Raw genomic sequence first — 55,198 nt, 5'->3', positions numbered from 1 at the left:
ACTTACTATGAATAAATTGAAGAAACCACCAGCCATAGCGAGTCTACTCTGCTCTGTTTATTTGTCATCCAAGACTTGGGGTGCGTTCAGGTTCATGGCAATGAAAATGGTAAACACACATAGCCTACCTTTGCAAGAACGATGGAGTTGCCGTTTGATATGGTCTTAATGTGCAGGTCCTGCACCCATCCGCAGCAAAACTGTTCGTAGCTTTGTAGCGATTTGTAATTTCGGAATCGCTGATGAGTTTAGTAACATACACCAAACAATAAATACAGCAGAATGTCCATTTCGCGTAATTGTGGAAGCTCGTCGACATCTTTACTCCATTTGTCTTAGGCTTGCTCGTGAGGGTCAACATTGTTCACATCCTTAAGTTTGATCACATATCTGTTCTTCGCCTTAGTAACGAGTTTGTCTCTTTATCAAACTGGCAAGTTTAATATCCCGCGAGCCAGACCTGCTTCCAATATGGGTGCGTTGTTGTCAAATCTCACGTGATCCCCCATTCTGTGACGTAAACGCTTGAACCTAATAGCGCACGTACTTCAGAGCCGGTGTTTTCACACACAAACCGGAACAGCACGTGCAGCAAACACACACGCAAAACAGATGCAGAGGGATATGATGGCAGAGCATTCAGAGGAAAATTTGTCCTTTACGAGGTGGAGATATAAACAGTGTTGGGAGTAACGCCGTTATAAATAACGCCGTCACGTAACGGTGTTATTTTTTCAGTAACGGGGTAATCTTACTGATGACTTTTTCCGCCGTTACAACGCCGTTACCGTTACTGACGGTCAAAAGCGGTGCGTTACTTACTCTGAATAAATTGAAGAAATTACCAGCCGTGTCGAGTCGACTCTCTGCTCTTGTTGATTTGTCATCCAAGACTTGGGGTGCGTTCAGGTTCGAGGATAGCGCACGTACTTCTGACTCCAAGCTGTTTGTCTCTGCTCATTCAATTAGACAATGCTTTCCAAAGTTTAGTAAAGTTTCTGTGTTTGCTACACCTGATGCTAGCCTCGTTCCCATCTCCCATTGTCAGCCAGCAATAATTCTGCTTCCATCTTGAGGACGGCAGACGCTTTGAAGGTGACGTGAATTGTCGGGACACGAGCCTACCTAAATGCAGCCCCTCGAGAGATGCGATGGAAGTGATTGTGATTGGCTGAGGGTTAGAGTCATGTGTCGTGGTAAGCCAATCAGAGCCGGCAATTTCACAAGCAAACCGGAACAGCGCGTGCGGCAAACACACACACGCAAAACAGATGCACAGGGTCGGGATGGCAGAGCATTCAGAAGAAAAATTGTCCTTAAGAGGTGGAGATATAGACACTATTTCAAGTTTGTCGAAATTAAAGGAAAAAACCTGCATGTAATGTGTAATTTATGTCCCGGGGCAAAGCTGTTGTCGACATCTGTGGTAAGCAATTCAAATCTGCTGAAGCACCTAACAAGTTAAGTACCATTTTGTTCTTCTCTATTCCACTGACTCGAATACTGCTCAGAAAATTTCAAATTATTTGACATACAAGTTCTTTTTAAAGTAACGGAAATAGTTACTTTCTCTGGTAACTAGTTACTTTTACTATAGAGTAATTCAGTTACTAACTCAGCTACTTTTTGGAAGAAGTAGTGAGTAATGTAACTAGTTACTTTTTTAAAGTAACGTGCCCAACACTGCCAGTAAGATATTGTGGTTAACTGTATCAAAGGCTTTTTTCAGTTCCAGGAAAATTCCCACGGAGTATTGTTTTTGTTTTTTTAAAAACAATTCAACTAATATGTTTTAAAATATTACCTAAAAAATACAACTCTGTACCAATTTTATAATTATTAGAATAATTGATTCCTAGATGTTTTTGAGAGATAACCAATACAAGTGATAGCTATAACTATAATTTACAAATGTAAAGTCAGAATTCTGACTTAAAAGTCAGAATCTCGGCCAGCTTTTTTTTTTTCCTCTCCTTCAGTGGCCCTAATCCTCTTCCTTACGATAGTAAGATGGTGTGAAAAAATACAAACACTGAAAAAGATTTTGAACACTTAATAGCTTATCACATTTATTATTTTTCTCAGTGACATAGTAAGGACAAGTGCACATACATCAACTTGGAATTTCAACACCAATGTTAAAATATATTGTGGGCTGAATGAGGTTACTTCCAAGGTCCATAATGAACATTTTGGTCATTACGTACATACACCATGAATATTCATTCTGTTATACCTGCTTATGTCAAAAATATAGATGATTAAATTCTATACTCAATGTAGTAGAGAGTCAAACATGGTATAGTGTGTGCACGTGTGTGTTTTGAGTTTCGTGATGTTGACAACACTAAGAGGCTTGGTTGACGGGTATCTTTTGTTGACTGAACAGGACAGCATTGATCTAAATTTAATCCCAATCTTGGGAGTGTAGTTTATTTTTTTGCTTTACCCTGAGCTGCCACAGCAGCCATCGCTTTCTGTACAGTCTCCTCATCTCCCAAAAACTGCATGGGTCCTATGGGCTTCAGGTTTTTGTCCAATTCATACACAACAGGAATACCTGTAGGCAGGTTTAGCTCCATGATGGCCTCCTCAGACATACCTACAAACAGAAACAGTCAAAGTTTACACACTTGTAGAATCATTTGAACTAACCGATGTAGCTCAAATGACAAAATCTGTGGTTAACACTCCATGACAAAAGTTGATACACCCAAGAAATAATGACCAAACCATTTGTTTCCCTGCTTTTGAGCTACACCATGACCACAAGAGTCCGTTGTTGAAAGTCTTGCACCAGTTCCCAAGTAATGACAACACACTCTTTGTTGCACTTTGACTGGTAAATAAGCGCAAAAGTGACATCACCCTTAAGGCATACAGCATTTAAGCCAAAACCCAATTGCTCTAAAAGACAACATGCACTTTTGGTATGACTGACTCTTTTGTGAATGTAGTTGTTGTCTGTGCAATGATCTTTTTAATATGGCTTCACAACCTTACCCTCAAGGTGCTTGACAATGCCACGGAGACTGTTGCCATGGGCAGCAATCAGCACCCTCTTCCCTTCTTTGATCTGTGGAACTATCTCGTCATTCCAAAAGGGAAGAGCCCTAGCAATGGTGTCCTTCAGGCTCTCACATGTTGGAAGCTGGTCCTCTGTCAGATCGGCATAACGTCGGTCCTATAAGGAAGGAAAAATATTAAAATGCTGTTGATTACTTATGGTCATTGAGCTTTAATAGCCCCTTTTACACAGTCTGTTTTAGGCTTCGATGTAGGTGCCTTCAACCTGATGTTCTGTCTAAAGTCATGGAGACAAAAGTCATTTCCATGCTCTTAGGTAGTCTCAAAGCCAAGATGACGCCAGTGTAGATGCAAAATTCAGGGCTTGTGTGCTAGGGGTGTGATGATTCATACTTGGGAAACACTTTTCCTACTCTTTAATGTTAAAAACAATGATGTTGTTTTACTGTCACATTTGTACTGTAGACTGCAACTTTATCCCCTTGGGCTCATTTGCAAATTTCACTGATCGTCATTACAGTGGCCCTCTACCTCTTTTCATTAATTGCATGTTTTGGCTTCTGTATTTTAACCATGTAAAGCACTTTTGTGAACAGATCTGTTACGGCTACAGTAAGGCTATTTTGTTAGGATATTTGTGCGAAAGGGGCTACTTAAATGGTTTGTTCCAGAGTAACCTTGCTTATGGTCTGATAGAAGTCGTGGCCCTCATCCATAGGTGGAGGAGGAATGTCAAACGAGCGCCTCCAAATCTTGACCTGGGCCTCTCCATGTTTAGCTGCTGTTTCAGCCTTGTTCAAGCCAGTCAGACCGCCATAATGGCGCTCATTGAGGCGCCAGGTCCTGTGCACTGGAAGCCACATTTGGTCGATGCTGTCCAGAACAAACCACAGAGTGCGGACGGCCCTCTTAAGAACTGAGGTGTAACAAATGTCAAACTCATAGCCAGCATCTGAGGTGACAGAAAGAAAACAATTGGTTTTAGTTCATGTTGCTGTTGTACATACACATACAGTATACAATTTCCTTTGTTTTAAACACTGCCACTTCTTGTGCGGATGTTTTCAAGTCATCCATCAGGTCTAAAATCGTTATATTGCTTTATCAAACTGACAGATTGCAGGGCTCGACTCCTATAATCAGGGGTGAAAGTGGGCCAGTAAAAGATTCGGGGCTGGAACGGAGTTGAACGGTGATTTGATCCTGAAAATATGACGGCAACTGTCAAAACCCCATGTTTAAAAAAAAAACTGCCAGGCTGCCACAAACATCTCATCTTCCAGAAAAAAACAATAACCTAACGTAAGATTTACATACAGTACACAAATGTTATAGCATAATAAAATGCCTGTGTAGCGTAATCTGTTTTCACCGATATTTATCATATATGTATTCCACGGAGCTCTCCAAGTAAGTATATCAAGATAAACTGCTGTATTTTAAGCCAAAAGAACTGTTGTGTTTGATAGAACAATATGCCTATATGCTGCCATAGCAGATTCATGGCGCATTAAGTCCCCGAATGATTTTTAATTTGTCCGTTTTACCCTGGAAACCCCCGTTTACAGACGTCCCGCAACCGCTTTTGTTTTCAACCTAGCCATAAAAAGAAGGTAAGTAATCGTATTTATTATTCGAAATGTCTGTCATTTTTAGCTTAGAATCATTAATTGATGTCTAATATTTAGTTAAAAAAAAAAAAAAAAAACTACTTTAATCCTGTATTGCCAAATGTATCACATTTGATACACCTAAAATTTCATGATTTTGAGAGTAATTCAGAATTTTGACATTTTTTGGGAGAAAAAAAAAATGATGGATGCAAGTCAACACATGCATCTGCAGGTTCCATGAGAAAAAAAAAAAACAGGATTTAGCTAGGTTATAGATATTAGAGCGCTTATTGCACATATTCATTTTGACATTTCTTTTTACAAATTTGAAAAAAAGGTTTCATTAGGACCTTATTTTTCATATTTTGGGATTCTCTGATAATTGCTTCATGGTGCAGGTCTTTAAGGGTTAAAAAATTATTCATTCGTATATTTTAAACTTTTAAACAAATTACGTCACAATGAAAAAATTTGCGTCTGTAAAAAAGTATCTACCTCATAACTATCGCTTAATTGTATTTTTTATCGTTACTGTCGCATTTTCCCCAAATATTTTAGATGATAAATAATCGATCCAAACAATGAAAAATTAATGAAAAATTTTTTTTTTAAAGGGTAAATATATGAAAACGAAAATCTCGACCACTCCTTAATATCTGCGATTTCTGCATCGCGACCCTTGTTATATTACCATGTTTCACCCATAAAATCCCCCAAAAATCCGGCTGTGTCTTGACACTCGGTGATACATGCTACATGGAGTTTTTGGATCGAAAACAGGTAAGTACGCGATAATATCTCGTTAAAATCATGGAGTCTTTAATTCTGCTCTCGCGTGCTCTCACCTCCAGTTCGAGTTTAGCTGTTTCATTTTTTTTTTAATGCCCTCCTGTTCAAAATTCTTCTTCCTCCAGAAAATTGAGATTTTAAGATTTCCAATTATGTATCACACATGCATATAGGAAAATGTTGAAATTTGGTCAAATTGGAGGTCTCAGAGCAGAACTTCAAGTCACCTGAGTGTTCCCTACCATATATTGTATGTAATGCAAAGCACAGCACATTTTTTCAATTTTCTGTACTCACCTGAATGCCACGAACTGTACGTAAAAAAAAAGAAGAAAAAAAAGTTGCCCGGGAATTTTTAAGACGACGCTCACCATGCTAAATGCTAATGCTAAAAAGAACGCTAATGTTATGCGAACGTTCCGAGCCAACTGTCTTCAATATCACGTTTAAAACTGTCATCATCATCATGTTTAAAACGGCGTCACCAGCCCCTTCCCTCCTCCCCCCTCCCGCTCTGCTCTCTCCAGACAGCTGTCAAAATCAGACAGCCCGCCTTTCATTCAACCAAATTGTAGAAACGTGCTTCTTCACATCCTCAGTAACGGCGTTGCAAAGATGGGAAAATTAATTAACTACTGAAAAAAAAAAAAACGCCTTTACACTCGAACGCCTGTCCGGTAACGATGGTCACAGGGAAAACGCGGAGTGGATTTTCAGTGATGTGGGCATTCTCTACATGAACAAGTGGAATGGATAACGACGCACTGAAGGGGCTCTCTACCTTACTACTTATGAAGTGAGCAAAAACTGACAGTTTTATGGTCGTATTAAAGGTAATAATGATTGGTTATATGATTTTAACTAATATTCTGGCAGTTTCATAGTGAATATGTCAGCATTTTTGTTATTTTTTTCCCCCCAAAAAACATCAAATTATTTTGGGGCTTGAGAATATTTTAGGGGGGCTGACGGCTCCCCTACAATAAGCCTAACAACTCCACTGTGACTCAGTGACGTGTCGAGTCGATGCGTGCAGCAAACCACCCTGGACTCAGTTGTCCGTTCAATTGGCTGACAGTCTGATGTGTGATCAGCATGGATAGTTAGCTCTGATTGGTTCAAATGCAAATGCTTTTAGAACAGCAAAAAGGGAAAAAAAGAACAAGCTTGTTGAATTAAGTCGATACAAAAAGGGCAATGCAACAGAAAATGGATGAAATCTTTCAGAGAAAGGAAAGAGTTGAAGAGCCTTTTTTTAATTAGCTCAGATGGGACGGTTCAGAACATCTTCCACATTAATGTGAATTTTGCGCTTATTTTTGTTCATTTACTGTGTGTTTGACTTTTTAAAAATAACAAGACAAACCTATGCTTGAATAATGTTCAAAATATATTCCATTTCATTGTGCACAATGCCTTTGTACAAATTTTTGTTAAAGCAACACTTGGTAATTTTTCAGTTTGGGTCGATTTTAGCTACGCCGGTGGACAAAAGCGGTAGTGTTTTTGCCTTAAGGACGACTGCGTTTCCCATGAGGACCAGCACACACCCGAACAGTGTCGTAAAATCATCAATCAATTAAAAAAATCAATCTCTTGGTCGCCTGCAGATGGATTAAGCAACATTTCTATTCTCAGCAGCTGTGTGGAGGCTTAATAGTTACAGGGTAATGAATCCAGTTGTGGCTAAACAATAGCATATGACGGTGGTAGTGTGGTGTCACGCCAGCGAGTGAAAACCGGGCAAATGTTTATTCTGTACATCCTGGTAGCCTGCCTTTTTTAACTCCTCAGACAAAACTGTGTCTTTTGATGCTCTGCCATCTTTGCAGAATTCGCGCAAAAGCGTTCGCATCGACTTTAGTCTTTTTAATGAATGGGGAATAGGGAAAGGGACATATGCTGTAAAGCAGTCAGCACATTCTTAGTTTTTTGTGTTTCAGGGTTACTTGCCACCTTCCTCAAAGTTAATTAGCGCCGGTGAAAGCGATATAGACTCCCTCAAGATATAAAAGAGGTGTCATTTAACTACTTGTCTGTCGACATATCATAAATGTTATGAGAATATTTATAAAAGTTAAAAAGTTACCTAGTGTTGCTTTAATTTATGTTACTTACATCTTTATTAGTAAAAAAATAAGTAAATGTTTACATAATCTTTTTCATTTAATTTTAATGTACATCCTACGTTCTTAAGTAGTCAAAATTGAGGTTTTGCATTTAGATGTGAGGAAATGAGGGTAAATAAAAATCAGGAGATTTTGGAGGTTGACATAACTGGTGTTTTTGTTAACTGTTATTTAGCAAATGAAAATCAGTTTATATAATTCTGACCCCGTGGCGACGTTTATGTCATGAAGTTCAAGAAATTCTAGCCACTTTCACCCCTCCCAACCAATAATGTGAGCTGTCAACTACGTTAAATTTCTCTATTTATATGTGTAGCCTACTGTTAAAGGGACAGGCAACCCCTTTATCATGTGCCTTCAATCAGGAAAAAAGTCAGGCCCTGCAACCTGTTTCTCCCATCGGGCCCAGTTGCATAAGCAGAAGCTTGCAGCGCTCTAATCCAATGACCGACAGAATGACAATTAGGCCGTGTGACATACCTTTCAACGCCTGTCCACCCCTCTTTGCCTCTTGCTCGCCCGTTTCGCTCAAATCCGCGTCGAACCACCCGCAGAAGCGATTCTCCTGGTTCCAGCAGCTCTCGCCGTGTCGGATCAGCACCAATTTGTACGCTGCCATCTCGATGCCGATGTCCTCTGTGCTGTACTTCCGTAAACTTTGACTGCAAAGACTCCTTTTTAAACGTTGTAACAACGAGCACAGGTTTATCCTAGGCAGGTTGGCTGCTAACGTGCGAACGGTTGCAGATATGTGATAATTTTTGCCAAATGAAGTTGAAAGATACGGTTTGGACCGGTGTGAACTTGACAGCTTTCACCAAGGCTATCGTCTCTTCCTTCACTTCCTGTCGACGGAGACCAATCAAAAAGCGAGCTGTGCTTGTGCAGGAGGAGGGGGAAGCAAGAGGATGCGCACAGCCGCACGTCGGCGCGCCCCCAGCAGTGAATACAAACTAGTTAAAAATTAGTGGCCACGGCCACCCTACATACAGTGGGGCAAATAAGTATTTAGTCAACCACCAATTGTGCAAGTTCTCCTACTTGAAAAGATTAGAGAGAGGCCTGTAATTGTCAGCATGGGAAAACCTCAACCATGGACAGACAGAATGTGGAAAAAAAGCAGAAAATCACATTGTTTGATTTTTAAAGAATTTATTTCCAAATTAGAGTCGAAAATAAGTATTTGGTCACATACAAACAAACAAGATTTCTGGCTGTCAAAGAGGTCTAACTTCTAACGAGGTCTAACGCGGCTCCACTAAGTTACCTGTATTAATGGCACCTGTTTTAACTCATTATCGGTATAAAAGACGCCTGTCCATAACCTCAGTCAATCACACTCCAAACTCCACTATGGCCAAGACCAAAGAGCTGTCGAAGGACACCAGAGACAAAATTGTAGACCTGCACCAGGCTGGGAAGTCTGAATCTGCAATAGGAAAAACACTTGGTGTAAAGAAATCAACTGTGGGAGCAATTATTAGAAAATGGAAGCCATCCAAGACCACTGATAATCTCCCTCGATCTGGGGCTCCATGCAAGATCTCACCCCGTGGCGTCAAAATGATAACAAGAACGGTGAGCAAAAATCCCAGAGCCACACGGGGGGACCTAGTTAATGACCTACAGAGAGCTGGGACCACAGTAACAAAGGCTACTATCAGTAGCACAAGGCACCACCAGGGACTCAAATCCTGCACTGCCAGACGTGTCCCCCTGCCGAAGGAAGCACACGTCCAGGCCTGTCTGCGGTTCGCTAGAGAGTATTTGGATGATCCAGAAGAGGACTGGGAGAATGTGTTATGGTCAGATGAAACCAAAATAGAACTTTTTGGTAGAAACACAGATTCTCGTGTTTGCAGGAGAAAGAATACTGAATGGCATCCGAAGAACACCATACCTACTGTAAAGCATGGGTGTGGAAACATCATGCTTTGGGGCTGTTTTTCTGCAAAGGGACCAGGACGACTGATCTGTGTAAAGGAAAGAATGAATGGGGCCATTTATCAAGAGATTTTGAGTGAAAATCTCCTTCCATCAGCAAGGGCATTGAAAATGAGACATGGCTGGGTCTTTCAGCATGACAATGATCCCAAACACACAGGGCCAGGGCAACAAAGGAGTGGCTTCGTAAGAAGCATTTCAAGGTCTTGGAGTGGTCCCATAGAAAATCTGTGGAGGGAGTTGAAAGTCCGTGTTGCCCAACGACAGCCCCAAACCATCACTGTTCTAGAGGAGATCTGCATGGAGGAATGGGCCAAAATACTAGCAACAGTGTGTGAAAAGCTTGTGAAGAATTACAAAAAAACGTTTTGCTTCCGTTATTGCCAAGAAAGGGTACATGACAAAGTAATGAGATGAACTTTTGGTATTGACCAAATACTTATTTTCCACCATGATCTGCAAATAAATTCTTTAAAAATCAAACAATGTCATTTTGGTTTTTTTTCTTCGCATTCTCTCTCATGGTTGAGGTTTACCCATGTTGACAATTACAGGCCTCTCTAATATTTTCAAGTGGGAGAACTTGCACAACTAGTGGTTGACTAAATACTTAATTGCCCGACTGTATTTGTCGGCCACCCCATTGGCCACTTTGCTTGCCAGTTTATCCTTAGATTGCAGTAGCATCAGCATGTTATGGACTATCATTATCATTTTGCACTACCATTAAATCATTAGTAACATTAAATATAACTCAATACAGCAAATTATATTAGTAGGTGCGTCCTTAAAGCAACACTAGGTAACTTTTCAGTTTTGGTCAATTAAGCGGCAGTGTTTTGCCTTAAAGTGCGTACGACAGGATAAAAAAATGTTTTAAATAGCATTAATATGTGAATTAATTGAGACGATTCGACTATATACAACAATTTAACAAAGCGCAAATGACGAGAAATTAGTCTTTTAATCCGCCGTTTAGCCACGCCTACCATTATAGGGCTCGAGCATCCCCAACAGGAGGATGACGACGGCAGGGTCAGGGTTTCATCTGATTTAGAATTCATCCCATTGAGGGGGAATTATTCAGAATGAGGAAAATGCGACGGAGAGAGCTGAAAAATGTCATTGTTTCAGTCTCGATACTCCAATATTTTTACAGGATATTCTTTTTATCGAAGTATTTCTCCCCAATTGTGAAATAAATGGTATGGTCATGACAAATTGCAGTCTTGTGCTGAATGAAATATGAAATAATAAAAATTCATTCATTTGGTCCGACATGGCAAAATTACTCCATAATGGTCAAAACTGTCGACTTCACCTTTACTGTCGTACCTCCCGAAAGATATTTTATGCCACTGTAGTTAGTCAGGCTTTTGTCATTTCCCTGCCCTGGCTTTGGAGAATGCAAACAAACCAAGAGGCATAACAGCTAGCCGACATGCTAACCCTAACCCTCCCCACTCCACCAGAACTCATCAGTGGTGAAGAGTTCAGTTGGGGGGGTGTCATGCCAGTGAGTGAAAGACAGGCCAATGTTTATTATTGAGTATCCTTTTATCCTTGGTAGCTGTCCCTTTTTTCCCTCCTCGGACAAAACTTTTTGTCTCTTTTGTTGCTCTGCCATCCCTGCAGAATTCGCGCAAAAGCGTTCGCATTGACTTCCGTTTTCATAATGAAAGGGGGAAATGACGTATGCCGTAAAGCAGTCAGCACTTTTGTAGTTTTTTGTGTGGCAGGGTTCCTGCCACCCTCCTCAAATTTAATTAGTGCCGGTGAAAATTATAATAATATGTGGACCGGCAATTTCCGTGGCTTGTTCGTCGTCGCTCCTACGTCCGGTTTTTCCTTCGGGGAGGTGGTGTAGTGTACAAAAACACAGAGACGCCTCAGATGGCTGTTGCATGGAGACTTTTATTAATTAAACAAAAATCAGCGGGGGACAGTCAGCCAGTCAACACGCGCTCCCGCGCAACTCTCCTTTTCACTCCCTCTCTATCCTGTTACGCTCGCCCTCTTCTTCTACTACGCCAAATTGGCAATGCCGGTCACACTGAAACGGGACAGCGGCCCCTTTGGGATGCCGGTAACAATGTTGTTTGTAAAAATTTAACGTCATTTGAAAGAGTAGAAGATTTGTTGATGCACTGAAAAGCTGGACCAACAAATCACGGCCCTGAAATTTAAAAAAAAAAAAAAAAAAACCTTCAGAAATTTGCGGCATCTGGGGAGCAAGCAGCCAGGATCAGACGGTACTTCATCATGCCAAAAAGACAGTTGAATTTACTGTACTTTTTCAAAAAGAAGGATGATGGTTTAAAACGAGTCAGAAAAGCAACAACCCGAGATGAGGGCAGCTGCAGCAGCTGGCCAAGTTCACGGACAGCCAGCCAAGCCGGGGCAGGAGGCTGCTTCCGTGGCAGCAGCTGGTCAGGTTCAGTGCCACCCGGAGTGGGGGCCAGCTACAGCGCCAGCAGTCAGCCAGGTGGACCACCAACAGCCGGAGCAACAGGCCAGTATCCTGGCATCAGCTAGCCCGGTAGAGCAGCCGGAGCAAAAGGCGGGAGCTGCGACATCAGCTCGCTTACAGGAAGACTAAGAAGGAGAGGAGAGCGCACTGAGCGGAGTAGAATGTGGGACATCCAGCGACAGGTCAGGGATAGGATGCACAAGTTCAATGTGAATGCAAGAAAGTAGGCGACACCGTTTTGAATTATTTTCAGTTTATTTGTTTGCATGGGCCTATACAATAATTACAACTGTGTTATTGGAATAAATTATTTTAGAAGTATAATGAATTAACAGATAAATATGTTTGTAAACCACAGACTCAAGGCACGAATATAACGGCATAGTGATATATTTGGTGATTAGGCCCGAGCCATGTATTGATCATCTAGCTATGTTATATCGTGATTAATACATGGCAACTGACCAATCAGAGAGCTTCCTGAAACCCACTCGTTATTATAATAAATAATAATAATGGGAAATTTGTGTTATTTATTGTAATCTCTGATTTTAAAAAAAAAATTAAAAAAGTTAAAAAGTTAGACCTGTTGAGAAACCAATTGCTGACTGTGTACTGTAAGTCCCACCTGTGGTTATGTGGGTAATAAATAATTGTAAATTGTTGTCATAACATTTATACCATGGATATTATCTGAAATTGAGGCTTGTAAGAGTCCCACAGCATGGCAAGTGGGCATTTGCGTGTTGTTTTCAGCAATATTTTCTGCATATGTTCCGGGACCTGTGCCCGTCTCGTCATCCCAGCGCTGTCATATGTACTTTGTGTTCCAGCACCTAATGATTTCCAAATTAAGCACTGCAGTTGACATATCGTCACATATGTTATGAAAATATTTTATAAAGATTGAAATGTTACCTAGTGTTACTTTAAGTCTTTCTAATAGATTTCTTTTGGTCTTTTTTACTGCAGCAACATAATAACCTGAAATTATGGCTTTTAGTTTTGTTGTGACACCCCAAGATTTTAAGTGGCTCCATCTGGCCACCCTTAAGAAAAATTACTCGAGGCGCCACTGTTGGTAATACGTAAAATTTTCAGTAGCCGACAGCCATATTTATGTTCAACAACGGATGACATACTTATAAAAACGCTAGAGCAAAATAAACAATCTCAGTATTAACTATGTTTGCTCAAAAAATATATCTGCAGGCATTACGTTTCCTGCCAAGATTTGTGTCTCGTGTGAAGACATGCTGTAATAATCAAAAAAGGCGAGGTTGTCGCGTGAGAATTTGACAACACTTGCACTGTTAATTTTGTTAGCACATTCTAATAAGTTGAATAACGGGATGGAGTAAATATTGTGAATAAATATTTTTTCTTGTGGACTATGTAAATTATGACATTCACAACATTGCAGCCTATGCACCACTGTTATTCATTTCAACATTATAGAATAGATGTTGAAAGACGCACACGTATTTTCTGAACACAAATGTGATGAACATTTCTATCAAAGGCGGTTTTATGTAGGAGTTAATTAGCTACAAACTGTTACTCTCTCACGTGTCTTCCGTGGGCGGCCGGTCTTTGTCCAATCAGACTAGGAGAAAGGATGACTGGCAAGAAAAGCTAATCACTGATTGGTTGACTAGTAAAACGGCCAACAGGTTCCGCCTTTTTCCGGAAACTGACTGTCATCTGATTTCTTGTTTCAGCTTCCTTGTTAGCTATCTCACGTTAAGCAGCAAAACATTTGTGCTACTTTGTTTCTCTCTCTATTTTCGGATAATCTCCTTACGAAAAACCTATAACAACTTATCGCCAAAATTATGGACGAGACGAGTCCGCTTGTCTCTCCTCTACGTGACTCAAATGATTACAGCTACGGTCCCACAGAGCCTGCCAGCCCGCGGGGCTCCTTTGGAGGCACGCCGGGCTCTGTGGTGCGCATCCCCGCCGGTAGTCCGAGTCGCAGTCGCGAAAGGCAGCCGCTGTTGGACCGGGACCGCGGCACTGCGTCGCGGGAGCCGCATCGGAATGAATTCCCGGAGGATCCCGAGTTCCGAGAGATCATCCGCAAGGCCGAGCGAGCTATCGAGGAGGGGATCTACCCAGAGAGGATCTACCAAGGATCCAGTGGTAGCTATTTTGTCAAAGACTCGCACGGGGTAAGATAAACTGAAAGTTACAGCTTGTTGTTGGACAACCTCATTGAAGGAAGTGGTAAATGGAATGCTGTGAGCACTTTCTCTCCACGTTGTAATGTCATTTGAGTTGCCTTTTTCTCTACCATACAATTAAATGGCAGTACTCCACTAAGCACCCTATAGTAAAAACAGGAAACTACACATTCATACATAGACATGGATTATACAACAACAACAACAATTTGCTAGTGTTGGGGAAATTATTGGAAACATTTACAGAACGGAGCAAGATTTTAAATGATAGCCATACTTATTATCATTGTTCTGACTATACAGTTGTTCCGCTGAAGTGGATGACATGAATAGTAACATTTGCCATACTAATTTTACAGTTATCAGTTAGTTACCATGTTGGAATCCTGAGTTGTTATCCTGAGCAAAGAACAAAGTCCCACATGTAATCATATTGAAGTTTGTGATTTGCTGCACCACTTCTCATCTCTTGCCCAGCCAGGAATCTGTTCAGTGGGCAAACAATGACAGTTTCATAAATCTAGACTAGAGAACTGTGTTTTTTATTCAAATCACAAGAGTTCAATAGTGTTCAACTTTGAATAATAAAAGTGGTGCATTCCTCCATGCATTTCCCTCATGTGCATCTTTGTCCCCAATGAAAAGTGTTTTGTTTTTCTATCGGTTTAAGCCATGATATTTTGGTCCAGTGTCACTTTTGTCGGCTTTTTAAAGATTTGTGACAGTAGTACATTGTCAAACTAAATGTGTCAGATTTTTAACCCCCAATCCCGTCACACGTCCGGTTTATTTACTCGGTCACCAGGGTGCTTAGTAGTCATGTGCCTTGCACTATTGGATCTAATTCCACTAAATGCCCATGTTAGATTTAAGGTTGTCAAAAGTATCAAAGTATCATTAAAAAAATTGTATTTGGGTAAAATATTTAATCGGAAAAGTATCAACATCAGGTCCATCTGATCGTTGCTGCGCCTTTGTTCAAATTGCTGTCTTTTCCCATTTTCATTCATTTGTTTTTGCACTACCAGCCTAGTCAGGAGTCCACCATTAATACTGTACAGTAAATTACTGTCGGATACCAGGATTTCACACTGAGTTAGTCAATTTATGACAAAATTGAGACAAGCTCACCAATATTTCTTTAACTTTTTATGAGACTTCTCTTCAGAGATACGCCAAAGATTGAGCTTCACTAGGTTATGTCACTAAGAAATAGGTCAATAAACTCAACATCTCAAATAAGACATTCTGTTCTTCCATTTAAGAAGGAAATAATCTTTTCAGCAATGCAGGTGCATGATGCTGTTCAGGGGTTTTGTACAATTTAAGATGACTATATCCCTCAAAAGTTCAGGTCAATCTAAAATTTGAATATTGTAGGGTTATTTCAATGCATAATCATGCTATGATATTTTAATAGTTCTTTCCTCATTGTCTACTAACAGAAGATCATCGGTGTGTTCAAGCCGAAGAATGAAGAACCCTATGGCCAGCTTAACCCGAAATGGACTAAGTGGCTCCAGAAACTGTGCTGTCCATGCTGTTTTGGTCGTGACTGTTTAGTTCTAAACCAGGGCTACCTCTCGGAGGCCGGTGCTAGTCTGGTTGACCAGAAACTAGAGCTCAATATTGTTCCAAGGACCAAGGTAGATATGCATACAAATCTATGATAATAATCCAGTGACCGAGTAGGAACTACTTTCACTTGGGATGTCCCGATCGCATATTTTTGCTTCCGAGTCACCTGACTTTGGGAATTTGCCGATACCGAGTTCCGATCCGATACAGAAAAAAGTTATTTTGTTGTTTTTATTCGAACAAAAGTTCCAGACATGTTACAGTACTGTCCTTTTTAAAGTACTTCCTTTTTTTCCAGGAGGGTGGCGGAGTATAAAATGTTTACATATTTGTATCTTTTGGCATTGCCATATTATTTTTAGATTATTTTGTTACTTTTCAACCCTGAAAAAGTAAAGAAAAACATACAATTAGGCCTGATTGATACTGGAAAAAATTAACATTGCGATGTATATTGCCAAGGCTCCACACTTTTTTTTCTTAAGGTGTACCAGCTCAAAATGTAGGAACATCCACATTTTTCATTGCATCACCTTTAACACCATACTTTTAATGTCTCCATAACTTTCATATACAATGATCCCTGTTTTTCCGCAGTTAATGGGGCCCAGAACCCATGATAAGTGAAAAACCGCGAATTAGCGCAACCCCCCCCCCCCCCCCCAAAAAAAAATCTTTTTGGTTTTTTATTTGTGTTCTATATATTTATTCAAAATTTAGCATTGGAAAGAGATGCATGTTAGACATGTTTTCCCCAAAGTATATTTTAAAAAAATATATATTTTAATAAATGTTTTTTAAGCACTTCAAATGTAATAATGATGATAAGTTTTAAACATGTTACTGTCCCACCGAATTATTTTTGAACAATAATAATAGAGTGTGGAAAAATGCATGGCTTTATTAAATGCTTCATTGAGTGAGTCCACTCCACTGCTCACTTACAATGAGTTGCCACAGCAACTGTTTAAAAAGTTAAACAATGATTGTCGCATGCAGCGCGTTTGAAGTTCGTGACTCTGGCAAGATCAGACACAAACATCTGTCAACATCGTTAACTTTCAAAAGCAACTCCAGTGCACGGCCTGACAAAAAAAGAGCAGGGAGAGGGAGGGAGGGGGGAGGGAGAGTGAGACTACACGATCGGCTTATCTGTATTTTTTTTTAAATTGAAAAAAATTCTGCAATGGACTGAGGGCGCGAAGTTGGAAGCGCGAAATAGCGAGGGATCACTGTAATTCATATGAGTGAGTCCACTCAAATTCACTCACGGTGAAAACACCCTCCCGACAACGAAGATTGACTACACGATGATTAACACATTTGTGCCTTTGATTGTAGAGCTACAGAGCTTTCGCCAGATCAAAGCTACAAACCTGTCAAAAATCATTAAATAAATTAAAATCATCTTTAATTTTAAGTAGCAAACTCCAGCTGCACTGCTGACCAAGAAAAGCAGCAGGGGGAGAGTGGGAGGCTGTACAAGCATGAAGCAATTAAACAAATATATTTTTGAAATTAAAAACCAGATCCTTTTCACCCGATTCCAATCTTCTGAAAAATGACGCGATCGGACAGATAGGGACATCACTCATTTTCACTGCTAATCAGTGTGAGTTTTTTAGGTGGTATACTTGGCAAGTGAGACGTTCAACTATAGCGCCATAGACCGGGTCAAGTCTCGAGGGAAAAGGCTTGCCTTGGAGAAAGTCCCAAAAGTGGGTCAGCGCTTCCATAGGATTGGGCTGCCTCCTAAGGTGAGCTACTGGTGTATTTCTTATTCTAAGTTCAACAGGAACAACTACTGATTGACCTTATTGCTCTTGTCAGGTTGGCTCCTTCCAGCTCTTTGTTGACGGATATAAGGATGCAGATTTCTGGCTTCGCAGGTTTGAAGCAGAACCTCTTCCAGAGAACACCAACCGTCAGCTTCAGCTGCAGTTTGAGCGCCTAGTAGTACTTGATTACATCATCAGGAATACAGGCATGTAATGAAGTCATCCTCCTCAGTATGTGGTCATCATGGTCACACACTGCATAGTCAGTGAAAGAGTCATTATCACAAGGTTTTTTTGTGTGCTTCCCCCCCATTTAAGACAGGGGAAATGACAACTGGCTGCTCAAATATGACTGCCCCATGGACCCTGTAGGGAACCGAGTAAGAATACCCCACACAGTTTTGTCTTGAAAATTTTTATATTATTAATTACTGTCTTTTACATCAAATTGAATTACTACCGATGCCATCCCTACAGGACACTGACTGGGTTGTAGTGAAGGACCCAATAATTAAGCTGGCAGCCATAGACAACGGTCTAGCTTTCCCTCTCAAACATCCTGACTCTTGGAGAGCATGTAAGAACCTACTGTAGAGCACATCACTGCTTGCATCCATCCAGAGATATATCTCTTGATAAAATTCCTCCCGGTGGTGCAAGTGGTTCCTAATTGTCATATTTTGTGTTGACTGTCATGAATTTGTTTAATTGCTAGATCCTTTCTACTGGGCATGGCTCTCCCAGGCCAAAGTTCCTTTCTCTCAGGAAATCCGGGAACTTGTTCTGCCAAAACTATCGGACCCAAATTTTATTAAAGACCTCGAGGAGGACCTCTATGAACTATTCAAGGTAAGCTGAAAGTGGGCATTTGTCATTAACCCTTGAGAGTCGAAGGACGCGCCGGCGCGTCCTCAGCGCACGTCGTCTTTGAAGCACCCTCACGTTTTAATTACGTCACCCACATGCCTTTGGTTGGTCTCGTTTTAAAGTGCGGAAGTTGCGGTTTACTCTCGTTATTATTTGAAGTCAATCGACCAACTAGAACGTGAGATATTGTCATTTAAGTTTTATAGTTTTATTGTCCTCTCAAAAAAACATTAACGCTGCATGGATCATTTGTTTATGTCTATATTTCCATCATTTCTTGTCCTTTTTCAAAACGGAAGCTCCATGAAAAAAACACAAATCAAACGAACCCTTTCGAAGTCACAGTGGAAGCACAAAATGCGTTTTTTTTTTTTTTTATAAATATAACTGCCGTGCGAGGTTCTACCGAACGAGAGGGAGGAGTGTTCTGAAGCAGCAAGCTGGCGAGCGACGGCCGTTTGGATCGAGCAGCGACTTTGTGTGACTTTGACAATGAACGGAAAACTAAATTTAGGGCAAGCAATTGTGCTTTTTGATCAACTTGAGGAAGAGGATGGTCCAAATTCGTCATCATCGTCTTCTTCGGAAGAGTCCTCGAGTGAAGATAGTGACTGATTTGAACACGTGGGTGACGCCATCGACGAGCAGAGGTAAGCCAACTCACTTTTTTTTTGTTTTTTATGCTTAAAAAGTTTCTTTTGAAAGTTTCTTTTGATATTACAAGACAAAGTTAATTTTGATGCAATATAAGTGTGTGTTTGTGTATATAATAATAAAATGTGCATATCAGATCAAAGTCGTACGTGCACTGTGGGTATCCCAGGCAGGAATTTATAATTTGTGGTGTTCTTCTTTCTATATGAAGATTAGGGATGTAGCACATATTCAGCTATGGTATTCTTTCTATTGTCATACATATAGATTTCCATTATTATTTATTGCTGTATATATTTTTATTTTATACTTTATTATTTTCATAAATACTGACTTTTTTTTCATGTACATTTATAGTGACAATGAAAGTAAAGTGAAATGAAAATGGATGGGTGGAAGGATGGAAAGAGGACCGACACCCCATGGAAGTGTGAGCTGTGTGATGTAGCCCTGTGTCTAATTCCAGGACGAAACTGCTTTTCGGAGTGGCAAGCCTGACAAAAATTTAACTTGTTTATTGTAAATATTTTTGAAAATACTTTTTTTTCCAGTGTTAGATATATATATATTTTCCCACAATCAGTCTTCTCAATTTGTGTATATAAATGGGTGTTCAAGAAGCTTGATTGTGTGTACATAGTTTTCATCAGGTGATGGGCCGCAATACCTAAACTCATAAAGAGATGGCCTCTAAACACTTTTTGTGTTAGATGGTATATATTTTTTCACTGTTCTTCACTGTTTGGTCTGCTGTATATAACCTGTTTTGACTAGAGCATGTATAAAGGCAAAAAACGCCTATGGCTGTACCTGTTGTTTATGTTGAATTGTCAAATATAAGACTATTTATTCTAAATTTTTTTGGTTGAATGTTCATCCTAACATGTTGAATAAATATTACAAAGTTTCAAAACGGTTCGTTACGCATGTTTGGTTGTCAATTGGACATCAATATTAAAAATTTTGACAAAACGATTTTGGAATTTTTGGTCTTTTTGGGCCCAAAATGATGATTTATAATTGGTTAGTGAAGGAAACAACAGTTTGGACATGAAGTTCAAGGTGTCACAAAAAAAGGGACCAAACCAGGCCATCGTAAACAATTCTTTCTTTGAAATATAAAGGCAACTTCAAAGGCATGCAAAATCAGACAAAATAGGCCCAGACCTTAAAGGGTTAAGCACAATGCTAAACAGAACATGACTGATAAAAAGCATGCCAATTTTCTTCATTTTGACAGCAAATTTTCATTTCTTTTCAGTCTTAACTAAAATTTATTAGTTACTTGTAGTCTTAACTTTGTTATCTGTATTGCTTTAGTTGTAGTGTGGTTGTAATTGATGAAATACAGTAAGACTGTTGAAAAAAAAAATGTTAGATTGAGAGTATTAAAATAAAGACTGTAAAGGGTAATACGATAACGTTCCTATCACAAAACTCTCTGGTGTACACGGGAGGATTGGGCATCAAGCATCGATGGGAACTGGTTCTATCACTCTGATGCACCCGGAATCGTTCGAATTCTTAAATTTCGATTCCATGTTTCGATGCCCTGAACGCCGAGCGGGAAAAAATTGCTCAAGTTCAAAGACTGATATTTATATACAAGTTAAAATTAGCCCTGTGAGAAGTTCATATAATTTAAAAAAAATCATCGAGAAGACTTTAATATAAACCATGCAAAATGTTTTTTTTTTTTTTTTTAATCCTGCCTTGTTTTTTTTACCGTCTCTTAAAAGAATCGTAATCGAGAATTGTTCGGAACTGGAATCGAAATGTGGGATCGTAATCGGAACCAGAATCGTTCAATTTCAAACGATGCCCAACTCTAGTACACGGTCTGTGGCGGTACATTTGGTAAAACAATAAACGTGAAACAATGATTGAATTAAAAGTTATGAATAAATGTTACATTGTCTTTAGAATGTAATCTGGTGCATTTGTCAAATGCATTTAGGTCTAGGGATGTCCCGATCATATGTTTTTGCACCCGAGTCCGAGTCACCTGATTCAATACCGGAAAAAAAAATGTTGTTTAAAAAAAAAAAATGCTTGTCTTTATTAAATGCTTCATTGAGTGAGTCCAGTCAAATACACTCGCGCTGGTGAGAACAGCCTTTCACTTACAGAATGAGTTGCCACAGCACACTACCGCTAGTGTTCAACAAGCTAAACGTTGATTCACACATGTGCGCCTTTGATGGTAGAGCTATCAAGCTTCACTGGCAAGATCAAAGCTACAGCCCTGTCTATCATCGTTAATTTTAAATAGCTAACGCCAGGGCACTGCTGACCAAGAAAAGCAGCAGGAGGGAGAGTGACGGGCTGTACGAGCATGAAGCACAAAAACATAAATATACAGTATTTGTTTAATTAAGAACCCGATCCTTTTCACCCGATTCTGATCCTCTGAAAAATGGCACGATCAGCCCAATTTCAGATCACATAACATGGCACAGCCCTGCCATGTTTCTAATGAACACTTAGGCCTAGAGCGCGTCTGTTTTTATTCTTGGTCTTCCTCTGTAGTGCTTCTGTATAGTATTTATTTCTTCTGTTCACTGAAATACGTCTGTATCTGATCATGGTGGTACTGTACTTTGAAAGCCAAATATTTTTCTAAGTGGCTGTTGGTATGGTATGCGGTCAAACGTTTTGAGACATTGTCATCCGATTGAATGGTGAAGTGTCTCAAAACTTTTGACCAGTAGTGTACAATTGTGAAGAAATGAAAGCCTTATAAATTAACATACAGCGAACTACCTTACAGTTTATGGGTCAAACATTTATCAGTAAAACAGGAAAATTAGGAGTGTCGTTAGTGTCAAATATATATATATTTTTAAAATAAATATGTAAACTTTAATACCAGAACCTCAAATGTGTAGCATTTTTATGTAATCATAGTTTTATTTTCATCAGGAAAATAAATTGTTGACTCTTAACTATAATGAAACGGATGTTCTGTTTTTTACATGTATCATGTTTTCCTACAGAAAGATCCTGGTTTTGACAGAGGACAGTTTCACAAGCAGGTCGCTGTCATGAGGGGCCAGGTGAGTTGTCATCTTTACGATATTTTTAAGTAGTGCTGCACGATAATGCATTTTTCAACCGATAACCAATAATTTCCACCTCCTTCCAGCCGATAACCGATAATGTCAAGCCGATAGTTCTATTAAAAGATATATTAAAAAAATAAATAAATACACAAGAGCAAATGCCTCTGTGCAGAAATAAAATTTATTGCTACCTTTTCCACATCAAATTTGAACAAGTAGTAAATTCCAGCATATAAACAATGACAGATTGTCTGACAATATATAATGGTAAGTTTTGGCAACAATTACTTAAAAATTAAATACTTAATTGCACAAAAATGCCTTTAAAAATAAGCCATTCTTAACAAAGAATAACATTAAACTTGAAATGATCATCTAACCATTGTGCCACTCAAGCTCTTCTTCAACAGCTCTCAGTCTCTCTTATTATTTTTTTTATAGCAGTTAGGCTTGAAAAGCTCAGAATTATCAGACAGGGGGACTTTAGCAATGTCTTTAACCGCATCAGGGCCGAGCATCACGCTGACAATGGCTTTGCAGGCATTTTTTCATTTAGCACCAAGTTCAGCAACAAGGTAACTGGCTTTGAGGGCTTTTTCTCATTTACATATGTAGTTTTTCCTCAAAGAAGATGCCTGTTTCTCTGTGTTTCCACGAAGGCGAACAGAATAGTCCATTGACTTGTTTTGAAGCGACGAGTGTTTCATTTAAAGATGACGTTTAAGCTTGCTTGGCACAATGGCGCTGTTGGATAGTTACTCGTGTTGCGTTCAAGAACTGCTCGGATTTCTAGCAATCAGCCACCTTGCTGTCCTCGACAATGTGTTGGAATAAAACAAAGGGGTAGGATTGACAGTCGTCACATATGAACAAAATGGAAAGGACACTTGACGAGTCTAATAAAATGATGTACAGTAGACGTGCTGGGGTCCACATTGACATGGACAGCAAGGTGGCTGATGGTTAGAAATCCGAGCAGTTCTTGAACGCGACACGAACAATACCTCGTTTATCTGCACACGATTGAAACCTTCTTCCTACTCCTTACTTCCTACTGCAACTCCGCCCGGCGGCGTAAAAAATGCGATATTGGATAATTTCTCGCGGCACACCTGACGATCTCTCACGGTACACTAGTGTGCCGCGGCACACCAGTTGAAAAACACTGGTTTAAGGCACCACTATTAGCTTTAGCCTTTAAGCTAGCGGCAGCCTGGTATTCATTCCACAAACTTTTATGATGCATATTTAAATGGCTGATCAGGTTAGTGGTGTTGACTCTTCTTTTTCCCGGCTTGTGGAACTTCTGCAGTGAATGTTTAGCAGATTATTTGTTTCACACACGAAAAAGTAAACCCACACAGGTGACGGAGCCGCCATGTTATCCTACTGCTTCAAGTATGTCGTGTGACGTGTCAGTCATGCGACAGGGGCTTCAGACGGAGAAGGCGTTTAGACGCCGGGGCAGAATTGGACAAAACTGCATTGATTGCGCACATTTAGAGGCCAAATGAAGTGTATAATTTTCGGATTGCATTATCGATGTAATTTTTTTTTTTTTCAATCTCGATTATCTGTTTGACGTCACAATTGCCATTATCGGCCGATAAATATCGGTAAGCGATATTATCGTGCATCTTTATTTGTTAAGTTTGCATACGGTCGAGGAAGTGACTAAAATACCTTGATTTTCATCCCTTTTATTTCTTCCTTCAAAGATTCTGAACCTGTGCCAAGCACTAAAGGATGATAAAACACCCCTCCAGCTGGTCCAGATGCCCCCGGTGATCGTTGAAACAGCCAGAGCCCCCCAAAGAGCCAATAGTGAGTCATACACGCAGAGTTTCCAGAGTAGAAGACCTTTCTTTACCTGGTGGTAGGGAGCATGCTTTGGGATAGATTGAATGACCACGGTCCCCGCCTCTCTGAATGGACGCTATAATTACTAAACGTGAGTGTATGAGTAGAGAGAAGAGGTGAATAGGGGAAGAATTTCACACCTTCTCTTCCTTGTTTGCCCTGGTGCCTTGTTTGGATGTGAAGAAGTTTAAAATAGTCCTTCTTACAAAGAGACGTCAGACTGTTCTATTGGACTCCCCACGTGTGATTGCCCACATGTGCATGCCAATAAAAAAAAACAAAAAAAAACTAAGGTCGTCTCACTGAAGACGGGAGATGTCGGGTCCCACGTCGTTTTCTTCATGCCGCTCTGCCTATTAACATTCCCCTGCATATTTCCCACTCCCACACTGTTGAATGAACAACACTGGCCTGGCCTATTTTTACGATGTAAAAGTGTTCATTTGTATATGACGCTCTGAACATTTGGAAAATAAGACACATAGAGCACGTTTCGACATGGTGAGCACGAAATCTGAGGTGGTTTCACATCTTGACGACTCTCCAAAACAGTTGACATCAGGTTGTTGAAATCATGTGGGGTGATATCTGTGAGCAGAGGTACGCGTGCTTAGAGAAGGTTTTGTTGCACGGTGATAATTACCAGCCCAATTATTCCACTTTCACTGATGAGTTAGACAACCAGTGCTGAGAAAAGATCACCTGGGCTACTGCTAATAATTGGTATGGAGCATTTCCTCCTACTTTTCAGGTGGAGCTGTGTGAAGTAACGTCCTGGTGTACAGAACAAACATGAAATGTAATGTGACAATGCACTGTATAATTTGTATGTAATATTTAATAGATTATAATAATAAAAAAAAACATCCATTCATACAGTGAGTTTGTGCATGAAAATCTTATTTACGAGCTGAACCCTATTATTTGACCTTCGTAGTCTTGTTGAATACAGTGGTATGAAAAACAATCTGAACCTTTTGGAATTTCTCACATTTCTGCATAAAATCACCATCAAATGTGATCTGATCTTTGTCGAAATCACACAGATGAAAATACAGTGCTATAGCTAAAACCACCCAAACATTTATGTTTTCATAGTTTAATGAGGATTGTATGCAAACCATGACAGAAGGGGGAAAAATAAGTGAACCATCACATTTAATATTTTGTGGCCCCCACTTTGGTAGCAATAACTTCAACCAGACGCTTCGTGTAGCTGCAGGTCAGTCTGGCCCATCGATCAGGACTAATCTTGGCCCATTCGTATCTACAAAACTGCTGTAGTTCAGTCAGATTCTTGGGATGCCTGGCATGAATTGCTGTCTTTAGGTCATGCCACAGCATCTCAATGGGGTTCAAGTGTAGACAACTTCTCTGGCTGTCGATTGATGAACATGCAGACTTTTAGAGATGGTTTTGTATCCTTTCCCACTTTTATACAAATCAACAATCCTTGATCGCAGGTCACAGTTTTTTTAACCGAGCCATGATGCACATCAGACAATGCTACTCATCAAGACATTTCTTACCAGGTGTGTGTTTTATAGTGGGCAGGACAGCTTTAAACCACTCATCAGTGATTGAGCACACACTTGGCTTAAAATGTTTGGTAAAAACTGGTTTCAATTGCTCTTTAAGTCTCCTTAGGCAGAGGGTTCTCTTACTTAGTTCCCCCCTTCTGTCATTGTTTGCATGTAATCCTCATTAAAATGCGAAAACCTATAAATGTTTGGGTGGTTTTAGTTAAAGCAGACACCGTATTTTTATCTGTGTGATTTTGACAAAGATCAGATCACATTTGATTGGTGATTTTATGGAAAAATGTTAGAAATTCCAAAAGGTTCAGATACTTTTTCAAATCACTGTTACCTTTATAATACAATAGCTGTTATGTATAATTTGCAGAAGTTGTTTATGAAAAGTCACTCTGTAACATTTTTTGTTGGTTGCAACATCACGGTTTTGATTTAGTTATCCTGTCTTGCTTAATTTCTACCAGCAGGTTTATATTCTGGCTAGAAGAACTGAATGAACCAGTACTGAACTGCATTGCATTTTACCATGCAGGCTGACATAGTGCACAGATGCCCTAAAGCCAAAATATACATGCACGAAAATGGAGAAAAAACAAGAACATTTTTTTCCCACCCAGAAGAAAAGATGATGCCTCTTAAATGTTGCAATTATACTAGTAAAGTACAGAACATACTTTTGAGCACATGCTGGAGTGGTAAAACTATATTGCGCTAATCAATGCATACTAATCTCCTGAGGTAACATTCATTTACCAAACTGACCTATATTCATTGGTTTGCTCACAGAGTGGATGTAATATGATTAGTACTGTACACTTAAACCACCATTTTACTTCTCCCACAAATCCAATTTCATCTAAGTGAGGAATGTCGAAGGCAAAGCATGACCAATGTGCGTGTGTGAGTAGTCATGTGATTCCCTGCTGAGTGTGTTACACACATTACAGCTTTACACGGGTTTGAGGAACTAGAGAGGTTCTCAGATTGTTATACAGGTCAACAATTTGAAAAAAAAAAAGACAGTTCCTGTTTACTACCTTTTTGGTGCAGAATCCAAACCTAATCTCAGTTTTTCTCTAACATTGATTTCCCCCCTGCACTAAATATAATAGTGTTAAATTACCATTGCAGTAATGCCGATTTAAAATTTCACTGTATGTCAAGATTTGTTTTGACTAAAATAAGCACATTTAGTAATAATTTTTTTTTTTTAATTATGAAAACTTCTATGGTTATTCTATGGTTAAAAAAAACTTGATGTGACAGAGAAAATTTGAGATCAGTTTTTTAATCTTTCACCAAATATCAGTTCATTCATTCATTACCAAACATGTCAAAAGACGTCCCTTTTTTTTTTTTTTTTTCAAGCATGGCAGAATATTGTGTTCAATAGTTACATGAACACAGAATGTACCAAAAGAAACATTATATCCCATCTTTAACCATACAAAAAGTTTTTTCTAATTTTCATTCTTTAGTTAAGAGTAGTCGAACATCATTAACAGCATTGTTTTTATGTCTTTTGAGTGAATGAGTTAAAAAAAGCAGTCAGGCCTAAAACAACAAAAAATGTGTTCACCAGTGTTTATTTCATCTGTTGTTGTCTGTTGTAATTCCGTAGGGAATTAAATGTAATTTCAATAATGATGTTCCTCAACTCCTGTAAAAGTAGTTGAAAAAAATACTCAAAAGTCATATGAATATTTGTGCAGCAGTGCAATTTGACTTCCCTTGCCCATAGACTTCATTATCAGTTGATGAGACAGCTCCTACAGACATTGCGCCACGGCTTCCCGTAGGGGCCCTGGCCAGGCAGAGCTTTGTGGAAGCTTTCACTGCGAGAAACTCAAACACCCGCTGCGTTCTAACGCCTGATTTAGGTGGAAACGGGACAAAAGTTTTGGTGCGTACAAGCAGGCAGGAGTGTCTCAGGAGTGATTTGTTTGAGGATTCAAGGTAATTATTATATAAAATAGCATCATGCATGCACTTTGAAACGTTGTGAAAAGCAATGAAATGAATGGAAAAAAATTAGCATAACTTTAGCTTAGAATATTTATGTAAAATGAATGATAACTGCCCAGTTTTTCGCTTTTAACCAAGAATTGAGACTGTTTTACGTTCATATATATAGAAATTCCGGGATTTACACATTTATAAGAATTTTGAAAATCTCTCAGTTTTGTGATGGCCGCAGAGGTTGGGAGAATAGCCAAAAATTTTACTCAAGTAAGAGTAGCATTACTTCAGAATATTACTCAAGTAAGAGTAAAAGTAGTCATCCAAACAAATGTACTCAAGTACAAGTAAAAAAGTATCCAGTGAAAAGAATACTCAAGTAATAAGTAACATTTTGAGTAACTGCTTATTTTTGTTTGATTTTTTTTTTTTTTTTTTTTTTAAACATGGTATTTTTTTCTCTCAGCACAAACTTATCTATATGAACTGTTGTTCATATACTGTACTAGTATATACATGATACTGTACAATAACCAATTACATAACCATATTAAGCCAAAGAAAAAAAAAAAGAAAGAAAAAAAAACAGTAATGAAGCATTATTTGTCCAAAGAGCATAAGTGCCCCACTCTAGTGGAGAAAATAGTTCCCAGTTTGAGTAGTGAATACTGTAGTTCCTTCATAGTTACTATTATGAAATTAAAAGGATCATATCTCCAGTTTTCCGTGGTCAATCGGTACCAAATAAAAACTGGGAGACAGTTTTAAATCCGTGATTTCGATTCATGTTGAGGGTAGTGCTCTATGTCAAATACTTCATTTGCTACGGTGCTTTAAAGGGTATGTCATGCCCTGGGAAAATGTTAATATTCCATCATTTATCCATAAACGCATGCCTTTTGTATTCATATCATGCCACTTCGTGTAATTACACACAAGAAAATGAGAGAAATTTGGCTGGATTGTCAAGCTAAAATGACCGGCGCCCGAGATCTGGCAGATTGTGTGCGTGACGTCACGACAAGTGAAGAGAGTGCCACCGGCCACTAGGGGGGCAGCGCCTGTCTGCATCAATATAATTCCTTCTAGTGAGGGGAGAATTAGGGGTGTTTTGAGCTGTTTATGCTGATGCATTGTGTTCCTCCTGCACATATTCCAGGTTCCCTCATGAAGAAACACCCCTCGTTGTCAATAAAAGAGAATTCAGAATTGACAGTGAGGGGTGTTTCTTCAACAAGAAAAAGGCTCAGTGCTTTAATACTGAATGGCGGCGATGATGGCAGACAATTTCGTTTCTAGTTTCAGCGACGAATCCGACGTAGAAGGACGTAACGAATGTTCATCTAATGGTGACGAGGAGAGTTACGAAGCTTTAATCGGTGTTTTAGGTTACCAATTTGAGCCCAAACGAACGCCAATGCAGCGTAATGAAACAGTCATTGAGGGAAGCAATGACACTGATGAAACATCGGCAGCAGATCGTGTGGGAAACACCAATGATTTGTTTTGCATTTCTTTTTGTGAAGCTGATACACCGTGACTGCAAAATAAAGGAATGCATAGAATAATTATCATTTATTGCGCTATCATAGCTTTTCGCTCTGCCAACAGACACAAATATGAATGGGATCAGAGGATTTGTTGTATATATTTTACGAACGATAATTTATACATGTGTCCAGTCCTGTATCCAATGCGTGACATTTTTTTATTATAAAAGAGTACTCACTCTGGCCATTTCAAGCTTGGCTGCTCCCCTCCTTTGCTTAGCCTTAGCCTCCTTTGCCAGTCATCGTCCTCTTTCTTGATATCTCGGGACATTTAGGTGGCTGCGCGTGTATGGTCGGCACCGCATCTCCTTTGAGCAGCAATCTTTTAGCAAAACCCGATTTCACTTGTCCATAGTTCGAGAAGCTTTCAGGTGGAAAATGCGCACCATAGAAAACCGTGCCGGAGGCTGTGTCTAGAAAATTAGCCCTCTTTGCACGGATGAACTTTACCCATTGTCTGCGTAGTCCAGCTTTTTTTTTCGCGTTCAGGAACTCATGGATACTATATTCCGATAAATAGCTATTTGTACACTACATAGCACAGCAGTTTTGAACCATTCTAGTGATGTTTTGGTCAAACAAACCCGAACGCTACTCTCTCGTCGATAAAAAACAATGGCACCTGGCTCCGCCTCGACTTTCATTCACTTGTCGTGACGTCCCCGCCCCATTCGGCTGTTTCGACATCTCATTGGTGAAATTATTAGCGCTACTCTTTGCAATAGCATCGCTAGCAAAAAAAATTAAAAAAAAATCTAATATGTAGAATATAGAGGAAAAATGTAACGACTCTTGTCTAGCCCAAAGTTGTGGGGTTAGAGTAGAGTATTTCTTCACAAATCTACTCAAGTAAAAGTAAAAAGTATGGCTTAGTAAAACTACTCTTAGAAGTACATTTTTCTCAAAATGTTATACAAGTTAATGTAAAGGAGTACATGTAACGCGTTACTACCCACCCCTGGATGGCCGCCACCTTGGATTTTGTATCCATACACAATAGGGTAACTTTACATTCAAATCAACAGGTGATTTTAAGCAAATGCCCATTTTTGGCAAAAAAAAATAGTAATTTAGACATTTGTGCGTCCATACAAAAAGAATTAGGGTTTTACGTGTTTTGTGTAACATTTCAATCTAAAAATGACGAGGGCCAGATAGCCGGCAAGACGTGCTGAGGCCATAGTGACATCGGAATTCAACCTAAATAAGTTGTGATTGTATATAGAAAAATGCAAATTTTGCTTTTGTTGAGTAAAATTACGATGATTCTGCATGCTTACCTCAGGTATTAAGTCTTTGACGTGAAAATTGAGTGATTTATTAGCTTTTGAAAATTTATATCAAAACTGCACTAAAATTTAAGTTGCTATTTCCATCAAAAACTTATATATGTTAATATTGCTATTGATCCAGAAAATATAGGAAGTTATCTCTGCATTTGGTGATTTTTGTGCATTTAGTGTAAAAGCTGAGAGTTTAATCGCCATTTTAATATTTGTTATATAAAAATAATCGGGATTTTATTAGGGAACAACTTTGAATTTTTTGGTGCCTGTTTAGGTTTTAGGTCGCTAGCAGCTTTGAAAATATTTGAATTTTAAGTTTTTGAAAATACACCCCCTACAGAGTGAAGCCTATCCCTTGGGGACTTTTTAGCACTTGTAGTGGTTGGTTCCTATGTTAATATTTATTTTTTGAGTTTGATTAATATGATTTCCAAATCCAGTGATTCATTCATGAGTCAGAAAAAACTGGGGAAATTATTCATCAAAAATATTGTAATTTCAATGACAGTCATTTATCACAATGTGATTGCTTTACTTGTTTATTTTTTTCTTGCATTTTCTCAGTAATTTGAGGTGTAACTTCAAGACTATCAAGTTTTCCCACATGTATATTCTCTCATACATTAACGTTAGCTGTTAGCTGAATGGCTTGTGTGTCTTGAGCACTTTACCGGAGCAGTATAATACAGTTATGCTCCAACTAAATCGGGTCAAGGTCAGGAAGCACAACAAGAATTCATATATAAGGTGCACTGTCATTTTTTGGGGGGATGAAGGATTTAAGTGCGCCTTATGGTCCAAAAAAATAAATACAGATCAGTGGTACCTCTACTTATGAAAGTATCTACATACAGAATTTTCAGGTTGAGACACACTTCAAAGGGAAAATATCCTCTTGTTACCAAAGAAATTTCAGGATACGAAAGGCAAAAATACAGTATGGCTGGTACTTGTAGCTCCCAGAGTTTACTGAATGTAACGATATATAGCTGCTCTGCTATTAGCTATTGCCTAACATTCCTGGCATCTAATTGGCTAAGAGGGACTTCTACTGTTTGGGTATTTTTGTATCCCAGCGTCCTCTTCATTCACCCCTCGTGTTCCAACAGCTTTACATGAGTCTATTCACTTTTATTCTTTATACTTGTTTTTTTTTTTTATCCCCCACTCAAAAATTGGAGTTTGCGCCAAAACAAGTGTTTTTTTGGGGAAACCCCCCCCCCCCCAAATCTATATAGTCCTACATTTTTTATCCAATTCACATAAATTATACATAAAAAATTTTTTAGGACGGTAAGAGCATAAAAATTGTATATAGAATTTGCCAAACATCTACAGTTCCTCCCAAATTCGCCAAAAGTTCCTATTCCTTTCTAATAGGATGCCGTTGCCAGGGACGTCATTCTATTCATTTCTAATACCCAAAATTTCCCCTTCATTTTCAATGGGAGAAAAACTTGGGTGGTTTTGATTTCTGACCAAAAGCTTACCATTACAGTCCATTGACATTCAAGTGGCGCCCAAGTGAGTTGATCCCATTGACAGCCATGTACGTCCTTGCCAGTGATGGCCATGTATGTCAATGCCATTGACAGCCATATATATTGATTCTATTGATGCCTATGTAAATCGAGGCCATTGACGGCGATGTACGTCAAAATATCAACACGAATTGACCTGATATCAACATAATGTCTCCAAATCAATAGGAAGTGACCTGATATAAACAGGAAGTAACCCTGAAATGTCCCCAAATCAACACGAAGTAACCCTGGAGTGTCCTCAAATCAACAACAGGAAGTGACCTGAAATCAGAAGGACATGGGGTAACAAGGGGTTGACCTGCGAAAGCAAAGCTACCATCGCAATTTCTCCAGGAATGGCATTTAATAGTTGTAACGTATTTGTTACATGTTTTGATGCATTACAAAAGATTTATGTCTGAATTTTGGGGGTCTTGGAACGGATTAGGGCATTTACATGGAAAACGTGTCTTGACTTTTTCAAGTTACGAAACTATTCCCAGGACCAATTAATTTTGTAAGTAGAGGTACTACCTTAGTTTTGCAGCACATTATACATTCCGTTGTCTTCATGAGAATCCAGCATGAAACAATGCTTTCTTAAGTAAACAGGATGTTTGTAAAGTTATGTGCAAAACCACAGCAGTTAGCTAGCTTCCATTTGTAAGAAAGAAAAAAACAACAACTTCATAGTCCTTAATTATTTCTGCAGTGGACCTGGCAAGAAACGTTGCACGTAGTAGACCCCCACATATTGTTTTATGAAACTTTTTTAATTCCCTTTTTTTTTTTTTTTTTTAATTGACAAGTTCTCCCAGTTTAGACTTGGTTGACTTCATTTTTCTCTGACTGGGGAGGAGATGATGTGTCCAAGCACGAAAAGAAATTCCCCCCTAGACCCGCTTGGCACTTTGCAATGAGGTAGATTTTCCTTAGGACGGTTCGGCGTAGCAGGATGTAGACCCAGGGGTCTAGGATCTGGTTCCACGTGGCCAGTCGCACACCCATCACCAGTAGCATTTTGTAATTGGGAAGGTCCTCTTCAATGGGTCCGTTGTAGGAGTGGATTGCCGACATCGGGCCAAAGATCTGCAGTTATGAAACATGGTACATTTGTTTTGCATCTGAAGTCATTCACTCTAATTGACCACAATAGATGCTAATTTTGTTCAAACTGGGAGGGCCGACAGTCACTGATCATGTTTCGGTGCCACTTATGATCACTGCCAGCCCTTGCAGTTCAGATGGATTTGACGTCTATTGCCATTATGGCAACACGTGCTAATATATGCAATAATGACATAGGTGTGAATAGTTATGAAAAGTGAATGCTTGTGTGTACACTGCTGGCCAAAAGTATTGGCAATGCTCAATTTCTCCCAGATAATGATTGCAATTACAAATGCTTTGGTAGTAATATCTTCATTTATTTTGCTTGCAATGAAAAAAAAGAATGGAAAAATAATTAAATCATTATCATTTTACACAAAACTCCAAAAATGGAACGGACAAAAGTATTGGCACCCTCAGCCTAATACTTGGTAGCACGACCTTTAGACAAAACAACTGCGAACAACCGGTTCCAGTATCCATCAATGAGTGTCTTATAATGCTCTGCTGGAATTCTAGACCATTCTTCTTTGGCCAACTGCTCCAGGTCTCTGAGATTTGAAGGGTGACTTCTCCAAACTGCCATTTTCAGATCTCTCCACAGGTGTTCTATGGGATTCAGGTCTGGACTCATTGCTGGCCACTTTAGAAGTCTCCATTGCTTTCTCTCAAACAATTTTAAAGTGCTTTTTATAGTGTGTTTTGGGTCATTGTCCTGCTGGAAGACCCATGACCTCTGAGGGAGACCCAACTTTCTCACACTGGGCCCTACATTATGGTGCAAAATCTGTTGGTAGTATTCAGACTTCATAATGCCATGCACATGGTCAAGCAGTCCACTGCCCAACCACAAAACATCAGGGAACCTCCGCCATGTTTGACTGTGGGGACTCTGTTCGCTTCTTTGAAGGCCTTGTTTTTTTTCCTGTATACTCTATGTTGATGCCTTTTCCCAGAAAGCTCTACTTTTGTCTCATCTGAGCAGAGAACATTCTTCTAAAACATTTTTGGCTTTCTCAAGTAAGTTTTGGCAAACTCCAGCCTGGCTTTTTTATGTCTCTGGGTCAGAAGTGGGGTCTTCCTGGGTATCCTACCATAGAGTCTCTTTTCATTCATACGCCGACGGATCGTACGGGTTGACACTGTTGTACCCTCGGACTGCAGGACAGCATGAACTTGTTCGAATGTTAGTCAAGGTTCTTTATCCACCATCCTCACAATCTTTTGTTGAAATCTCTTGGTAATTTTTCTTTTCCGTCCACATCTAGGGAGGTTAGCCAGAGTGCGATGGGCTTTACACTTATTGACGACACTGCGCACGGTAGACACAGGAACATTCAGGTCTTGGGAAATGGACTTGTACCCTTGAGATTGTCCAGTTTTCCTCACAATTTTGCTTCTCAATTCCTAAGACAGTTCTTCGGTCTTCTTTCCTTTCTCCGTGCTCAATGTGGTACGCACAAGGACACAGGAAAGAGGTTGAGTCAACTTTAATCCATTTTAACTGGTTGCAACTTGCAAGTGTGATTTAGTTATTGCCACCACCTGTTTTGTGCCACAGGCAAGTAATAGGTGCTGTTAATTAGACAAATTAGAGAAGCATCACACGATTTTTCAGAGGGTGCCAATACTTTTGTCCGGCCCATTTTTGGAGTTTTGTGTAAAAAGCTAATAATTTAATTATTTTTCCATTCTTTTTTTTCATTGCAAGCAAAATAAATGAAGATATTAATACCAAAGCATTTGTTATTGCAATCCTTTTCTGGGAGAAATCGAGCATTATCTGACATAATTGCAGGGGTGCCAATACTTTTGGCTAGCAGTGTATGTAGTATGCATTTTTTTGTTATTGTTCTTATTTGTTTATTTATTTGTTTGCACTTTTAGCTCAATTTTGACTAATACTACCTCTGCTGAGGGCAGGTGAACTATAGCCAAGAATCTGCATACAGTTTAGTATTCTATGTGAAGGTAAAGTTTTAGGAGCTTCTTCCTAGCTGAGCTTGTTTATGTAGTCAGTCCCTATAAATTTGAACAATCCCAAACCTATAACCTCAGTCAAAATTACAAGTCTACACTAGAAATTTGATAACACATTTAAGACATGTGTGACTTTAGTTTTACTTTAAACATGAAATAATCTTAAGAATCTTGATGGTTGCTGTAATAGGTGAAATACTGTACTCTAGTCGACTGCAATGTTACATACATGTGCGTGTACTTGCTCGTACTCACCAGCAGAGGGCACCAGCAAATACAGGAGGTCACTGTGATTCCCAACAGCTGCACCACCATCTCAATGTCATGTGACTTGGCGGGATGATGGGACCCAGGTTTCCTCCTGAGCCGAGCGAGCACCAGCGTCAGGCCACTCACGCTGTTACATACCACTGCAGCAGCCAGGGAAGTCAGGCCCAGCCCAGAGAAAAGCAACACAAACGCCACGTCGCTCTCGTGAATGTCACTAAGCACTTGAATGAAGCACCAGGTTCCAGGGTCCTGGTAGGCGTACGAGCCCAGCCCAAAGCAGGGCAGCAAGGCCACGCACAGGGCCGCCAGCCAAATCACAGACAGGCACATTTTAACATGTGTTGTGGTGACCAGGGAGGAGTGCAGGAGAGGCTTGGTGACACCTAGACATCGCTCCGCAGCCATGGCACAACCAAGGAAGAGTGGGCACAGGCCAAAAAACACCATGCTTCCTCCCAGGAATTGGCACAGGGCGTCGGGAGAGTTGGAATCCTCTGGTCGCACACCTCCAGAGATGTAGAGTCTCAGAACCAGGGCACCGGGGATCAGGTGGCCCATGAAGTCTGTTACCACCAAGGAGGTAGCAAAGAGGAGGAATGTGGCTTTGGAGCGTCGTCGCTGGAGCGAGTAAGCATGCACAAGGATGAAGAGGGCCACAATGTTTGAGACGATGCCTAACGTCATAGGCAGCACCACCACCACCATACCGCTGGTGGTCAGATTTTGCTGCTGCGACATCTCAAGGGCCCCTCTGGCCACCGCTTTGCCTCCGCTGACATTTGAGGGGCGAGGGATCAGCGGTGAGGACGAAGAGTTGCTGCGGCCCAAAGCTAACATGACTCCGCACTGAGGCTCGTGTGAGCCATGCTTAAAAAGGCTGAAAGACAAATGAGAAAATTAGGAATGAAGATAATTGCATGCATTAAACATGGTTAGAGAGAGCAAAAGTATTTGCGATACCAATATCTGGTCTGGTCAAAGCATTCAAAGACGTTTTATTGTCACTGGACGCAGAACCATGATTTCCCCCCCCCATCTTAGGGGTACAAAGGATTAAAAAAATTTTTATTGGGTTTTGAAAATATTGTCAAGCATTCCTATGTCTTACTTTTTCTTCTTGATAATGTCCAGTGACTTGGTAAAACTGGTATTTTATTCTGTTTTTTAATAATTTGGGCATTTATAATTTTTTTTTTTTCAATTTTATTTTACTGATGCCCAATGAATATTTGACTGTTGTTTTTGGCAGCCCTTTTCATGTTGGTCTTAGTCTTATGTACTATAATACTTATAAGTGTTAGTCATATTTTAGTCATTTCAAAATGTGTTTGTCTTTGTCTAGTTTTTGTTGACGAAAACTCAGACTAATTTTGTATAATTTTAGCCAAAGTTAAATCAATATTTTAATCTGTAAAATTTTCCTCCAAAAATAAAGCATATATTGTAGCATTTACAAATTTATAACGTGGTAATACACACTGAGCAGGAAGATTATTTTCAATTAATGTTAACACTAACGTGAATGCTATGCTAACATTACAAGTTACATTTAGTGTGTGATGATCACTCAGCACAGACCATTAAAGGCTAAAGCAACATTGCATATTCTCTCTTGCGACAGACGAAGACAAATCTTACTGTGTGTGTCTCCAGACAAGCAATGGGGAGACTGGAGAGGACTGGAGTGGGTGACTTGAAGGGTGGGGGAGGGGGGCAAGTCAAATGAGTGATACAGCCAGACACTGCTACGATGCAGGCTAACTACAAATAAATGTCACACATTGTGAACATGTGACGGAAAATGCATTTTCGTCTCGTTCTCGTCAGACAAAAACTGGCATTCGTGTTATGTTTTGGTTTCATAAGACACATTTTTAGCTCTTTATCGTCTTGTCATCGTCATGAAAAAAATGTTCATCGACGAAACACAGTGGTACGTCTACATACGAAATTAATTCGTTTCATGACCTTGTTTGTAAGTAGGAATGGTCGTATATTGAGCAGAATTTTCCCACAAGAATACATTATAATTCCATTATTTTGTTCCACAGCCCGAAAACCTACACTAACTCCTTTAGAAGTGGTGCTGGTACTGTTCCAAATAGCAATTACAAAAAGCAAAACAATGAAATTTTGAATACAAATCGGAATATTAATGTAATAAAAATAATAATTATAGCTGTAATAATGTAACGAATCTGGTTCTAATGTGGTGGATGTGTTTTGCGTGTTGTACCTGAACGCACTGCGTGGCTGACTTGACAGAGTGAGAGAGGGACTTTTTACTTTCGCTTTGTTCAGCTGTGGTGGACAGTAGGCGTGTTGTGTTGCACAGGTTCTGAAATAAATGATTAAAAACCTGATGAAGCCGGCAATTTTTTTGGCGATGTTAAAATAATAACTGACAACTTATAAAGACTGGCAAACGGAGGTCGGAGGTGGACCGTCGATATCGTAGACATTCTGCGGCCGTATTGTTGAGCCAGTTCACAGACGCGCGCACCACGCTCATATTTTTTAAAATCGTTTTCATCTTCATTTCAATGGTAAGCCTCACCTTTTTCCTTTTTTTTCACCACCTGCACTAACATTCTTGGAACTCATGTTGATTTCTCTCACAAGAAAAGTTGGCGTGCGTCCGTCTTGCGGGAAAACAAAGAATTTGTGGCGCTGAAATAAATCGCATATTTCGAGCATGTCGTCGGATGTATAAACAAATGGAGAATCAAATTTTACGTAGAATGTCGAAAAGATCTTGTGTCGAAGCGATCGTATGTCGAGGTACCACTGTATTTTCGTTATAGTCATCGTTGACGAAAACAACACTGATGTGACGAATGGACAAATGCAACACTGAAGTAATTGAGTAGTTGGAGACATAGGCAGAGTTTGACTTTTGGGCCGGGGGGACACAGCATGTTGATGACATCAAAATGCAGTGTCAGCAATAAAATTACCTTACAAGAATATTTATAAAAATAAGTTGAAAATGAGCGTTTTTATTTTCCCATCATTCTTGAGGGGAATTCTAAATCAGGCTGCTTAGGACAGCTATACTTTTCGCCAAGATCGTTATCCATTAAATATGGTACGCCTGCTGGTGTCGTGCCAATGTAGTTACCTCAGTCAAAAATTGTATCCCATGGGCGGAGCCATATGGAGGTAGATTTGTGTCTTCATTATTCGATCAAAAAAATGTATTTGAATGCAAAAATAAAAATTGAAACAAAAAAATGCATTTGAAAGCTAATTTTTTTTTGATTGAAGCAACTTTTTTGATCGAAGTAATGTTGTTTTGCGTTTGGGCCACATGTTGGCTAGAACATTTGTGTCTTCATAAGTCAATCAAAAAATAAGTTGCTTCAAACAAAAAATATACATTTTCAAACGAAAAATCACTTTAATCAAAAAAGAAAAATTTTGATAATAGAAAAAAAGTTTTTGAATGCAAAAAAATATTTCATACTCAAATATTTGCATTTGAACACTTAATTTTTAATTTAAAAAGTTTTCTTTGATTTAAGCCATCCTTTTTGTGTTTGGGGCATATTATGGGTAGGGCATTTGTGTCTAAATCATTCAATCCCCGAAAAAGTTGCTTCAATCGAAAAAAAAATATTTTCAAACAAAAAAAAGCGGCATGGAAAATGAATGAATGAATGAATGAAAAAAATCATTTGAAAAAACAAATTGCCCTCCCCTATTTTGTTTTATTTTTTAAATAATATGCTAAGCAAACAACCGTCTGAGGTGCTAGTCACATGATCTCTTCGAAAAATCATTTTGACCCATTATAAAAATATATATATTTTTTTATATAGGAAAGTCATTTTACATGGAATGACACTTTTCGGCCACCAGGGGGGTCTGGCCCACCTGCCCCCCCCCCCTTTAAACTCTGCTTATGGTTGGTGTTGTTAAAATGCCTTTGATATCAACTATGACAGTTCCTTCAAAGCCAGCATACGGTGCAAAGAGGGTGACACCTCGAGAATGAAGGGATTTTGGCAAAAGTCTTGACAAAAGAGTTGCTATTTTAATCCGAAATTCACAGAGAACAGGATTGGGAATTCACAATTTGTTGTCTTTACTTTCGAATCCCAATAGCCAAAGTGAACAGGCATGTAAATGTGCAGAAGCAGCAGTCTCATTCTGAGCAGACGGCTGGGATAACCAGCCACAACAAGCAAAGATGATTTGGCTTACCATGTGGTTGGAGACGGAAAACAGATGGAATCCATGGGATAGTGTCGTAGCGTCTTTCTCTAAAGAGATTCTGACAGTGTGACTTATTGCTTCAAAGCTTTGAAGAGGGGTTTCTTTAACTGTGGTGAGCAAAATGTGATTGGCTGACTGACCAACAAAACTGAGGTTAAGTCTCCTTAGCAAAACACCTTCATTTTAGTTACCAAGTTTCCATCCATTCTTTCTGTGTTCTGCTATTCCTACTTTAATGGCTGGTTGTGTTTACATCTTAAAGGCTGTTCTGTGACTTGCCAAAGAACAACTTAAGTAGCTTGAAACAGGATATAGTGGAAATTTTTAACGGAAATTGTCTCGAAAATTTGACATAAAAATTTATTTTAAAAAAAACAAAAAAAACATAATAAATAAATAAATAATGTAAAATAATTGTGTGGAGTTTGCATGTTCTCCTGCGTGGGTTTTCTCCGGGGACTCCGGTTTCCTCCCATGTCACAAAAACATGCATGGTAGGCTGATTGAACACTCTAAATTGTCCGTAGGTATGAGTGTGTGCATGATTGGTTGTATGGATCATTGTGCCCTGTGATTGGCTGGCAACCAGTTCGAGGTGTACCCTGCCTACTGCCCGTAGTTAGCTGGGATAGGCTCCAGCACCTCTAGTGGCTTGACAGTAAATTACAGAGCAAGGTGTTCCCTTGCCATAGAACTTTGGAATGCTCGTTGACGCCGTAGTAGCTGTGCCGTCACTGCAACGTAGAAGCATAACTCAAGCTTTACTCCCCTACTTTGTGCTACACCAGAGTCGTTACATTTTTATTGTACATATGAGATATTTTTTTAGCCAGCTAGGCTAAAAGTAGCTCTACCGGTTTCACCGATGAGACGTCGCAACAATAATCACATGACTCCATTATACCAATCAGGCGCAAGCTTGCCATTGTATCTTAAAGCACCGTAAAAAATGAATTATTTGATATAGAGCGCTGCCCTCAACATGACTCGAAAACGTGGATTCTAACCTCTCTCCCTGTTTTTATTTGGCACTGATTGATACCGAAAACCTGAGATATGATCCTTTTAATTTAAAAGTAGTAATTATGAAGGAACTCTTCACTATTCAAACTACAAACTATTTTCTCCACCAGAGGGCATTCATGCTCTTTGGACGAATAATGCTTCATTTATGTAATTTTTTTTTCTTTCGTGGAAATTCAATGATTTTTATTCTTTTTTTGTATTTATTTGGCTTAATGTGGTTATGTAATGGGTTATTGTACAGTATCATAACAAAAGTTCATATAGATAACTTTGTGCTCAGAAAAAAAAAATCCAACAACAATATAAGCAGTTACTCACAATGTTACTCATTATTTTAGTATTTATTTCACCAAATGCTTTTATACGTGTACTTGAGTACATTTTTTGCATGACTACTTTTACTTGAGTAATATTATTTTGAAGTAACGCTACTCTTACTTGAGTAAAATTTTTGGCTACTCTACCCACCTCTGATAATGATTTAAAGCAGCGGTCTCAAACCGACTCCACAAAGGGCCGCAGTGGGTCCTGGTTTTTGTTCCAACAGATCCAGCACAAACAGTTCAACCAATGAGGTTTCTACTAACATAAGCAGCACCTGATTGCAATCAACTGATTACACTTGTAAGAAACCAGATTGGTGAAAAGGTATTTGTCTCGTTTGGTTGGAATGAAATCCAGTACCCCCTGCGGCCCTTTGAGGACCGGTTTGAGACCACTGATTTAAAGCGACACAATTCAGGGTGTACCCTGCCTCCTGCCCTTTGTTAGGTGGGATAGACTCTGGCACCCACGTGACCCTTGTGAGGATAAGTGGTTCAGAAGATGAATGAATAAAAAGCTTTGTAAACCATTTTTAAAAATTATTATTATTACTCATTATTTTGCATGTAAAATGTTCCTAAAGTAATTGTCAAAGCAGCCTATTAGAAAACAGAAAAACAATACAGTACCTTATTAGGAAAAGCAAAGCAAAATACACTATAACCAACATGCATTTCCCCCCCTTAAATTCAAAGATAGAAAATTTCCAACAATGGATTTGACTTGTCTTGTGTTTTTATATTTTACATAAGCAGCACAACACTGAATTTGGACGAGAGACTTTTACTGGAAGTGTTCGTGTGTTGGCAATAAAAATGAAGGCTTCCTTAAAAGATAAAGGACGTAACTCTTAATTGTCTCATAAAGTCTTACTTAAAATGGTTTCGTAGACGTTACTTACCACTTAATGTTTCCGTGTCCGTTTCAGAAAAACAAAAATAAGTCTGTTTCTTTTTTAGCTATCCAGCAATCCAAGGTGTTAGGAAAATGGTGAAAAAATGTTGTTTTCCTTTGGATAACTCCTTTGTTGTTGTAGCAGTAATGTACATAAAAGCAGAAGTGCCATTGACATGGTATCCACTCCAGTTGTATGGAGGTTAGGCAGGACGTAGATGCTTTATAGTCTTTTCGCTTTCATGCTGTGTGGGTGTCTCTCCTGGATGGCTCCACTCATCCTCTGCTTGCCGCCTGCATCCATCCTCCTCTGTTTATATGAACTGCTGCACACTTACTCACTCTATCAGTGGTACACGTTGCTTTCAAATGACATCAGACTAACTTGGTGTCGATATGAAGAATATTAAATGCAATGGAAACGCTCAGGGACAAACATGGAAAGGACTTTGAGCGGTATGAAAATCCAGATGTTCCTTGTGAATGCTGAAGATTGCATTTTGATCAACATTTCCTCGGAACTTGTCAAAGAGCAAAGGAAAGAAAAACCACAAATGAGGTGTTAAGTCTCCTGTTTTGGTTTTCTGTCTTCATGGGTAGGACAGGTGGGCCTGTTTGTTTTAACTTTAGAAGCATCTGGCTTTCCATCTGGACATATTCTTGCCCTCAAAACTGAAAAAAAAAAAAAAACTAAACTTTCAACTGAAGCTTTAAGAACAACAAATTAGTTTCAACTCCACATCCATTTTCACCTCCTTGCTACAAATCTTGGCCAGATTTCCCTGAACATATGCTTACATGGTGTAATTTGAAAGGCGTGTGATCAAATTCTTGCTGCAATTATCCATACGTTTGCCTGTCATGAGTACTGCAATGTGATATTGTTGATTCCATTTTCTTTGTCCTTTGTGCTACCATTTGACTTTGCAGTTTTGAGACTCCACCTCTCAACTCAACACAAAGTGCAATATTCACAGAAAGCCAAGGTGAAATTCCAGAAGTACATAAAATCGAAAAACATATTTATGGCGGTTGGAAATTCTTATTTTGTGTGCGCGAGTGTTCAATACTGGCATTGCAACTTAAATTGCTTTCCAAAACCGTTCATCAGTTCTTTTTGCCAACGCCATCTGCAGAGCGAGGACCTCTTTGAGAAGCTAATATTTTTTTAAGTACCTGGGAGGCCTTAGTTTGATGTGCCAGTAATTGTGAGCAGATTTCCATTAAGTTCATTTATGCAGTACCGCAAGTATTTTTATCTTCAATCATATCAATGTAACAATCTGTCCCACATTGACGTTTCAAAGAGATGTTGGCTCATAAGAGTGGAAAGACAGACGTCTGTCTGTGCGCTTCCCTCCAAAAATCCTACAGTGGACAAAAGAATGGAATATTTTCGGTGACAAGATAAAAAGGAGAAATATATAGGATTAAATTCATTAACCCTCTGTAATTCTGATAATAATAATATCATATACAGTGGTACCTCTACTTACTAAATTAATTGGTTCTGGAAGGAGTTTCGTAACCTGAAAATTTCGTACTTAGATACTCGTTTTCCATGTAAATGTCCTAATCAGTTCCAAGCCCCCCAAAATTCAGACATAAATCTTTTATAATGCATAAAAATGCATCAAAACATGTAACGAATACATGCTACAGTTATATCATTGCAAAATAAACATAAAATCAGAGTTGTGCATAATGTAAAAAAACAAGAATAAAGAACAAAAGTTAATGCACTCATGTAAAGCTGTCAGAACACGAGGGGCGAATAAAGCGAACGCTGGTATACACACATAAGACCCTTTCAGACTTAAATTCTGCTAAAGTCCCGTGTAAGGTGATGCAGGATTTACCTGTGTCATGGCTTTCAGACATGCGGAGATATACCGGGAATTACCCGGGTTGGACAATTTCACACTTGTCCTGTGTTGGCAACTCTGCGCTCTCTGTCCGGGGAAGGCGGGCGGAGAGATTTTATAACCTCTCCTTCTCCTATCTCTGCTCACCCCCTGTCCGGCCGTTCTATCTTGGCAGGGCAGTTTTCCTTCTTTTACGTGACCTGTGCATCGTGTCATATCCCTGCTACCTTGTATGATATATGTTGCGTTTCTGACCCTACCCTACCCTACCCTACCCTACCCTACCCTACCCTACCCTACCCTACCCTACCCTACCCTACCCTACCCTACCCTACCCTACCCTACCCTACCCTACCCTATTTTCTAAATGTAGGGGTTTACAAAGTAGTTGCAGCTGGATGAGGAGCCAGAGAATGCGGGTGCAAATCATGTGGATTAAAAAATTGGGTACCTTAAATACCAATGGATTCAATGAAAAATATTAGTTTAAGAATATCTTATTTTTATAGCTCATAGGTTAGGTTTACGGTTCATGGTGAGACTTATACATGTGTAAATACATATAGAGAGTTTATAACAGTGTTATGAGTATATTTTTTATTAAAGACAAAATGTGAAGTAATTTCATAAAATGCCAAATGGGATCACAATTAATGTAATCAAACATTGTCCAACAAATAAAGCATGAAAAAATAATTTATATGTTGTATATTTGACAAAATAATCGCGTTTCCGAAGTTCGAGCCTGAAAGGGGACGAACCCGGAATTGATACGTCACACCGAGAACAGCGATGGCAGCGCTCCATACGGCCGCCATACAAAGCCCTTCAGACAATAATTCAAACAGCGATAAAAGCGATAGATTGAGTGCAAGTGAGGAGATCCAAGTTTTTGAAGAATTGGAGGAAGAGGAGGAGGTTGGAATTTTATGTGGACCGTACATGTATTAGCCAGACGGTGATCAGGATGCAAACAATGTGCCCAGACTACCTGACATGGAATGGAGACAAGACCCATCGAGATTACAAGATTGGTAAGATATAGCTGTTATTATTTTTATGATTTGAAGCATGTCAGGTAAATAAACCACCTACTATTGCCTGGGATAAAAGAAAAGTTTTGACGAATCCCCGATCATGTTGTGTAATGAACAGTAGAAGCTAGTGACGTTAGCTTTTATTTACCTGACATGTTTCGGCGAACACCTCCGCCTTTGGACCCTCTGACGAAGGCGGAAGTGTTCGCTGAAACGTCAGGTAAATAAATCACCTACTATTGCCTGGGATCAAAGAAAAGTTTTGACGAATCCCCGATCATGTTGTGGAATGAACATTAGAAGGTAGGGACGTTAGTTTTTATTTACCTGACATGTTTCGGAGAACACTTCCGCCTTCGTCAGAGTCCGAAGGCGGAAGTGTTCGTCGAAACATGTCAGTTAGATAAACCAACTACTATTGCCTGGGATAAAAGAAAAGTTTTGACGAATTTTTAAGTGTAGGTAAAATGAACTCAATACAACTATGATCGGGGATTGCCACGAGTTAGCTTTCGGCTAACGTCGCTAGCTTCTACTGTTTATTCAACAACACGATCGGGGTTTTGCCTCAAGTTACCTTTCGGCTAACGTCGCTACCTTCTACTGTTCATTCCACAACAGTTGGCAGCTCTGCTTTGACAAAGTAATCAGTCATCTATTCAAAAATCACACTTACTTTTTTGCAATCCTTGATCATAAGCAGACCGGTTGAGGAAGCAGGCATCTTCGAAGTGTTTGTAGCAGAGAACACTACTCGATGATGGCGTGAAATTCATTCGCTTCGTGCGAACGAAAGATGTCCATTTACGTGCCCTGCTATCCTTTGGCCACTCATACTCAACTACCCGCTTTTCGTTTGAGTGAGAACAAAACATCGCTACACACCGCCATGGCATCTTACCGAGAAGGAATGCAACAAACAAAACTGTTCTATGGCGGACATCCCTCGCACTTCTCAGTGTGACGTAATTTCCGAAGATTGCCGAAGAAAAGCATTTTCGTTGTCAAGGGCGTTGCTATGGGTTAAACAAAGAATCTGGAAGGGTTGCTTTAAAAAAAAAAAAAAAAAAGAGATTATGCTTATAATTGTTTAGCCATTGATATTATTCAAAAACATGGTTGGCCAACCTTACTTCACATTTAATAATAATAATAATAATAATAATACATTTTATTTGTAGAGCGCTTTTACCAATGCTCAAAGACGCTTTACAGTAGGAACAGAAACAGCAAACAACGTGGACAGAACAAAACAAGAAAATAATTATAAGTTAAAAGCTAGTTTAAAAAGGTGAGTTTTTAACAGTTTTTTGAATGTGGGAAGGTCTGAACATGAACGAATGGGTTTTGGGAGTGAGTTCCAAAGGGAGGGGGCGGCAGCGGAGAAGGCTCTGTCCCCCCTAGTTTGGTGTGTTCTTTGTTTGGGCGGTGCGAGGATGTTTCCATTAGAAGAGCGGAGGTGACGGGAAGGGGTGTGGGGACAGAGAAGGTCTGTGAGGTAGGGCGGGGCCAAGTTATTGAGTGCTTTGTAAGTGAGAAGGATGATTTTGAACTGAATTCTGTATGAAATAGGAAGCCAGTGCAGTTTGTGGAGGACGAGGGTAATGTGGTTCCTATAGGGGGTCCGGGTGAGAAGACGTGCAGCAGAGTTTTGGATATATTGTAGTTTATTGATGAGTTTGGATGGAGAACCGAAGAGAATGCTGTTGCAGTAGTCAAGTCTGGAGGTCTTTAAACATCATAGCTATTATAGAAATGTGGATATGTAGGGATGTGTATATGTGTAGATATATATATATAGACCTACTGTTAACTAAAGACTTCTTTATCAATAACAATCAAATAACAATAGTTTAAAAAAACAATTTTGACTTTTGTATATATTGTACATAGTAATTCAAACTTAATTTATATTTTGTTTTGTTGTATTTTTTGTCCATATTTTATTGGTGTTTGTGTATTTTATACCTTTTTCCACTCTTTGGCACTTATGTTTGACTGAGCACTTTAAAATTACACAAAAACAGTGGCGTTAATACAGACCATAGAATGAATTCATTTATAATAATATATAAATACATATATTGAATATATAAACCCCCCCCCTTTTTTTTGTTTTTTTAAAATATTTTATTTATTATTTATTGTTTTATTTATTTATTATTGATTTTTTCTGGTGCTATTGATTACAGAACTGCACAAATTAATTTGCATGCTTGTTGAATTGAGATAAATATTTTGAATTTTATATATATATTTTTTAATCTATTTTTAATGATTTAAGCATAGTTTGAAATGCATATAAGTATTTTAGCACTTTTAATTTTAGCACTTATCCTTCTCACTTTTCTTTGTTTTCGTTAAAAAATATTTTTTTTGTGCGGATTCTGTTTTAATGGGACTAGAGTCTTTTTATATATATATATTTTTTTTCCTTATTATATTTCTTATTAAAAACTATTTGATGGGGATTGTAATATTTTAAATTAAAAATATATTCTTAAATTGTTTATAGTATAATAAAATAGTCAAAAAATGGATTTATTACTAAATCATTCCTTATTAAATTATAATATACAGAACTGATCCATATATAGCCTAACCCCTGTTCTGTTTTCTAAACATAACTAATTGATTAATTAAATGCCTAACTTCTTCCTTATTATTGAATATTATATTCTACACCTTCTCTCTACCCTAACCATAAAAATTTGACTTTATGCGTAATCCTGATTTAGGGGACCCCATTTTTGCGTCTGTCTGAAAGGGGCTATACACATACAGTAGAGGTCTCTCTTAGCCAATTGGATGCCAGGAATGGTAGGTAATAGCCAATGGCAGAGCGGCTATAGGTATGTTACGTTGACTAAACTCTTGGAGCTGCGAGTACCAGCCATACTGTATTTTTGCCTTTCGTATCCTGAAATTATTTTTGTAACAAGAGGCAATAATTTCCTGTTGAGGCATGTCATAACCTGAAAATCCTGTATGTAGAGATGTTCTTAAGTAGAGGTACCACTGTATACCTATCGGTCATTCTCTATTTTGTTGTTGCAAAAATGTGATTATTTTTCTAATATTAACAAAAATAGCAGCACTGTTTCAGAAGCTTTGTTTCTTTTCCCCCTCACTAGGAGTATTTCATTGCTTTCTGAAGGGATAATGTAAAATGATGAAACCCCCCAATGAATTCCAGTGATTGAAACAATAACAATGCTCAGGTTACACATTTGGCATAGCTGAACATAGATGCATTCCAGCATGTAATGTAGAATAGAGGCTGCAAGTCCACAAGAATAAAAAGATTAAATAATTTAAAAGAAAATCTAGTGTCTTCGTGTATTAGGTGAATAGTGTCTATTATCAGATTAAATCCCATATTAATACATATAATAATCATACAGTGGTATGATAAAGTATCTGAACCTTTTGGAATTTCTCACATTTCTGCATATAATATCACAATCAAATGTGATCTGATCTTTGTCAAAATCACACAGATGAAAAAAAACACTCAGCTTGAACTAAAACCACCCGAAAATTTATGTTTTCATATTTTAATGAGGATAGTATGCGAACAATGATAGAAGGGAGAAAAAAAAGTGAACCATCACATTTATTATTTTGTGGCCCCACTTTTGGTGACAATAACTTCAACCAGACGCTTCCTGTAGCTGCAGATCAGTATGGCACATCGAACAGGACAAATCTTGGCCCATTCTTCTCTACAAAACTGCTGTAGTTCAGTCAGATTCCAAGGATGTCTGGCATGAATCGCTGTCTTTAGGTCATGCCACAGCATCTCAATGGGGTTCAAGTCTGGACTTTCACTTGGCCACTACGGAACGTGTAGTTTGTTCTTCTGAAACCATTATGAAGTTGATTTACTTCTGTGTTTTGGCTCATTGTCTTGTTACACCATCCATCGTCTTTTAAGCTTCAACTGTCTGACAGACGGCCTCAGGTTTTCCTGCAAAACATCCTGATAAACTTTCATTCATTCTTCCATTATTGATTGCAAGTTGCCCAGGCCCTGAGGCAGCGAAACAGCCCCAAATCATGATGCTTCCTCCACCATGCTTCACGGTGGGGATGAGGTGTTGATATTGGTGAGCTGTTCGATTTTTCCTCCTCACATGACATTGTGTGTTACTCCCAAACAATTCGACTTTGGTTTCATCAGTCTACAAAATATTTTGCCAAAACTTCTGTGGAATGTCCAAGTGGCCTTTTGTGAACATTGAACAAGCAACAATGTTTTGGGGGGGTTTTTTTAGACAGCAGTGGCTTCCTCTGTGGAGTCCTCCCATGATCACCATTCTTGGCCATAGCTTTACATATAGACACTCTAGGGTTCGTTTTTACCTCTCTGAGTATTCTGCGCTGAACTTTTGGCGTCATCTTTGGTGGCCGGCCACTCCTTAGGAGAGAACCGACAATGCCAAACTCTCTCCATATGTAGACAACTTCTCTGACTGTCGATTGATGAACATCCAGACTTTTAGAGATGGTTTTGTATCCTTTCACAGCTTTATACAAATCAACAATCCTTGATCGCAGGTCTTCAGACAGCTCTTTTGTCTGAGCTATGATGCACACCAGACAATGCTTCTCATCAAGGCAATTCTTACCAGGTGTATGTTTTATTGTGGGGATGGCAGCTTTAAACCACTCATCAGTGATTGGCCACACACCTGAATTAAATTGTGTGGTAAACATTGGATTCAATTGCTCTTTAAGCTTCCTTAGGTGGAGGGTTCACTTACTTATTTTTCCCCCTTCTGTCATTGTTTGCATTCTATCCTCATTTAAAATACGAAACCCTCTAAATGTTCGGGTGGTTTTAGTTAAAGCAGACACTGTTTTTATATATCTGTGTGATTTTGACAAAGATCAGATCACATTTGATGGGGATTTTATGCAGAAATATGAGAAATTCCAAAAGGTTCAGATATTTTTTCATACCACCGTATCTACTGTGGGTCTTTGAGGATCGAAAATATTACACGGAAAGTTTTTCAATGTCTCTAACATGTCATTACATAAAACCCTCTCCAGCTACATTCTCTGTAAACCACATCAAGAAATCATCACAGCCCCAAAACAGTAAGGGTTGGTAAAGGCATTAAGGAAACATGTTTGAGAATAATTCTGCGTGTTCTTATGACGACTGCTTCCATGCTGCCATTGATGGTGATTGAGGAGCTAGATCTATTTTTTTAAAAATGAGCTGTTTTTACATTGACTTTGGCATATTACCACTTACAACACTGAAAATAAGGAATGAGATTAACAACCTTTGTACTGCGGTTTCTGCTTAAATGTTATTTCATGAAATAATTCATTGTCAGATCAGATTCATAGACCAAATGAGTACGGAGATGAGCATGGGGAGGCATGTACATCTATGCCAACAACATGAGCCATGTGCTCTGTATTTTTCCTGACGTGTGCAGTCCTGTGAGTACAGCAATGTCCATGTGGTGATTTATGAGAGGTGCTGTCAGCATGAATGCACAGAGAAGTGGTAAGTAGATCACCATACGTTGAAGACAGATTTAATACCCAAAGTCTGCTAATCAAGTCTGCAGGGATATCATAAACAGTAGAAGGTGGCAGAAATCCAGACACCCACTTTGACACGTTCTGACATTCTCCCAGACACATTCAGCTTTTTGCCAGATGCGCCATCTTGAAGTGTTGCACTGGAATGGCAGATTGTTAATCCTGATGATAAGGAAAGAAAAAATCAATACAGGTTTATATTTAGTTTTCTAATTAGAGAAACCTAGAAGGGGCTTCCGAGGTCATGTACTTAGTGATGTTCATTTTGCACCTCTACTTTCAGCATTCATTCATTCGATGATGACAAAAATAATGACACAATGCTAAAGGCATAAGAAAATATAAACATTGTGGTGTCCCACATATACTCAGCATCCACTTCAACCTCTTCACCTACACGAACAATTTCCCGTATGGCACTTAAAGCAAACAGCTGAATTACATTTTTTTTCTATCACAGTGCAAACAAGTAAATATGTCAGCGGTCACATTGACAAACTGTAGCTCCCCTTTATCGAGTCAAAAATCACAAAGCAATCTCGTAAGTGCTGCTTATTATGTTTGGAGATGTTTGATACAGTGCCTGCAGATAGGTCAGTCCAGAATTGGAGGACATTTTGGCTTCAAATTTCTAGCGTAATAAGCCTTCACTTTTCTGATTTTCTGCTACATATTCATCAGTAATTTGAAATAAACAACCAACAGATACTGTTAGTTTAGCATACAGAATCAATGGTAAAAAATGTTATTACATAATTTATTTGGGGTTACAATGTTAGCATTTTTTTAGGACCAGAATAGGTTACCTGGTTACCTGGCTCCTATTGCCTATCAAGAGGACAAACATACTTATGTAAATAAAGGGCATAGGTTTGCATAGGGACTGTAGGGACATAACTCCACCACTTTTTAGGATGCTCAAATTGTCCCCACCAACCTTATTAGCATTATATAATGAGTGCAGTTATAGGTAATTTAGATCGTCTTCCCATATGTTGTAAGTATAGAATTGACCCTACTATTATTAAGTGAGTTATTATCAAATGCAAGTTTGATACGCTGATGACTTGACCCCCCCACACACACACACACACACCCATGCACACCCCCACACACAGCCCCGCCAGAAATACATGTCGACGACATGCCGCCTCCTCCGTCCCCTTCGAAGAGAAGGGATATTTAAAGGTTTTTTTCTCGGCTAGCAGCAGCAGCCACTGTGAGTAATGTAAAAAGATGACAATGTTGTGGAGGTGGGGAACACACCACTAATTTTGCGACTGAAAGTCCGACCTGCATTAGCGTTAGCATTACATTAAACCGTGAGAACTTGCTAACCTGCAAAACTCGAGTAGGAAGCTGCTTAGAGAGAAGTGTCCTTCCGTATGCGTTTTCTTCTGTTAATGCTAGTTAAACTGTGAGAAATGTAGTGAACTCTGCTGGAAAGTAAAGAACCAGAAAAACGTCAGCAAGAAGCTGTTTAGAGAGTCCGTGTTTCACAGAAAAGTGTTGACAGTAAAAAATTTTTTAAAAAAAACATGCTGCTGCTTTTCTTCTAGGAAACGGCCTGGTTTAGAAGGAAAGAAGGCTAGCGCATGTTGTGACTTTACACTTTTAAAACTAAATACATACCTATTAGTGCATTTATATATTAATTAAAATGTATTTTTTTCTACATTATTCAAATATTTTCATTTGCAGCCTATTGCCTTTTTTCAGATAATGATACATTAATCATAATAGAGGTAAAAAATTTCATCCAGATTTAGATTTTTTCCATAATTGCTCAACCCACTGATGCACTTTAGAGATGGAAATAAGGGGGGAGAAGAAGATGAAAGAGACAGCTATTCAATGCAGTTGCTTACTGTTGTGGTGAAGGATAATATAGGCTAACATGTAGTTTCAATATCCTTTATATGAAGCAAGGGGGAATTCTCCCATTTTGAAAAATGGCATCCTCCAATGAAAATAACAATTTTAACTGAGTGGTAATAAGACAAACATTTATTTTTTTTGCATTCCTGGTTAGCAAAGAGATTATTAACAAGTTTGTATTTATTGTGTATATTAAACATAATTTAAATCCTGTTCAAATATTACAATTTAAATTTGCTACTAAAATTCCAGACATTTATTCTGGAAGTTTTAAATACGTTTTTTTTTTTTTTTTTTTTTTTTTTTTAAACAAAGGTTTGAATTGAATGGTGTATCACCTGAACCAATATACATGAAAGTTAGTAAAAGTCAAAACAGGTATTTTTTGCATTGATCATTTAGCCTATCAATTAATTAGGTTCATATTTGTGATAAATGTAGCCCTGACCTCTGTTCACCCAATCGGTTTGGTCTTATTATTTGTCCCCAGCAAAAGGTTTACATGCAGTTTATGCTGTTATACCGTCCCTACCAATGACCAAATCTACGCCCTTGATGCGAATACGTACGTAAAGAAAAAAAATCTTATTCATAGCAGGGTTGCTTAAGGTAGAATGAGATGTTCAATAAAGAACTATTTTATCTAAAAAAATATATATGAAAGTGAGGACATAAATTTGCGCAAGTCATTCTTTTGCAAAACTATTTGGTGATGTCTAGTGCAGCGTATCATTTTGATCTACTATCATCTTAAAAAGGCTGTGATAACAGGGTTGCTTAAATACTGTGGGCTGCATGTTCTACAAATAATAATTCATATTTGAAATATTGTGTTTATTAAAACATATGTTACCACAGTAACAGGAGATGGCAATGAAACAAAAAATACCACAAAAATATGACATTAAAATTCTTTTTTACTGTTTTACTTGAGATTCAATTTTCCATGGTAGGTGGGGCAAGAGAAAAATAACATTTAAGGGGGTTCGCCAGACAAATTTTTATTGAAAAAATTTAAATGATTGTTTTCTCTTAGTTGTGTAAGTTTTTGTTTCAGAACAAGTACATTTACTCAGAAACTTCATGTTTGCGTATTTTGTTTGTGTATTATTTAGAAACTGATAGGTTGGATGTAAAATGTCCTCCAACTCTGGAATGACCAATACCACTTTATGACTTTGCACTGACACCGTTTACCTGATAGGGTCAATGATAACATTTCCTTTGTCGTGAGGATATTCTGACTGCGCACGGGTATGAACTGAGAGCTGGAGATGGTTATTGATTGACCAATGAATATAGAAAGCGAGGGAAGAAGAGCCTGGATTACGCAGCATATCAGTGTCACTGACATTGGATTCTGTGCACAGTGATTCATGATTCATTCTCTTCAATATCATTGTCCATCTCAGAGTCATTATTAAATATGAGTGACATTATTGTTGCATCTATGTATCTATTATGTTTGGCTTTTTGGGGTTGAAAAAACAGTTTTTTAAATCTATTTTTTATTTAAGAGTTGATGAGTAAGTGAGGGCTTGTGCTAGAATATTTGTCTGCTTGCTGAGATCCTGGGATGAGCACAATATGGGACAGATTTAGTGGAGGCCGCCCACAGCTGTGACACTGCAGGAGCGCAGCGGATGCACACTAGGACATAAGTCACGCTACCTTCAAAGTTGTGCTTCCTGTAAACTTGCTAAACTCAGTTTTTCCGGGAGAACATTGTGCACTTTGGTAATGCGGTAACATACTAGCTCACCGCTTAGGGTGAAACAGGGAACTCTGAACTAATATATTTAGGGAGTAACAGATTGTTTTTCTGCAGTGGATAGTTTGTGACAATTTAACCCTTTCAGGGACGGTGGTCAGAGGACTGGCCCGGGAGTCATTGAAAGACCGGCCCATTTCATAGACGGTGAAGCCATCCAACCAGCAATACAAGTACCTGTACCTTGATGAAAAAAAAAGGCATTTTGTTTTGGACAATAATCATATAATAAACAATAACCCAAGCCCTTAATTAGTTTACAGTAAAATAATGACAATAGTATAGCGATTTTAAAGCATGTAGTGATTTAAATGCAAACCGTAACATGAGTTAATCATTAATTAGAGAACTGCTGCTCCCGTGCGGCATTTCCACTCGTCTGCAGGACTATCACATGTCTGATGGGATTCATGTATGACTAAGTGCAAATTGGACACACTCAAGTAGAAAAACTGTGTGTCAGGATTAGCGATCAGGCAGCATAGAATCGGATGCCAACATACTCACATCCACAAGGGATTCACACAAATACTGGGTTCTACACCTCACATCGCTGATTTGTGTGCACTCCACCGCTCCCAATCACTTATCTTTCTGACTCCCCCCATCCCCTTCTCTTTCTCCTTGTTCTTCAGGCAACCTACATGGTGTCAATCGGAAATACAACTAGCTAACAATAGAAACAACATATTTCTAGTTTGCGTAGGCGTTTAATGTATTTCTTGATTTGTTTGTGATTCTTCTGTCTCTCTGTCCTTCTCTCTTTTCTTATGCCCCATAACCCATTCCTGTTCGCTGCTTTCTCCTCATAAACGAGGCACGTTGAATGATTACAATGGGAGTATGTCATACTTCCATGTGATACATTAAAACTGTTCAGACCAATCGGACACTTAGATTTTCATTCTCCCTGTCAAGCAGCTGCACAGGACAGCCGAAAAAAAAAAAAAGCCTGTAACCTAATCAAAGAAAACGTAAGGGTTTTAATTCAAAATTTGGAAATATTGGTACAGTAAAGTACCGGTAAAGTACAGGTCCACTACTAATATTCACCAAGCTAGGCCAGAACTTATTCAGAACTGTGGATTTACAGTACCACAAAAATGAGAACTGTAACCAGATCACAGGAAACATGTTGGACTTTAAATTCATTTTTCTAAATATTGGGACAGTAAAAATTTCATTTATAAATGACAACAGTGGTGGCGTTATATATTGTAAAGTGTTGAGAGAGTTTTTTTAAGAGTTGCAAGGACATGGAAGTCAACTGCCATGCCACTTGTTCGGAATGAATTTACCATAATTGTTTGGATTATGCAGTGCGCTAATTTTAGGGTCCTCTAGTTTGACCTCGAGAACACGAACATCCGTTGGCTTGACCGCAGTTTTACGAGCCTACTTATTTGTCCCGACACCGGCCCACCGACCTACCGGGGAAATACCCGGTATC

The 55,198-nt window shown here is 38.9% G+C and overlaps 3 protein-coding genes across 6 annotated transcripts; 1 reads left to right on the top strand and 2 right to left on the bottom strand.

Moving 5' to 3' along the window:
* Positions 1–2,042: 2,042 nt before the first annotated feature.
* pgam1b (phosphoglycerate mutase 1b) lies at positions 2,043–8,426 on the bottom strand. The gene is made up of 4 exons (XM_057843664.1): positions 8,039–8,426; positions 3,705–3,979; positions 3,004–3,184; positions 2,043–2,602 (listed from the first exon to the last, which is right to left on the bottom strand). Exons 1-4 carry the CDS (start codon positions 8,175–8,177, stop codon positions 2,433–2,435), a joined length of 765 nt encoding a protein of 254 aa, XP_057699647.1. The 5' UTR covers positions 8,178–8,426; the 3' UTR covers positions 2,043–2,432.
* Positions 8,427–13,652: 5,226 nt separating this feature from the next.
* pi4k2a (phosphatidylinositol 4-kinase type 2 alpha) lies at positions 13,653–24,917 on the top strand. The gene is made up of 9 exons (XM_057842511.1): positions 13,653–14,146; positions 15,604–15,804; positions 17,362–17,493; positions 17,567–17,720; positions 17,833–17,894; positions 17,992–18,091; positions 18,230–18,363; positions 22,032–22,091; positions 23,816–24,917. Exons 1-9 carry the CDS (start codon positions 13,808–13,810, stop codon positions 23,975–23,977), a joined length of 1,344 nt encoding a protein of 447 aa, XP_057698494.1. The 5' UTR covers positions 13,653–13,807; the 3' UTR covers positions 23,978–24,917.
* A 5,076-nt stretch (positions 24,918–29,993) lies between these two features.
* LOC130919820 (prostaglandin F2-alpha receptor-like) lies at positions 29,994–41,902 on the bottom strand. Of its 4 annotated transcripts, none has more exons than XM_057842395.1 (4): positions 41,640–41,902; positions 37,407–37,508; positions 35,156–36,047; positions 29,994–32,899 (listed from the first exon to the last, which is right to left on the bottom strand). In XM_057842395.1, the coding sequence occupies exons 3-4, from the start codon at positions 36,005–36,007 to the stop codon at positions 32,630–32,632; spliced, it is 1,122 nt and encodes a 373-aa protein (XP_057698378.1). In that variant the 5' UTR covers positions 36,008–36,047; positions 37,407–37,508; positions 41,640–41,902; the 3' UTR covers positions 29,994–32,629. The 4 variants fall into 4 exon arrangements, with proteins under 4 accessions (XP_057698378.1, XP_057698375.1, XP_057698377.1 ...); XM_057842392.1 differs by lacking the exon at positions 41,640–41,902 and adding an exon at positions 39,377–40,868; XM_057842394.1 differs by lacking the exon at positions 37,407–37,508.
* Positions 41,903–55,198: the final 13,296 nt, after the last annotated feature.

Source organism: Corythoichthys intestinalis, chromosome 8 (assembly GCF_030265065.1).
Source record: "Corythoichthys intestinalis isolate RoL2023-P3 chromosome 8, ASM3026506v1, whole genome shotgun sequence".
Classification (NCBI taxonomy): Eukaryota; Metazoa; Chordata; class Actinopteri; order Syngnathiformes; family Syngnathidae; genus Corythoichthys; species Corythoichthys intestinalis.
This window is presented reverse-complemented; position numbering and strand designations above follow the sequence as displayed.

What these genes read in the sequence shown, in the direction of transcription:
- pgam1b (XM_057843664.1), bottom strand. Translation starts at nt 8,177, where the DNA reads ATGGCAGCGTACAAATTGGTGCTGATCCGACACGGCGAGAGCTGCTGG. An exon ending in TCTATCAGACCATAAGCAAG is followed by an intron (nt 3,185 to 3,704) that starts GTTACTCTGGAA and finishes CCTTCCTTATAG; the next exon opens with GACCGACGTTATGCCGATCT. An exon ending in CATTGTCAAGCACCTTGAGG is followed by an intron (nt 2,603 to 3,003) that starts GTAAGGTTGTGA and finishes TTCTGTTTGTAG; the next exon opens with GTATGTCTGAGGAGGCCATC.
- pi4k2a (XM_057842511.1), top strand. Translation starts at nt 13,808, where the DNA reads ATGGACGAGACGAGTCCGCTTGTCTCTCCTCTACGTGACTCAAATGAT. An exon ending in ACCTCTATGAACTATTCAAG is followed by an intron (nt 18,364 to 22,031) that starts GTAAGCTGAAAG and finishes GTTTTCCTACAG; the next exon opens with AAAGATCCTGGTTTTGACAG. An exon ending in TCGCTGTCATGAGGGGCCAG is followed by an intron (nt 22,092 to 23,815) that starts GTGAGTTGTCAT and finishes CTTCCTTCAAAG; the next exon opens with ATTCTGAACCTGTGCCAAGC.
- LOC130919820 (XM_057842391.1), bottom strand. Translation starts at nt 39,411, where the DNA reads ATGGATTCCATCTGTTTTCCGTCTCCAACCACATG. An exon ending in TTTCCGTCTCCAACCACATG is followed by an intron (nt 36,048 to 39,376) that starts GTAAGCCAAATC and finishes TTTGTCTTTCAG; the next exon opens with CCTTTTTAAGCATGGCTCAC. An exon ending in TTTGCTGGTGCCCTCTGCTG is followed by an intron (nt 32,900 to 35,155) that starts GTGAGTACGAGC and finishes TCATAACTGCAG; the next exon opens with ATCTTTGGCCCGATGTCGGC.